At 47.3% G+C, this 52,109-nt stretch overlaps 3 protein-coding genes and 1 long non-coding RNA gene across 7 annotated transcripts; all 4 read left to right on the top strand.

Moving 5' to 3' along the window:
* Positions 1–14,751: 14,751 nt before the first annotated feature.
* On the top strand, positions 14,752–16,862 carry LOC136482817 (uncharacterized). Its single transcript, XR_010765206.1, has 3 exons — positions 14,752–14,777; positions 16,212–16,459; positions 16,635–16,862. It is a non-coding gene; the product is annotated as an uncharacterized lncRNA (long non-coding RNA).
* A 3,800-nt stretch (positions 16,863–20,662) lies between these two features.
* Positions 20,663–26,188, top strand: LOC136484194 (putative disease resistance protein RGA4). Of its 4 annotated transcripts, none has more exons than XM_066481418.1 (4): positions 20,663–21,697; positions 22,197–22,957; positions 23,309–25,209; positions 25,708–26,188. In XM_066481418.1, exons 1-3 carry the CDS (start codon positions 20,970–20,972, stop codon positions 23,332–23,334), a joined length of 1,515 nt encoding a protein of 504 aa, XP_066337515.1. In that variant the 5' UTR covers positions 20,663–20,969; the 3' UTR covers positions 23,335–25,209; positions 25,708–26,188. The 4 variants fall into 4 exon arrangements, with proteins under 4 accessions (XP_066337515.1, XP_066337514.1, XP_066337516.1 ...); XM_066481417.1 differs by having other exon boundaries at positions 23,306–25,209; XM_066481419.1 differs by lacking the exons at positions 23,309–25,209; positions 25,708–26,188 and having other exon boundaries at positions 20,665–21,697; positions 22,197–22,333; positions 22,441–22,558.
* Positions 26,189–29,094: 2,906 nt separating this feature from the next.
* Positions 29,095–34,734, top strand: LOC136484193 (putative disease resistance protein RGA4). Its single transcript, XM_066481414.1, has 3 exons — positions 29,095–30,193; positions 30,648–33,664; positions 34,138–34,734. Exons 1-3 carry the CDS (start codon positions 29,238–29,240, stop codon positions 34,182–34,184), a joined length of 4,020 nt encoding a protein of 1,339 aa, XP_066337511.1. The 5' UTR covers positions 29,095–29,237; the 3' UTR covers positions 34,185–34,734.
* A 1,658-nt stretch (positions 34,735–36,392) lies between these two features.
* On the top strand, positions 36,393–42,786 carry LOC136480773 (putative disease resistance protein RGA4). The gene is made up of 4 exons (XM_066478230.1): positions 36,393–36,972; positions 38,768–40,757; positions 40,861–41,996; positions 42,502–42,786. Exons 1-4 carry the CDS (start codon positions 36,393–36,395, stop codon positions 42,552–42,554), a joined length of 3,759 nt encoding a protein of 1,252 aa, XP_066334327.1. The 3' UTR covers positions 42,555–42,786.
* Positions 42,787–52,109: the final 9,323 nt, after the last annotated feature.

The following is a 52,109-nucleotide window of genomic DNA, read 5'->3' as shown; positions in this document are numbered from 1 at the left end:
TTCTCCTGATGTAAACATAGTGCCCTGATCTGTAGTGATAGTCTGAGGAATACCAAATCGGTAAACAATATGCTCTTTCACAAAATCAATCATATTAATCGATGTCACCTTTTTCAAAGGAATTACCTAAACCCATTTTGTGAAATAATCAGTAGCAACCAGAATAAATTTATGTCCCTTACTCGATGGCGGATAAATCTGACCAATGAGATCAATAGCCCATCCCCGGAACAGCCACGGTTTGATTATAGGGTTCATAGCCGATGCAGGCGCTCTTTGAATATTACCAAACTTCTGACATCCCTGACATCCTTTAAAATATTTAAAACAATCTTCAAGAATAGTCGGCCAATAGTATTCATTCCTTCTGATCATCCACTTCATCTTGAAAGCCGATTGATGCGCACCACACACTCCTTCATGAATTTCACCCATCAAAGTTTTCGATTCATCACTGCCAACACATATGAGTAAGACTCCATCTATAGTTCGATAATATAATTCATCATCGAGGAGCACATACTTGGTAGCTTGGAACCTTATACGCCTTTCAACCTTTTTATATGGATCCTTTAAATAATCGACAATCTCCTTTCTCCAGTCATCGGTATTAACTACCGATGTTAGCACTTCCTGAATAAGTTGATACCCTGAAGCATGCTGAGCTAGTCGATTAGCTTCCTCATTATGCAATCGAGAGATATGTTCAAGACGAAAATCTCTAAATCCTTTCAACAATTGCAAACATTTTTCATAATACGAAATCAAAGCTTCACTTCGGCATTCATAAAGTCCAGCCAATTGATTTACAACTAGCATAGAATCACCAAAGATTTCAACAGTATCGGCACGTATCTCCTTCAGTAATTCTAACCCTTTTACCAAGGCTTGGTATTCAGCCTGATTATTCGTCGACGTAGCAACAATCGGCAATGAAAACTCATACTTCCTTCCTTGAGGTGAAATTAACACAATGCCGATACCTGCTCCTTCACCACATGTGGACCCATCGAAGAAAAGTGTCTAGGGAGCAACCTCCAAAGAGTCCACCAAATCATAATGCTGAGTGACAAAATCAGCCATCACTTGCTCTTTAACTGCCTTAGTTGATTCGTAACGTAGTTCGAATTCTGATAATGCTAAAATCCACTTGCCGATTCTACCACTTAATATCGGCATTGACAGCATATACTTGACTACATCGTCTTTGCATATGACCGTACATTCGGCAGATAACAAATAATGCCTTAATTTGACACATGAAAAGTATAAACATAGACATAACTTTTCGATGGCCGAATACCTCGTCTCAGCATCCACTAGTCTTCTGCTCAAATAATAAATAACACGTTCTTTCCCTTCAAATTCTTGAATAAGAGCTGAACCGATAACTGTATCATCAGTTGATAAATATAACCTGAAAGGCTTCCCGTGTTGAGGTGGAACTAGCACTAGAGGATTTGTTAAATATTTCTTAATTTCATCGAGGGCTAACTGCTGCTCAGCTCCCCATACAAATTCCTGATCGGCTTTTAATTTAAGTAATGGACTGAAAGCCTTGATCTTTCCCGACAGATTAGATATGAATCTTCTAATGAAATTAATCTTACCGATCAACGATTGTAATTCAGTCTTATTGGTAGGAGCAACCACCTTGCTAATTGCATCAATAGACTTCCTAATGATTTCGATGCCCCGCTGATGCACCATAAAACCCAAGAATTGACCTGCCGATACACCAAATGCACATTTATTAGGATTCATATTCAATCCATGCTTCCTTGTGCACTCCAATATCTTTCGTAGATCGGCTAGATGTTTTGTAATATTTTCAGACTTAATCACCACATCATCAATGTAGATCTCCACCAATGTGCCGATGTATTCATGAAAAATAAAGTTCATAGCTCTTTGATAAGTAGCACCGGCATTTTTCAAGCCAAACGTCATGACTACCCACTCAAACAACCCTACATGACCTGGACATCTGAAAGCAGTCTTGGGAATATCTTCTTCAACCATGAATATTTGATTGTAGCCTGCATTACCATCCATAAAGCTGATAATTTGATGTCCGGCTGCAGCATCAATCAATAAATCAGCAATCGGCATTGGATAGCCATCCATCGGCGTGGCTCTGTTAAAATTCCTGAAATCAATACAAACACGAAGTTTTCCATTTTTCTTATAAACAGGAACCACATTAGAGATCCATTCTGCATATCGACACTGCCGAATAAACTTTGCCTCAATTAATTTAGTTATTTCAGCCTTAATATCAGGAAGTATATTAGGGTTGCATCGGCGCGCTGGCTGCTGATGTGGCCGAAATCCAGATTTGATAGGTAACCGATGTTCAACTACCGATCGGTCTAACCCAGGCATCTTAGTATAATCCCAAGCAAAACAGTCTTTATACTCTTTTAACACATCAATTATTTGCTGCTTACACTTGGAATCTAACTTAGCACTAATAAAAGTAGGTCTTGGCCTATTGCCATCACCGATATCTACTTCTACTAAATCATCTGCCGATGTGAACCCTTGACCTAATTTTCCATCATCGACAAACCTATCCATTAAAACTCTTCTTCAGAACCGACTGCTTGGATCGGTGGAATTTCATAATCAGCAACTCTAAGGAACTCTTTTTCCCAAGCTTCTCCTGATATGCATTTAGTTCGCTCATAAGTATCTGACTCTGCCGATGCGATGATATAAGAAGAATCACCAGGGACAACCTCAATCTTATCCTCAATCCACTGTACGAGGCATTGATGCATTGTAGAAGGAACACAACAATTAGCATGAATCCAATCCCTCCCTAGAAGCAGATTATATGCACCCTTGCCGTTAATAACAAAGAACGTCGTCGGCAAGGTTTTGCTGTCGATGGTCAATTCAACGCATACTGCCCCTTTAGCCGGTGACACATTGCCTTCGAAATCTTTCAGCATCATATCAGTTCTGGTCAAGTCTTGATCTCCCTTACCAAGTTTCCGATACATCACATAAGGCATAATATTAATCGTAGCCCCTCCATCAATAAGTACCTTAGACACAGGTTGCCCATCAACTCTGCCCTTCACAAACAAAGCCTTAAGATGTTGTCTCTCGTCATCGGTAGGCTTCTCAAAAACAGCCATCATTGGATCTAGTGTCAACTGAGCTACTTGATCAGAGAGAATAACTTCTTCCTCATTATTAGATAGTGCCAAAAACTCCATCGGCAACATGAATACCATATTAACATCTGCCGATGGACCCTTATTTTTGTGTTTTACCTGCCACTGCTGATGATCGGACCTCTCATTGGAGGAATTTTCCTCTTGGTATAAATCCTCCTGACGCTCACGTTGCATCCTCTTTCTCTGTGTCTTTGTTAGACCCTCCGGGCACCATCGAGGAAACTTGGTTTTCCAAACCGGCTGATAACAGGTCCTAGTTGATTCTACACGGCGTATATTAGGGTCCTTGTAGAATATTTCCTCATCAGGAACTCTTGCATTTGCCATTTCTTCAAGCTCCTCTTGATTCCTTGGAAAATATCCAGCGCGTTTACCAAGCCTTTCATGTACACTAAGTCTGCCCCCCAGCCGATCATGCACTGATGCTCTGCTTCTGATCGGCTCATTGATAAATAAACCCTGATTGCCAGGTTGAAATCCCCTTTTTGACCGATTGACCCCATAATAACCATTGCACTCAGGGCAATTTTCAACAGTTGGCAATTTAATACCTTCCTCCCAGCAATGGATAAAAAACGGGCACTTCCAATGATCTTTATGCCAATGCCACTCTTCCCGACGTCTTTCCTCTTGCTGTTGTCGATATTGATCATTACGCTGACGCCAACCCTCCTGCTGCCTTCGATGAGTAATCACAATACCAGGTCGAGGAGGTTTTTTGGAACTACTGCTTTCTCCCAGCAACCCCTTACTTCTTGCATCATCGGTAGTTATCCGATGTTGGGGATCCACTGATGCATTTTTCTCAGCAGCCTCGGACGTCAATACCTTGGTCTTCCCTTTGGCCTCCAACGTATTTGCTGGAAAGGGGTGTTGATCAATTTTCATCGGCCTTTGGGCATTGGAAGTACCAAACTTAATTCTCCCAGATTCAATAGCCGATTGTAACTGTTGCCTGAACACCTTGCACTCATTTGTACTGTGTGAAGTTGCATTGTGCCATTTGCAGTACAAGATCTTCTTCAACTCCTCTACTGATGGGATCACATGATTAGGTGATAGCTTAATTTGGCCCTCTTGAAGCAGAAGATCAAATATTTTGTCAGCCTTGGTGATATCAAAGGTAAACTTTTCTGGCTCTTTTTGACCAAAGGGACAAGATATCGGCTTTTTATTCTTAACCCATTCAGCTAAGCCAATAACTGGTTCTTCATCAGAATCAGAATCTCCTACTTCTTCAACAAATGATACCTTTTTACTCCAATTCTTCTTAGGTTCAAAAACCCTAGTATCTTGATCGGAGATCCTTTGTACAAGATGACTGAGGCTTTCAAATTCCTGAGAAGCATATCTGTCTTTAAGATGTGGCAATAACCCTTGGAAAGCCAGATCGGCAAGCTGCCGATCATCCAGCACCAGACTGTAGCACTTATTTTTTACATCTCGTAGTCTTTGCACAAAGCTCTCTACCGATTCATCATTGCGCTATTTCAATCTTACTAAATCGGTAAGCTTCTTCTCATGGATTCCAGCAAAGAAATACTTATGAAATTGTTTTTCTAGATCAGCCCAAGTAATAATAGAATTTGGTGGTAATGAAATGAACCACGTAAACGCCGATCCAGACAAAGATGATGAAAATAATCGAACTCTTAACTCATCTCTGCTAGCTGCCTCTCCACACTGAATAATGAAGCGATTGACGTGTTCCATTGTTGATGTATCATCCTGCCCGGAGAATTTAGTGAAATCTGGTACCTTATACCGATTTGGGAGAGGAATTAAATCATATGCAGGAGGATATGGAGTCCGATAAGAATAAGTGTTGACCTTGGGCTTTATCCCAAACTAATCCTTCATAATTTCTGCTATCCTATCGGCCCAAAAAGCATCAGCTTCCTGCTGACGAACTGGCTGAATTTCTACAGGAGGTACCTACTGATATCCTTCCACATATCTTTGTGGCCCACGCTCTCCAGCAATCGGCATATTTGCCGTTACTTGTGGTCCATTAACCTGTTGGAAAGGATTCATCGGCTGAGCTGCCGATGCTTGATTCTGAACACCAGCTTGCATATAACCTTGCTGAATCCCTGCAATCTATTGATTTTGCTGAACTATATGTTGAACAGGTAACTGTCCTGACCAACCATTATTAGAACCCATCGGTACAAAACTTACCAATGGCTGGTAATTTGCTGACATTGTTGGATAATTATAACCAGCTTGAGGCATAAACTGAACCCCAGTTTGACTCATAACAGGGGCTTTCTGCTGCATCGGCAGTAAGCTTGCCGATGGATTTGAACTAGGCGTTTGAACCAAAGGCATCTGGAAACCCCTTGGAGTTGGTTGCACAGTAGTTGCTGTGGCATATTGAGGCACTTGGGCCATCGGCGAAACAGCCGATGGTATAGGAGCTTTTCCTATTGCATCAAACACTTGAAGTAATCCAGGATTGAAAGCAGATGACTCCGGAGGCATACCATATCCCCACCAATTAGTAGGAATCTGGCTATTCTGAGACACAGGGCCTGACATAGCTGATGCCGATAGATCTGTACTAAGCTGAATTCGTCCTCCTAGTAGTACCGAATCTGATCGTATCGGTGTAGATTGAATAATAGGTAAGCCTGCCGATACTGGAGAAGAAGTAACCTCTGTACCCACAACGGCCGAGGGAGCCGATGAAGTACTGACAGATGTCGGCTCTGGTTGGTGATAGGCAGGCCCAACATAATGCGGTGACGCTTGTCCTTCCTTGAGAGTTCGAACCACAGCATTATGAACAGTATTGGATAACACATTAGAATGATTAATCAAAGCATGATTTACTGCAGAATTAATCATCTCTTGAAGTTTACCAGGATTGGAGTCAAAGGTAACCTGCCGAGGCAACGGCAAATCTTGCTTCTAGATGACTTGTCCACTCTTGTTCAGGCTAAACGATTTTAGACAAAGCTGCCTGTATTCTTCTACGGCCTTTTCCATAGCCTACCTCTGTTCTTTCTTAAGATCTTCTTCTGATACCGCGATAATGTTCCCCGCATCGATCTCGGAATTGAACATATTGATCGGATTGATTCGTCCCACCGGGCGTGCCAAAAGATGTGTTGATGCAAAAGTGGATCTGTAAACACAAAGGGCTAATACCCGAATCGATATCCTAGGCGTGCCAGTCGATTTGACCTGTTAATCGACAAGGATGAAGATACGAGCACTTTGGTCCTGACAACAGCGATACGCCCGGAAGTCATGGCCAAGAGGTACTCACGCGGAACTCGAGAATCGCCGAAGGTCGCACTGAAGCGATGCAGCTCGCCAAATCAATGAGAACTCGTAAAGAGAAAATAATGCAAATTGACGAAGTCGCCGAAAAGTAAGTAGATGTAAATAAGAGTAAAAATTGGTTTTGATATTGATTGATATATCTTTACATTGCCCTTCACTCCATATTTATACCCTGATCTAAAGAGATACAACCAAACACGACTAGGACACCAAGCCTATATCTAAGGAAACACGTGACTCTTACATGAATCATACCCTAACAAATATAGAAAAGGAAATCAACTCCTATCTATTTCCCTGTCTGCCTCAATTACGATGGAAATCTCACCATCCTTCTTCCCATCGGCATACCCCCTGTTTCATCAGCAATAGTCTTCAAGTCTTCCCTCATCAACATACTCCTTATTTTCATCGGCAGTAGCCCTCAAGTCTTCCCTCATCGGCATTGACAATGACACCTTCAACCTCATCGGCAACGCCCGAGTCTAAATCAACATCTCCATCGACCACCACCATCTATCGGCAACCATCTTTACAAGCTGGCTTTCATCGGCTATCAAAGTATACAGTAATTTTCCTCTTGCCGATTAGTCCACTCCAATCATTTTGACACGTGCAAAAAACGGTGTCAACAAGGACCACCCCGACCGTAGCTTGCAGAAGATCATGCTCATCACTCTTAGTCTGAAGGGTCCTTCGTACATGGGCAAGCTCCTTTTCCAGCTTGACAGAGACGTTTTCGGCGCTCAACCTTCGGCTCACCGCGTCACCGAGATCCGCCCGGAGAGAACGGACCACCTCGACGTCCTCGTCCACCTTCTGTTGAAGGGCCATGGCCCTACTCTCAGCCTTCCGCTTGAGGTCCCGCTCCATCTCCAGCTCCTTCAGGACCTCGCCGGCCTTCTCATTAGTCGCGGCATTCCTCTGCAGCAGCTCGTCTCGCTCCTTTTGGAGCCTGGCGATCTCCACCTCATCCAGCTTTGACCTCGCCGACAAATCTTCAAACATCTCATGGGCCTCCTCCACGTCCTGACGCGCCTGGGCCTCCCGCTCCTAGGCGATGGCAAGCTGTGCGGCCATATCTGCTTGCAGCCGGGCCTCCTCAGAAAGGCGATCCCACTCTGCCTTCTGCTCGCGGAGGAATCAAGATTTATTCTGGCTACGAGCAACAAGAATCTGAAGAGGAAGAAGACTGGTATCAGAAATAAGAAAACACAAAAACATGCGAAGAAAGAAGAAAACCAAGCGAATACTTGGCTAGTAGGAACAACGATTTCACGCAGGGCTCCTCTGGCCTGGTCCAGGGCATCCAGCATGGTCGAGATTCCGATGTCAAGACCCTCCCGCTCCATGCTCTCGGCATGATCATTGAGCGAGAAAAGAGCCGACGTCGGATCCTGGGCGGCCATCCACTGGAGCGGCGGCTCCCCCCGTGTGGGGGAGCGACTTCCTCCCAACAAAGGGGCCGGGGGCGGCTCCCTCCTGACCCTATGCGGCACCACCGCCGTGCTCGAGGACCCTCCGACCGGACCCTCCTTCATCTAGGCCGCTTCGAGCGTCACGGGCGGATCCACCTGGGCCCCCGGTGGCGCGGACTGCACTACGCCCTCAAGCACCACCGTAGCGACGTCTGGCTGAGCCTGGCTCAGCACAGTCACAACCACCTCCGTCGGCGTCACCTGACCCTCGGCCGGCTATGCCACGCCCACCACGAAAGGTGCCACCCGCTCGGCAACCACCGAGGGTGTGGGCACCACCGCAAGCGCCGTCGGATCAGCCAACGTGGCCCCAACATCGGCGCCGCTCCTGCCCGAAACAGGGGCGACGTCAGGCAGCGCCACCCATCCCGCCTGTATGGCGAGGCTCTTTTTGGGCGCCAGCCCCAGGGGGTGACCCGTCCGCAAGAACCTACACAAAGGTAATAGCCATTAGGTCAAAATAGAAATGGAAAAAAGATGAAAACTGGGGAATCAGCAGCTTACGCTGACGCCCTCGGCCGGAGGAAGTGTTTTGGGGATGGATCCCTAGATCCCTACCCTGACTCGTCTGGGTGGGACCGTTTCAAACCTGCCCCCTGCTCCGAGGCAGGGGGGCTCATCTCCCTCACCTCGTGGGGCGCGGCACCAGAGCCGCTCCCCTCCATCGTCTCATGGGGCGCGGCACCAGAGCCACTCCCCTCCACCATCACCTTAGGGTCGGCGGCGGCAAGCCCACCTTCCCCCATCCACCGATCCTCGGGCGGCACGCTGTGCGAAGCGGCAGACTCTCTGGCCTCCACCGACTCACTTCCCTCCGCGTGGAACGGGAAGCGTCCCTGCACGAACGAGTGGGTACTTGTCAGCGTGTCCTCATCCTCCAGGACACCCCAATCCACGTCGACGACTACCTCGTCATCATCATCGTCATCATCATCACTGCTCACATCCTCCCCCCGATCCCATGCCTCCTGCTTCAGTCGTTTTGCCTTCTTCATCTGCTCCCTTGCTTTCTTGTCCCGCTTGGCCGTGAGTCGATTCGCCGCCGCCACGGCCTTGTCCTTTGGCAGTGGAACCAGACTGTCTTTGAAGACTAGCCCCCCGGCTAGACCCAACGTTGCAAAAGCAAGTATCAAAAAATGGAGATTCAGGAAAAAGAAAGAGCACGGGAGAAGAGGGCTTATGAATTCGAAGAACCCAGGTTCCGGCCGCATTGGGGGATGTCCGGGCACCGGATACACAATGTCGAGGATGCTGCCTTTGGAATCCTTCATCGGCTCCGTCACCTCCTTAATGCGCTACGCCACTTCCGAAAAAGGGAGCGCCTCGTTAACAAGCACCATCCCCTCGAACGACATCCCGGGCATCATCCGATGCAGGGGAAGCACGCGCGCCATCAGCGGCGCCACCCTCCTCGCATGATAGGCACCGATAATCCCCGTCCCTTTTATGCCCCGTTCCTTCAGGGCTTGGAGGGCGGAAAGAAGGTCGAGAGGTGTTTCTTGTCTTTGGACTGGACGCCCCAGCCCCACGACTCCAGAGCCTCTTCAATAAGGTGCCCAGTGTACCTCGGTAGGGTGGCACTCACATCATCCCTGACATAAAACCACTGCGAGTGCCATCCCTTGTTGGATGTCGCTAGACGCATGAATGGGTAACCCCTCGACCGAGTATGGCGCAGATGAACGCTGGCACATCCTATCGGCGCGTTCGCATCTTTCCCCCCAATCTTCCTCTTCGACAAACTAACGGTAAAGAAATACCGCCACAGATCAAAATGGGGATCGATCCCCAGGAAACCCTCACACAGGGCAACAAACGCCGCCATATGTTGAACCCCGTTGGGAGTTAGATGCTGCAGCTCCACCTCATAATAATCCAGCAGCCCCCAAAGGAATCTATGCGCGGGTACCGCAAATCCCCGCTCATGGAAGAAGGCGAAAGAAACGACATACCCTTCGGGTAGCACCGGCTCACCCTCGTCACTAGGTAGCAGCCACTCCTGGACGACGGATAGCGGGCGGAGAAGGCCACGGCGGACAAGGCCCTCCAAACGCTGCGAGGTGATGCTAGATCTGCCCCACAACTCCATTAAAGGAGAAAGGCAGGCGCAAGCTTGACGGCGGCTACAACACGGATGCAAGCCAGTCGACGGTGGCAGTGCGGGCGCAGGAGGCTGGGACGATTGGCGGCGGATGTTTCAGACGCAAAGGCAAGGGGGCGAAATACGAAACCTTGGGGGCGAACCCCATGGTTTTATAGGGGCGACGGACGCGAGAAGGGCAACCGTCCACCTCGATCTCCAGGCCTGCCACGCGCACCGCCGCGTCACGTCGCGGGACACGCGCCCGCAGTCCCTATCCTTTCCCACCGAAAATCATGGTGGATGGTTCGCCTTCCCCAGGCGAATCCGGACTCTCTTCCCACCTAGGGAAGGCAGGTCACAAAATTTTTTTCTATTTGGCCCACCTAGGGCCCAGAAGCTCGACGGACGGCCCAACTGAGGACGGATCCACGAACGATCCGAAATCAAGGGCGCAAGTATTACTGGGATCCCGGTCCACGGACAAGCCCCAATTAGGTCAGCCTTGAATGAGAAACCCGCGAACGGGATACCACGACCCCCTCAAAAAAATATCCAGTTGACGAAAAACTAAGTCCTTCAGCCTTACCCACGAAGGGTCCATTACAACCCCCTGGGTGACCCTGCTCGAATCACCCGGGGGCTCGGGGGCTACACCCATCGGGTGCGCTCGCGCGCACCCTCTGGCAAAGTAACTCCGACGAAATCAAAAACACCCTCCAGGCGGTTCTATTCGAATCACCTAGAGGCTCGGGGGCTACTGTCGGGGACCTAATACCGGAGTACCCCAGAAGGTGGAACCAATAACCACTGAGCGTTAAAAACTTCTGGACGGATAAGGGCGCCATAACGTCTCTTGCTCGAATGATAGGAGTTTGGTTCCGCCTCGCCCGATGCCTTTGGGGCGAGCTCGGTCTCGCCCGAGGGCTGAGGGATAGACTCCGCCTCGCCCGACGCCTTTGAGATAGCTCTGCCTCACCCGAGGGCTCAGGGCTAGTCTCCGTCTCGCCCGACGCCTTTAGGGCGGGCTCGGTTTCGCCCGAGGGCTGAGGGATAGACTCCGCCTCGCCCGACCCCGGAGGGGCGGGCTTGGTCTCGACCAAGAGATAAGGACTGGCCTCCGCTCCACCCGACGGCCAGGAACGAGCCTCGCCCTGCTCGATATCTAAAGACTGATTTCATCTTACCTGACAACTTCTCCCCGTTCCCTCATGGTGATGGGTACAGGGCAAGACAAGACGTTCGGGTCAACCATGGCTCCAAGGACCATACCCTGCGCCCTGGCAGGAAAAGTACTGTCAGGGAACGACGGGACAGGTGCTTTAGACCCTTCCGGGCGCCGCAGAGCCCGAAAGGTATTTCAGGTGCGTGCCCCTCGTCCTGTAGGGTTGTAGGCGCCGCCTTCAGCTCTGGGACACAGAACCCGACGAAGGTATACGACAACCGCTACGCTCCAGAAAAGGATTTGCTATCTCCACAAACGACGGATATTCCGTCACCACGCTATGGACCCAAGGGAGCTGTGCCCGCTTCTCGACCCCTCAGGTCCACCAAGTCAGAAGACCTTGACCACGGCGCTACTCCGGACCCTGACCCCTTGTCCCTCCGACGAAGACTCATAGGAACCAGAAGGCGTGCGGAGCAAGGCTAAGGGAGACTCATAAGTCAAAACCACTGTACTGCAGCCCATACCTTGCGCAGGGCAGCATTCTGTAACCAACCTGACATTCTACAGAGGCATCGACAATATTGTAGGCGCTTATCTTCCTTCGCACTCATCAGAATAAAGAACCAGGCCGGGTAGACGTGAGCCACAAGACTAGGTAGAATACGCATCCTAAAGCCCTCAACCTTGTTAACCCAGCCCCTTCATCTATAAAAGGGGATGCGCTTCCTCCACCAAAGGGACCGATTTTCGACGGCAGAGTACACAACACTCACACAGTCAAGCTGCGATCAAGCTCTTGGCCTCCTTTCAACCCTTCCATCAGAGACTTGGGACCAGTCCCTCTCTCGATCGTTTGTACCCCCTACTACGAACCGTTCACGGTGCTAATAACACGAGCAGCAACAAACTGGACGTAGGGACATTCGGCGGGAACCAGTATAAATCTTGTGTCCTTTAGCGCACCATCCGAGCCTAACGCGCATTACTATAAATTTACTTGCCGGTGCTTGTACGAAACACCGACAAGTTCTCTCCGAGCACTTTCTATGCCAAGATCAGGGGCTCATTTGTCAATAAAACCAAAGCACTTGTGCCACCTTAGGTACCTTGATCTCTCAGATAATGCTGGCATCGAAGCACTTCCAGATGATATAAGCATCCTATATAGTCTCCAGACACTAAAACTTTCTAACTGCAGGAGTCTCAAAAGACTTCCTGAGCAAATGAAGCACATGAGTAGCCTTCGTCATCTCTACACAGATGGGTGCACGAGTGCATGCCTCCAGAGCTTGGACGAATCACCTCGCTTCGAACCATTACATGGTTTGTAGTGGGAAGTGGCTTGAATTGTAGCAGTCTTGGAGAGCTAAAGGATTTAAATATTGGTGGTTCATTAATGCTAAAGTAGCTCGAAAATGTGACAGTGACAAGAAATGCAAAAGCAGCCAACCTTGAGAATAAGAAGGAACTGAGACAACTGTCACTACGATGGACAAGTGGCAAGGAGGTGGAACAGCAATGTCATGAGGTGCTGGAGAGTCTTGAAGCTCATGATAGACTGCTGGCTTTAGAAATATATTCCTACCAAGGCACCAGTTTCCCATCATGGATGGGTATGTTGAAAAACATGGTTGAGCTTCGGTTATCTAATTGTAGTAAAACGGATCAGCTTCCTGAATTGGAACAGCTAGCAGAACTACAAGTTCTTCATTTGGAAGGATTGGGAAAATTGCAATTCCTGTGTAGCAGCTGTACATCTTCCACATTTGGAAAGCTTAAGGATCTTAAGCTAGTTAGTCTTCAGGTTTTTGATAAATTTTGGGAGGCAACACATGGAGGCACCGTAGCATGTCCTCAGCTTGAGATATTGCACATTGAAGGCTGTAAAAATTTGGCAGCATTACCAGAAGCATCGGTGCTCAGAGAACCATATGGTGGTGGAGATTATACAGTGGCCCGGTCCGCCTTTCCAGAACTGAAGGAGCTCAGACTGGAAGATTTATATAGCTTTGAGAGATGGGAGTCTGCCCTTGAAATTGAAGAAGAACATGCACTGTTCCCTTTGCTTGAGATTCTTGTTATCAAGAAATGCCCAAAGTTAACAACTCTGCCTAGGGCACCAAAGGTCAAAGAACTAGTTTTGAGTGAAGGAAGTCAACAGATTTCTCTAGGAGGAATCAGAAATATGATGTCCCTGTCCAGTTTGGCGTCAAGCTGGATGATAAGGAGGAATGGGACCATCCGTCGTCTGTGGTAGATATGAAACTATTGAGCTGCAGTTTGTTCTTCCAACCACGTGCACTAGCACTGTGGGTTTGCTATGGGCAGCTGCAGCATCTGACAATTGATAGCTGCGATGAGCTTGTGTACTGGCCGGAAAAGTATTCCAAGGTTTAGTTCCCCAGTTCCAAACTTTGGCACTATGCAAAAAAAAAATTCTCCGCCACATCAAACTTGCGGTACGGAGTATTAAATGTTGACGAAATCAAAAACTAATTGCACAGTTTGGTTGTACTTTACGAGACGAACGTTTTGAATCTAATTAGTCAACGATCAAATAATTATTAACAAATAAAAACAAAACGGCACAGTGATTCGACCGGCGCCAAATCGGCCGAACTAAATGCGGCCCAAAGCTTGATTTCCTTGCGGAGGCTACGGATTTGGAAGTGCAATAATCTAATTGGATACGTAGCGGAAAATGCTCCTGACCAGGAAACATCAGGAAAGAGCTAACTTTTGCCCCGTCTAGAGTCTGCAAATATTTGAGTGTGGAAGTCTGGTAGAGGTCTTCAACTCCCCTGCTCTCAAGACGATGGAAGTTTCACTCTTGTAAGCTTGAGTCCCTATACGGCCGGCAACAGTTGAATCAAGAGGCTAGTTGTACCCATGACGTGGCAGCATCCACACCTGTTGAGGAGAAGCTGTCACCATCATCTTTAGAATCTCTAACAATATTGGACTGTGACGGGTTGTCAGAGGTTGTCAATCTCCCCTCGTCCCTCAGGAAAATAGATATTAAGGGCATGCTTAGATCCAAAAATTTTTTACGTAATACCCATTACATCAAATCTTGCGGCACATGCTAGGAATACTAAATATAGACGAAAAAAACTAATTGCACAGTTGAGTGAGAAATCACGAGACGAAACTTTCGAACCTAATTAATCCATAATTAGACATTAATTACCAAATACAAACGAAAGTGCTACAGTAGCCAAAACCCAAAAAAAAATGGCTCTAAACGCCCTAAAATTTGCTCCAAACTACGGTTCATATCAGGCCAGCTGGATGCACTCAAAGAGCTGCAAATTTACGGGTGCCCAGAGTTGCGGTCACTGGAATCATTATGCACCATAGACTTCTCAGCACCGGAAGTCCTCGAGCTGTGGAGCAGCAAAAGCCTGGCATCCTTGCCCAGTGGGCTAGAAGCCCAGAACCACAAGAGTACTCATCTCTTCGTCGGCTTGAAATTTGGGGGTGCCCAGGTATAAAATCGCTCCCTTCGGCTCTGCAGCAGCGACTGGAGAGCGGCCTCGTGGAAGCTACGGATCTAGATTCTCGTCTTGAAGGTACGCACCAATCTTTCCCGTATATGGTGCATGCATAAATCCTGTGTTTGCATGCCAGCCCTATCCATTCATTGGTGTTCTAGATAGTCTTGTTCGACCATAGAACAACCTCGACGTGTTCTCGGAAGGTGTTCTGACTTTTTCGAGCGAAGCACTAGCGTTGGATTGGCGTGGCCGACTTGCCGGTCAGCCTTGCTATTCTAGTGCGTTCACACTGCGTGCTAGGTGGTGTATGGCCTTGGGTGTGTGTCGACACAGAATTTTCGTCCTGCGCCGAGGACACACGTAGCAAGCCACAAGGATCTGCTCGATGGAGCTGTAGATCCGCCTAGCTTTAGCGTAGGGATGGTCGATCCTGCGCACTCCTCCCGAGATGTGCCAGTCAATTTGATCATGTAATTGACAAGGAGAGAAAGTTTATCAGTAATTAAGGGCGGAACGTGCCGGTGTTGCCAGACAGTCTTGAATGTGCGGCTCTGAGAGCCGATATGAAAGGAGAACGACTAAACAGTCGATTACAGCATATTCATGAGAATAAATCGGTTAAAGCTCATTGGGTTATATAAGAAGAATAGGTCATCATTCAGAATAAATGTCATTAATTGAACAAATATTAATAAATAGCAATAAGATGTCAACGATGATTGGTTCATGCTAAGCCAATGATTACAAGTAACAGAACCCATTTTCATATAAAGAAACCATTTAACACCATTTAACCGTTTAATAAAGATAAATCTAATGAACATGTTAGATCTCATCTATCGCTATGACCAGTGGGTCATAAGGCAGAATCATGCGGGCCGTAGAAATAACAACAGACTCGACGACCCTAACTCATTACTAATATCAGTGGGACATGAGGCAGAATCATGCAGGCCGTAATACAATAATAAGATCATGGGGCTAACACATCTTTCAACCCATCTTTACTTCAACGGTCTCGTGATGCGAACTGTTCGTGAAAGCACTTGATATCGGCTAAAACAGCCGATTCAGGCATTGTGCACAGTTAAAGTCATGCCTTATCAGGAATAGATATACCAAATAACGATCCCCACTCCATGGTGCTAACAGTGGGGTATGAGGCATAATCACACAGGCCGTGATAACGGGCCATAGAACGGTTTTCGCTAGCCAATAAATCTACTCAAGACGCAATATGCTTTAACCGCACGCTATGCACGATCAAGATTGATGTAAAACAACCGATAAAACGTAACTCATCGTTTAACGCGTAGATTAGATCAGTTTCAGATTAATAAACGATGGGCTAAACAAGATATAAGGCCGATCTAAATCAATCCTAATCAGGCAGAGTGATATTGCTGTAATTTAGATAAATAATGAAAGCAATAAGTAATATCAGTAACTTAATGAATCTACCAGAGACTGTCATTCTAAGGTAGAGTCGATAACTTGATCTTGATCTAGTTCATGCAGTGGGGGTCGACCGGATCGATGCAGCCGTACTTGAACTAGGCAAGAGTCGATAACTAACTTATACCAGAGTCGCAATGGAGGTCGACCGGATCGATGCAGCCGTGCGAATAGAGGTATAAGCCATGGCGGTACTTACAATAAGCAGTGGAGGTCGACCGGATCGATGCAGCCATACTTGCTGAAGAACTCGCCGAGATCTACTCTACTCCTACTCCTAAGGAGTGGCCGGAGCCGAAAAAGTAAATGACTTGTATATTGGATTGATTGTATGTTTTTACAATAGCCGGGGTTTGATATTTATACCCGGAGTCTAAACATGAATCATACTCGATCACGATTCGTTACAATCTTATGTATAAAGGAAAACATTCCTAATTTAAGATAACTTGAACTCTAATCTTTCCCTTTTTGCAGAGCCCATCATGTCCCGTCCTGGCGTTGATCGTAGCATTTGTCCTTATCCGCTGGCGCTATCTGAAGAAAGTCGATTCCAGTTTTTGCATCCAAATCAGTTGGTTCCGATCTGCACGCAATTGATTCCTTGATGACATGATCTTGGAAGCCTTCGAGTCCCTGCGACTCTCTTTTCAAATTTTGGTGTAAACAGTGTGCTAACCCTTGCTTGTGTGTGGCTCGAATCAGCATCAACAATATCCGTATATTATCCGCTCCAATTCTTATCCCACCAAGAAAAGTGGATTAGAAAGTGAGATAGACATTATTAGCTCCGCTCTGATGTGTATTCATTCCCACCAGGGTGACTTATGTGATGAATCGTTGGATCCCGATGTCATCGATTTATTAGAACCCAGCAGCAGGTACCTTGAACGTGATAGGTAATTGACGGATGGAAAAAAACATAGAAATAAAAATAAATTCCTACGTTCCAGGCTAGGTGCTGGCAAAACAAAACAAGAAAATGGTTGAATCAACTTTGTCTAAAGAAAAACTATGGACAAGAGGACAGCAAGGATACCGCGATCGAAAAGGAGTTTTGGGGAGGAAGAGATTGTTGTCTCGGGAACCACACATATCGAGAATTTGATGGATAATTGAGATAGTTTCCTCACTGTGGTGATTGTTCGGGTGATGGAGCAGCTCAGTCCGCAGCGACAGTCCCTTAGCCATGCATCGCTGGCGGAGTGACAGTGGATAGCAGTCAGTCAAGGGTGGCTACCGTTTTGAAGGGATGAACATGTTGCGATAACTAGCTTGCTAGATCGTTTTAAATTTCTCTATATGGATGCTTCAAGTGATCGATGTAAAAGAAATCTTTTTTTTGAAGGATGTAAAAGAAATTTAGCATATATCATAGCAAGAAATGATATAATCATGAGCAATATGATATGATCATATCGCTACACATCTCTAACTAGTCCCATATTCATAGCAAGAATCAAGTCCATTCCTCCTACGCGGGGCAGTAAAAAACAAAACCTAGACAAAATGGCTACAGGTGGTAGGCGAGGCGGTGCAACTCTACCTAACGCCTCCATCATCTTTTTAGAAAAGGCGAGGCCTACACACACGAGTTGAAAAAATAGACTACTTGTCCTAGCTTATATATTTGCATAAAAAGAACTCAACATTTTCTATTCGTTCTATTGTTTTGATGCACTTGTTGCAAAATCTAAAATATCATAAGATGTAAGAGCATCTCCAAGAGTTTCCAAAATTCACTCCCAATGTGTGTGTGTGTGTTTTTTTTTTGCAAGATTGAATAAAACTGCTCTCCAACAACAATTTAGGAAACTATTTGCATGACAAATATAATTTTTTGAAATACGTAATTAAGGAATTACATATTCAATTTGCTAAGGAAGAAAGAAAAATCGAATGAACACAAGAGCTTTAAACCACTAATAGATTTTTTTTTGTGTGTGGAACCACTAATAATAGATAAATAAAACTACGTAGCCCAGCCATGGGCCATGGCTTTCCCAGTCACGATCCATCAAATTTGAATGGGCCGTAATAGGCTGCACAAAAACTGCGGCAGCAGCTTACGGGTGTCCCAACTACAACGCTCACATTAACGAGTTGTTGAACCGAGAACCCCAGGTTCTTGCAACGCACAATAGTAGGAGTATAATTTTATTGTAAAGCCTAACTCAAATCTAGACATCTTGGTCCTATGTTGCTTACAAGGACGTTTTTGTAGGAATGTGTTGTTTCTAGTGTTTTGTCGGGGAATCTAACCCATGTGGTCAGTGGCTACCAAGTGATGCCTAATCAGAAATAATGATGCCGACAAACATGCTTGCATAGATAATGAAAGAGTAGGTTTTATTGACGAAGACTTGATGACTTGTTGCATCCAGATGCGCCAGGCATATACATACAAATAAAGGTGATTGGAGCTCAAAACTTGTGCCACAATCAAAATTAATCCACTTGTGCTTGGAATAAGGCCCGGCGTACATTAATTTACAGTTCGATTAGGGCTCACTGCATAAGACTAAGGCGGTATCGAATATGCCAACCACCAAAACTTATACTCGCCCTGTTCGCTGGTCGGTGCTGGTTTGAGCTGGCTGGTACTGGTTTTTGTGAGAGAAAAATACTGTTGGCTGATTGAATAAGCCTGGCTGAAATCAACAAACGAACAGGGTGACTATTTAACTGCTACTATTTGTATGCTAACAGCCCACTTGCACAACTTGATTGATGTTGTTAAATGTCTTAATCATATTCAGATGATGCCTGCTTTCTTTAAAGTTATTTTTTAAAAGTTATGATGTGTATTGAGATTATAAAATTAGGAGTAGGTGACAATGAGGCACGTTATGTCCTTTGTGGGCCTTTATTGATCGACATTTTTTTTTTGTTAAAAGAAGCTAGACTACGAGATTGTTACTAAAGCCATTCTTGGCCCTGGTTTAGTTCCATCCTAACTTTCAAAAAGTTGCTATAATATCTGTCACATCGAATGTTTGCGGCCTGTGCATGGAGCATTAAATGTAGACGAAAAGAAAAACTAATTGCACAGTTTGGTGGGAAATTGCGAGACGAACGTTTTGAGCCTAATTAGTCCATGTTTGAACACTATTTGCCAAATAAAAACGAACGTGCTATAGTAACCCCAAAATCCAAATTCCTATAACTAAACACAGCCTTGGTGGAAGTTCAGAGATGTCTCACATGGGAAAAAATGATGAGTTATCAAGAAATTTATGAATAGATAAAATGGAGTAGGTTTTGTTGAGGAAGACTTGACTCAACAAAACCTAAGAGATTTTTGTTACCTAAGAGGTTTTTGTCGAGGAAGACTTGACTCAACTTGATTGTTACCTAAGAGATTTTTGTGTCGATAGCAGTCAGCCAAGGCTCCACGTCCGTCCATCAATTGTTTCGATGAACAATTGCTAGCAGTCAGTCAAGGGTGGCTGGCTGCCGGCCATGTGACCTCGTCCCCCTGGCCCTGGCCCTCCATTATTGCCAACGTCGACGCGACCACACGCACAGGACGAGCACTGGAGAGCGGCGTGCTACCAAACCATTCTACGAGTAGATGGTATAGGCGACAAAATAAAGGTCATAATAAGTGCACGGGACCGCGATCGACGGGGAATCGTCGAAAGGAGATTTCTCATGCTTTAACTATATAGGAGCACGAGTTACCAAAGAGAGCTCTCAGCTTGTCCACGCCCTACCATTGTGTGTTCTCGATAACTCTGCTGAGCGCTCGCTCCAATGGCTGAGCTAGCGGCCAGCCTGGTGGTCGCCCCACTGGTGTCCCTGCTGAAGGAGAAGGTGTATGTCCAGCTCGCTCCTGGACCAATACAACGTGATGGAAGGCAGGGAGAAGCACCAAAAGACCCTCATGCGCTGGCTGCCTGCTATCCTCGACATCATCGGCGACGCCGAATTTCTAGGAAAAAAAACATTAAGATTTAGGGTGTCAAATTAGTATCATTAAATTTATAATAAAATATATTTTTATAAGGTGTTCATTTTATTTCATAGATGTTATTTTTTTCTATAAAGTTAGTTAAATTTACTGGCACGGATTTTAGGAATTGATTTATCTGGTGACGGGGAAGGGAGTAGGATACAACAATCAATCAAGATGCCATGTTTCTTATAGTATGGATAGCGCATAATTAATCATCTGCCACTTGATTATGATCAATCAAAAGAACGGTAAACTAGTCAGGTAACGAAGGCTAGGCCCCACTGCTTTGTTGGTCTTAGCGCTAACCATGTGATGGGGTACTCGTTTTCCACTCAGGGCGGCTGAAGAAGATGTTTTCTAATCTTTTTTTGTTATTTCTAATTGCTGAATGAACATGCTCTCTAATGGCTAGCTGTGACTATATGTTATTAGGATACAACAATCAATCAAGATGCTCTGCACCCGCAAAAAAAAATCAAGATGCCCTGCTACGTCAGGTCCAAAAGGATTCCCAGTGCTGAGCTGTTGCGAGCTGGAAGATGCCCTGCACCCGAGAATAAAAAAATCAAGATGCCCTGCCGACGGGCTGAGCTAAATGTGTACATCCACTTGGCCCCAAGCTAGGATGTCGAGATGCAAGGAACCCCTTTATTTTCCTCAAAAGTGGTCGGGCGCTTTCCCAGACTACCATTCCTTCTCCGCTCAGCCATTGTGTTCCCCTTCGTGCTCTGAGCGTGTGTTCTCGGAGAGATCTGAGTGCTCCATTGGCTGAACTAGCGGCCAGCCTGGTGGTTGGGCCGCTGGTGTCCCTGCTGAAGAAGGTGTCCAGCTCTCTCCTGGACCAGTACAACGTGATGGAGGGCATGGAGAAGCAGCACGAGATCCTCAAGCGCAGGCTGCCTGCCATCCTCGACATCATGGCCGATGCCGAGAAGCAGGCGTGTCGCCGAGGAGGAGTAAAGGCATGGCTTGAGAAGCTCAAGACAGTGGTGTACGAGGCGAACGACGTCTTTGACGAGTTCGAGTACGAGGCGCTCCGCCGTCGAGCCAAGAAGAATGGGCACATCACCAAGCTCAGCATGGCTGGAGTAAAACTCTTCCCTACTCACAACCGTGTCGCATTCCGTAGCAGGATGGGAAACAAGCTTAGCAGCATTGTTGAGGCCATCAAGGTCCTTGTGGAGGAAATGAAAGATTTTGGATTCGACAAGTTTCAGCTCGAGGCACCAGCATGGAACAGGTGGCGTGAGATGGATTCCGTTATCGTTGATCCTGAAAACATTGTTAGTAGATCTAGAGAAAGGGAGAGGAAGAAAATTATTGAGGTATTGCTCAACCATCAAGCTTGCAGTGGTGATCTCTTAGTTCTTCCCATCGTTGGAATGGGAGGATTGGGCAAGACCACCCTCACTCAACTCATCTACAACGACCCTCAGGTCAAGGAGCATTTCCAGCTACTAAAGTGGGTGTGTGTCTCAGATGATTTTAATGTCTGTAATCTTGCCAACAAGGTATGTAATGCTTCGGAGACAAACCTGGAGGAGGCACTCAACAAGCTTCAGGAACATCTTAGGGGAAAGAGGTATTATTGCTGGAGCTTATTATTGCTAACTCAACTCTTACCTTCTATCAAGCTTTTATGTTTTATTTATTGCTAACTCAACAAGCTTTTATTACTGAACACTCGGTACGTCATGTCATGTATTGTGTACCCCTATGTAATATTTAGATGACATAAGTTTGTGCGTGGGTTGTAAAATAAAGTAGACAGGTCTAATTATCTCAGTCATGTTTTTTTTTTGGCATAGTCACATGTAAGAAATATTTACTACTGTGTTCTATCACTATGCAATCCCATAAAAGTACAGCATGGTTCCAAAATGGAAGCTTGAATTATTGACCAAGAACATTATATAGCCACCCCACCCCACGCACATCCAAACATGGCATTAGCTCTAACTAATCTTTTTCTAGAGGTCTGCAGTCTATATAACAACTTCCATTGCAACATAGGCTCTATGCTTGATTTAGGGCCATGCACAAAGAAAGGTACGTACTAACAGAAAAAATGTTCCTGATAGGTATCTTCTTGTATTGGATGACGTATGGAATAAGGATGTTGACAAATGGGGAAAGTTGAAGGCATGTCTTAATCAAGGCGGTGTTGGTAGTGCCATATTGACGACGACTCGTGATAAAGAAATAGCTGAATTCATGGGTACAGTAGCTAACAACTCATCATGGAAAAATAAATACCATGATGTGGCAATTTTGGACATAGACTTCATACATGAAATTATTGAAACAAGAGCTTTCGGTTTGCAGAAGACTAAGCCAGAGGAGCTAGTTAAGTTGGTTGGCCCGATTGCAGAGAGATGTGTTGGATCTCCATTGGCAGCCAAAGCATTGGGGTCTGTATTGTGTAACAAGACCACTAAGGAAGAATGGGAGGACATATTACATCGAAGTAGGATATGCGATCACGAGACCGGGATTTTACCTATACTCAAGCTCAGCTATAATGACTTGTCAACTGACATGAAGCAATGCTTTGCCTTTTGTGCTATGTATCCAAAGGATTATCAAATTGATGTTGAAGAGCTTATCCAACTATGGATGACCAATGGTTATATCTCAGATCAAAACAAGGTATCTGCTGAAACCATGGGTAAACGGATTGTCAATGAGATGGTTTCAAGGTCATTCTTCCAGTATGAGGAGCAAAGAAGGATTGGGTGTAGTTCTACAACTTTTGTGAAGATCCATGACCTCATGCATGATGTAGCACTTTCTGCTTCAGAGAAGGAGTGTGTTTGTATAATTGATGAATTTATTGAAAGTGGTGAGTTGCTTCCTAGTGCTGCCCGCCATATACTTTTTGAAACAATCATGGACAAAAAGAAATTAAATTTTTTATTTGGTACTACGAAGGGGAAATTTCCACCTATACAAACAATGATGTATGAAAGATCTCATTATTACCATCAAGATCTACTGCATCATTTATCAAAATTTAGTTCTCTCCGAGCACTTTCTATGCCAGTATATCAAGGGCTCATTTGTCAATAAAACCAAAGCACTTGTGCCACCTTAGGTACCTTGAACTCTCATATAATGATGGCATCGAAGCACTTCCAGATGATATAAGCATCCTATATAGTCTCCAGACACTAAAACTTTCTTACTGCAGCAGTCTCAAAAGACTTCCTGAGCAAATGAAGCACATGAGTAGCCTTCGTCATCTCTACACAGATGGGTGCATGAAGCTGGAGTGCATGCCTCCAGAGCTTGGACGAATCACCTCGCTTCGAACCATTACATGGTTTGTAGTGGGAAGTGGCTTGAATTGTAGCAGTCTTGGAGAGCTAAAGGATTTAAATATTTGTGGTTCATTAATGCTAAAGCAGCTCGAAAATGTGACAGTGAGAAGAAATGCAAAAGCAGCCAACCTTGAGAATAAGAAGTAACTGAGACAATTGTCACTATGGTGGACAAGTGGCAAGGAGGTGGAACAGCAATGTCATGAGGTGCTAGAGAGTCTTGAAGCTCATGATAGACTGCTGGCTCTAGAAATATATTCCTACCAAGGCACCAGTTTCCCATCATGGATGGGTATGTTGAAAAACATGGTTAAGCTTTGGTTATCTAATTGTAGTAAAGTGGATCAGCTTCCTGAATTGGAACAGCTAGCAGAACTACAAGTTCTTCATTTGGAAGGATTGGGAAAATTGCAATTCCTGTGTAGCAGCTGTACATCCTCCACATTTGGAAAGCTTAAGGATCTTAAGCTAGTTAATCTTCAGGTTTTTGATAGATTTTGGGAGGCAACACATGGAGGCACCGTAGCCTTTCCTCAGCTTGAGATATTGCACATTGAAGGCTGTAAAAATTTGGTAGCATTACCAGAAGCATCGGTGCTCAGAGAACAGTATGGTGGTGGAGATTATACAGTGGCCCGCTCAGTATTTCCAGAACTGAAGAAGCTCAATTTGGAAGATTTATATAGCTTTGAGAGATGGGAGTCTGCCCTTGAAATTGAAGAAGAACATGCACTGTTCCCTTTGCTTGAGTTTGTTGTTATCAAGAAATGCCCAAAGTTAACAACTCTGCCTAGGGCAGCAAAGGTCAAAGAACTGGTTTTGCATGAAGCAAATCGACAGATTTCTCTAGGAGGAATCAGAAATATGACGTCACTGTCCAGTTTGTCTTTGAAGGGCGTCAAGCTGGATGATAAGGAGGAATGGGACCATCCGTCGTCTGTGGTAGATATGAAACTATTCAGCTGCAGTTTGTTCTTCCAACCACGTGCACTAGCACTGTGGGTTTGCTATGGGCAGCTGCAGGATCTGACAATTGAAATATGCGATGAGCTTGTGTACTGGCCGGAGAAAGTATTCCAAAGCTTGATTTCCTTGCGGAGGCTACGGATTAGCCATTGCGATAATCTAATTGGATACGCAGCGGCAAATGCTCCTGACCAGGAAACATCAGGAAGGAGCCAACTTTTGCCCCATCTTGAGTATCTTGGCATATATGGCAGTGTGGAAGTCTGGTAGAGGTAAGCTCAGGAAACATCAAGACGATGAATGTTGAAGGAGAAGCTGAATCAAGAGGCTAGTAGTACCGATGACGTGGCGGCATCCACACCTGTTGAGGAGAAGCTGTCACCATCGGCGGACCCGGATAAGCTCCTTCCATCATCTTTAGAATCTCTAAAAATATGCCGCTGTCACGGGTTGTTAGAGGTTGCCAATCTTCCCTCGTCCCTCAGGCGAATAGGTATTATTGATTGCTCGAAACTACGCTTCATATCAGGCCAGCTGGATGCACTCAAAAGCGTAGAAATTATGGTCTGTCCAGAGTTGCGGTCACTAGAATCATTATGCATCATAGATCTCTCAGCACTGGAAGACCTCCTTCTGTGTGGCTGCAAAAGCCTGGCATCCTTGCCCAGTGGGCCAGAACCACAAGAATACTCATGTCTTCGTCGGCTTATAATTTTGGGGTGCCCAGGTATAAAATCGCTCCCTTCAGCTCTGCAGCAGCGACTGGACAGCGGCTTCGAGAATACGTATCTAGATTCTCGTCTTGAAGGTACGCACCAATCTTTCCCGTATGGTGCATGCATAAATCTTGTGTTTGCATGCCGGCCCTGTCCATTTTTTGTTTGGTGGACACGCCGCCATATATACATGTTTGCCCTGTCATTTCAAATCTCAGCGCTTACTACGTGCTAATTTTGACCGAAGTAGCAGATGTATGTATTTGAAATCTTATTGGATTTCGACGATTCTTTTGACATCTATATATCGCTCTTGTGTTCTCCATGGTTGCCTGGGCATCTCTACCTCTCTGCTGCTCGCTTTATCCTTTTAGCATTTTTCCCTAGAGTTTTCATATACACATGGACTCTCTGCTCCCACTTCCCACACCATGGGTTGAATTGTGTGTTTAGAATTGGACCAAATGTATATAGACTGTTGACAACTGAAAAGCAGAGTCGAACCGGATTATTAGCATATATATACTCCTATTTTGAAGTTTTATTGGGCGAGCTTTGATGATTTCTTTATATATATAATTAATTAACAGGTCGCTTTCCACGGCTGCTTGGGCGTCTCTGCTCCTCGCTCTTAGGCCACTGACTGACATCCAATGGAGGAGGAGGAGGAGGAGGAGCAACAGCAGCAACTCGTCACCGTCACCAGCAATGAATCCAGCAGAAAGAAGGACGTACACGCCAAAGCTGAAACTTCCCTCATCTGCAACTGCAATGCAAGGGTAACTAGACACCATGAGTACATCATAGCATAGGAGAACGAAGCGACCCTGAGCAACGGTCTGCTCTGCAGATGAGATGTGTACCATACATAGAAATATAGAATTATTCTTTGTGAGTCAAGGAATTACTGTTACTATTATATCCATCGATCCCGTTGTTTTTACTGTCGGAGTTAGAGTGAGATCGACAACACAGAGTTCCAAAGCAGGAGGAGATTTATTTATACTCAGTTTCATTGGTGCCTTTATTATTGGTTTTATTATATATACACAGCTCATGATAAGCTAAGCACATGCATCTCTGTGATGTGACTCTGATGTAGTCGCGGCAAATATGCATGCTTTGGTGAGGAGTTTGGATTGGTGGTTTCTCTTCCTATGCTGCTGAATGAAAAAGCTGTGTAGGATGCTTTTGCGCTTGCATGTGGACTCAAAAAGCTGAACATGGATGCGGCAGGCTCAGGCAGGCAGGAGGCTGCTTCTGCTTCCAATGGGTTTCCTTCCATTTCAACGTCACAAGTAATAATTCCCATGGGTTTCCTGCAGGCAGCCTCCAATGCAACCGCGATGGTTGCCAGGCCTAATATAAAGTCGTAAGAATATGTCTCATTTCTCTTGAAGAAAAAATATATAAATTCCTTACCGGGCCTCTTGCTCCGCGGGTGCCGACGACCATGCCTGGCACGCCAAATAATAATTGGGAGCGCCCGTTGAGGGGATGCACATGTTGCGCTAACTAGCTTGCTAAATTGTTTTAAATTTCTCTATATGGATGCTTTAAGTGATCGATGTAAAAGAAATCTTTTTTTTGAAGGTAAAAGAAATTTCGCATATATCATAGCAAGAAATGATATAATCATGAGCAATATGATATGATTGCTACACATCTCTAACTAGTCCCATATTCATAGCAAGAATCAAGTCCATTCCTCCTATGCGGGGCATTAAAAAACAAAACCTAGATAAAATGGCTACAGGTGGTAGGCGAGGCGGTGCAACTCCGCCTAACGCCTCCATCCTCTTTTTAGAAAAGGCGAGGCCTACACACACGATTTGAAAAATGGACTACTTGTCCTAGCTTATATATTTGCATAAAAAGAACTCAACATTTCCTATTCGTTCTATTGTTTTAATGCACTTGTTGCAAAATCTAAAATATCATAAGATGTAAGAGCATCTCCAAGAGTTTCCAAAATCCACTCCCAATGTTTTTTTTGCAAGATTGAATAAAACTGCTCTCCAACGACAACTCCCTGTCTCAAGTCCCAATCTTTCCGCACCTGGGAAAATCGACCAAATCGCGGGGAAATATACAAGCACGTATATATCGACCGGCCAATCTAGAGGTGGTAGGACGGGTTTTTAATGCAAATGTGCAAGAGAGAAAGAAAATATAAAAGTGGTTAGGGTGATTTGGAAATGGTTCGTGCAGGATTCCTGATGCAAAATTGTATTTTATATTTTAGGAGCGAGATTTTGTAAAAATATTGGAGAAATTAAACTTAACAAATGTGCTCCCAACTTTTTTTATCTACTTGGAAAACTCGTTGATTTACCAATTGCTTTTTTAGGAACTATATTGGAGATGCTCTAACTTCATGCAAAACACGTGGTGTAAGCCTAGTATACGTAATACCTTTAGCTCTTGAACTTTATAGATTCATTTCCTGTGTACGATATATTAACTTTATATGTCGGTACTTACTTCTAAGATGAGCAATTCTCTATTCTAATTATTCCCAGGATTCTTCTAATTAATATGAAACCTTTATAATAACAATACATTAACTTTATATGGTGGTATTATTGGTTCACTAGCGGGCTCTTACTTCACGGGAGCACCCTACCACTATATCATACACTAGCATGTGGCAAGCGTAGGATGCTATCCTTTTATATTATTTTTTTTACGAATCTTGTATTGAAAATTTCGATGTCTAAATGAGTTTAGATGAAGCTAGCTTGAACCTAAGAGCTTTAGATCTTGTCCAGCAACTTTGGTATAGAGCAGGTCTCCATTCGAGATCGTTTGAAAAATTTCGATTAATCTAAGGATTCAAAACATATACTTGGGACCCTAAAAAAGCTGAACATGTGGCCCCCAGACGGATGCTTTTGCATTTGCATGGAGTCAAAAAGCTGAACATGGATGCCGCAGGCTCAGGCAGGTGAGTCAAGCAACGCATATGATCGGATCGGAGTAGTAATAAAAATAAAAATAGAACATGAGGAGGGACTCATTCGGTGGTTTTGGGGGACTTGGGGTGATCGAGCCCACGCGACAGTCCCTTGGCATCAATTAAAATCGCTGGCAGCGTGGCATACGCGACTCCTAAGAGATTTTTGTGTCGATAGCAGTCAGCCAAGGCTCCACGTCCCTCCATCAATTGTTTTGATGAACAATTGATAGCAGTCAGTCAAGGGTGGCTGAGTGTTCTCGACAACTCTGCTGAGCGCTGAGCGCTCCAGTGGCTGAACTAGTGGCCAGCCTGGTGGTCGCCCCGCTGGTGTCCCTGCTGAAGGAGAAGGTGTATGTCCAGCTCGCACCTGGACCAGTACAACGTGATGGAAGGCAGGGAGAAGCACCAAGAACCTCATGCGCGGCATCATCGGCGACGCCGAATTTGTAGAAAAAAACGTTAAGATTTATGGTGTCAAATTAGTATCATTAGATTTATCATAAAATATATTTTTATAAGGTGTTTATTTTATTTCACAGATGTTATTATTTTTTTCTATAAAGTTAAAAAAGTTTGACTGGCACGAATTATAGGAATTGATTTATTTGATGACGGGGAAGGGAGCAGGATACAACAATCAATCAAGATGCCATGTTTCTTATAGTATGAATAGCGGATAATTAATCATCTGCCACTTGATTATGAACAATCAAAAGAACGGTAAACTAGTCAGGTAACGATGGCTAGGCCCCACTGCTTTGTTGGTCTTAGCGCTAACCATGTGATGGGGTCCTTGTTGTCCACTCAGGGCGGCTGAAGAAGATGTTTTCTAATCTTTTTTGTTATTTCTAATTGCTGAATGAACATGCTCTCTAATGGCTAGCTGTGACTATATGTTATTAGGATACAACAATCAATCAAGATGCTCTGCACCCGCAAAAAAAAAAAAAAAAAATCAAGATGCCTGCCGACGGGCTGAGCTAAATGTTTACTATTACTCCATCAGGTCCAAAAAAGATTCCCAGTGCTGAGCCGTTGCGATTTTCCGATTTTCCGTGGACTATGCTTACCGTATGGCAACCCAGATCTACCAGCCGTACTTTTTGTCTATGTGGCTGTGTACATCCACTTGGCCACTTGGCCCCAAGGTAGGATGTCGAGATGCAAGGAACCCCTTTATTTTCCTCAAAAGTGGCCATTGTGTTCCCAGACTACCATTCCTTCTCCGCTCAGCCGTTGTGTTCCCCTTTGTGCTCTGAGCGTGCGTTCTCGGGAGATCTGAGTGCTCCAATGGCTGAACTAGCGGCCAGCCTGGTGGTTGGGCCGCTGGTGTCCCTGCTGAAGGACAAGGTGTCCAGCTCTCTCCTGGACCAGTACAACTTGATGGAGGGCATGGAGAAGCAGCACAAGATCCTCAAGCGCAAGCTGCCTGCCATCCTCGACGTCATGGCTGATGCTGAGAAGCAGGCGTCTCGCCGAGGAGGAGTAAAGGCATGGCTTGAGGAGCTCAAGACGGTGGCGTACGAGGCGAACAGCGTCTTTGACGAGTTCGAGTACGAGGCGCTCCGCCGTCGAGCCAAGAAGAATGGGCACATCACCAAGCTCAGCATGGCTGGAGTAAAACTCTTCCCTACTCACAACCGTGTCGCATTCCGTATCAGGATGGGAAACAAGCTTAGCAGCATTGTTGAGGCCATCAAGGTCCTTGTGGAGGAAATGAAAGATTTTGGATTCGACAAGCTTCAGCCCGAAGCACCAGCATGGCAGGAGTGGCGTCAGACAGATTCCATTATCGTCGACCCCGAAAATATTGTTAGCAGATCTAGAGATAAGGAGAGGGAGAAAATTATTGAGGTATTGCTCAGCCATCAAGCTAGCAGTGGTGATCTCTTAGTTCTTCCCATCGTTGGAATGGGAGGATTGGGCAAGACCACCCTCGCTCAACTCATCTACAATGACCCTCGAGTCCAGGAGCATTTCCAACTTCTAAATTGGGTATGTGTCTCAGATGATTTCGATGTCCGCAATCTTGCCATCAAGATATGTGATTGTGATGCTTCGAAGACAACCCTTGAGAAGGCACTCAACAAGCTTCAGGAACATCTTAGGGGAAAGAGGTATTATTGCTAGAGCTTATTATTGCTAACTCAACTCTCACCTTCTATCATGCTTTTATGTTTTATTTATTCTTGCTGAACAATACCCTTATGTAATATTTAGATAACATAAGTTTGTGCGTGGGTTGTAAAATAAAGTAGACATGTCTAATTATCTCAGTCATGTTTTTTTGGCATAGTCACATGTAAGAAATATTTACTACTGTCTTCTACCACTATGCAATCCCATAAAAGTACGTGCAGCATGGTTCCAAAATGGAAGCTTGAATTATTAACCAAGAACATTATATAGCCACCCCAACCCACGCATATCCAAACATGACATTAGCTCTAACTAATTTTTTTCTAGAGGTCTACAGTCTATATAACAACTTCCATTGCAACATAGGCTCTATGCTTGATATAGGACCATGCACATAGAAAGGTACTAACAGAAAAAAAATGTTCCTAATAGGTATCTTCTTGTATTGGATGACGTATGGAATAAGGATGTTGACAAATGGGGAAAGTTGAAGGCATGTCTTAATCAAGGCGGTGTCGGTAGTGCCATATTGACGACGACTCGTGATAAAGAAATAGCTGAATTCATGGGTACAGTAGCATGGAAAAATAAATACCATGATGTGGCAATTTTGGACATAGAATTCATACATGAAATTATTGAAACAAGAGCTTTCAGTTTGCAGAAGACTAAGCCAGAGGAGCTAGTTAAGTTGGTTGGCTCTATTGTAGAGAGATGTGTTGGATCTCCATTGGCAGCCAAAGCATTGGGGTCTGTATTGCGTAACAAGACCACTAAGGAAGAATGGGAGGACATATTACATCGAAGCAGGATATGCGATGATGAGACCGGGATTTTACCTATACTCAAGCTAAGCTATAATGACTTGCCAACTGACATGAAGCAATGCTTTGCCTTTTGTGCTATGTATCCAAAGGATTATCAAATTGATGTTGAAGAGCTTATCCAACTATGGATGGCCAATGGTTATATCTCAGATCAAAACAAGGTACCTGCTGAAACCATGGGTAAACGGATTGTCAATGAGATGGTTTCAAGGTCATTCTTCCAGTATGAGGAGCAAAGAATGATTGGGTATAGTTCTACAACTTTTGTGAAGATCCATGACCTCATGCATGATGTTGCACTTTCTGCTTCAGAGAAGGAGTGTGTTTGTATAACTGATGAATTTATTGAAAGTGGTGAGTTGCTTCCTAGTGCTGCTCGGCATATATTTCAAAGAAGCACAAACAAAAAGGATTTAAACTTTTTATTTGGTACTACGAGGGGAATGTTTCCACCTATACAAACAATGATATTTGATAGATCTCATTATTTCCATCAAGATGTGCCACATTCATCAAAATTTAGTTCTCTCCGAGCACTTTCTATGCCAAGACCACTTTTTATGCCAAGACCAAAGGCTCATTTGTCAATAAAACCAAAGCACCTGTGCCACCTTAGGTACCTTGATCTCTCAAGTAATGAAATCGAAGCACTTCCAGATGATATAAGCATCCTATATAGTCTCCAGACACTAAAACTTTCTAACTGCAGCAGTCTCAAAAGACTTCCTGAGCAAATGAAGCACATGAGTAGCCTTTGTCATCTCTACACAGATGGGTGCACGAAGCTAGAGTGCATGCCTCCAGAGTTTGGACGAATCACCTCGCTTCGAACAATTACATGGTTTGTAGTGGGAAGTGGCTTGAATTGTAGCAGTCTTGGAGAGCTAAAGGATTTAAATGTTGGTGGTTCATTAATGCTAAAGCAGCTCGAAAATGTGACAGTGAGAAGAAATGCAAAAGCAGCCAACCTTGAGAATAAGAAGGAACTGAGACAACTGTCACTAGAGTGGACAAGTGGTAAGGAGGATGAACAACAATGTCATGAGGTGCTACAGAGTCTCGAAGCTCATGATGGACTGCTGGCTCTAGAAATATATTCCTACCAAGGCACCAGTTTCCCATCATGGATGGGTATGTTGAAAAACATGGTTGAGCTTCGGTTATCTAATTGTAGTAAAGCGGATCAGCTTCCTGAATTGGAACAGCTAGCAGAACTACAAGTCCTTCATTTGGAAGGATTGGGAAAATTGCAATTCCTGTGTAGCAGCTGTACATCCTCCACATTTGGAAAGCTTAAGGATCTTAAGCTACTTAATCTTCAGGTTTTTGATAGATTTTGGGAGGTAACACATGGAGGCACCGTAATATTTCCTCAGCTTGAGATATTGCACATTGAAGGCTGTAAAAATTTGGCAGCATTACCAGAAGCATCGGTGCTCAGAGAACCGTATGGTGGTGGAGATTATACAGCGGCCCGCTCTGCATTTCCAGCACTGAAGAAGCTCAGACTGGAAGATTTAAATAGCTTTGAGAGATGGGATACTGCCATTGAAATTGAAGAAGAACATGCACTGTTCCCTTTGCTTGAGATTGTTGGTATCGAGAAATGCCCAAAGTTAACAACTCTACCTAGAGCACCAAAGGTCAAAGAACTGGTTATGCATGAAGCAAATCAACAGATTTCTCTAGGAGGAATCAGATGTATGATGTCATTGTCCAGTTTGTCTTTGAAGGGCGTCAAGCTGGATGATAAGGAGAAATGGGAGCATCCGTCGTCTGTGGTAGATATGGAACTATACAGCTGCAGTTTGTTCTTCCAACCACGTGCACTAGCACTGTGGGTTTGCTATGGGCAGCTGCAGGATCTGACAATAAGGAGCTGTGATGAGCTTGTGTACTGGCCGGAGAAAGTATTCCAAAGCTTGATTTCCTTGCGGAGGATATGGATTCAGAACTGCAATAATCTAATTGGATACGCAGCGGCAAATGCTCCTGACCAGGAAACATCAGGAAGGAGCCAACTTTTGCCCCATATAGAGTCTGTGGAAATATATTCGTGTGGAAGTCTGGTAGAGGTCTTCAACTCTCCTGCTCTCAAGAGGATGGAAGTTATAGGATGTTGTAAGCTTGAGTCCCTATACGGCAGGCAACAGTTGAATCAAGAGGCTAGTAGTACCCATGACGTGGCGGCATCCACACCTGTTGAGGAGAAGCTCGTTCCATCATCTTTAGAATCTCTAAGAATAATGCGCTGTGACGGGTTGTCAGTGGTTGTTAATCTCCCCTCGTCCCTCAGGGAAATAGATATTCAAAATTGCTCCAAACTACGATTCATATCAGGCCAGCTGGATGCACTCAAAAAGCTGCGAATTTACAACTGCCCAGAGTTGCGGTCACTAGAATCATTATGCATCACAGATCTCTCAGCACTGGAAGACCTCTATCTGTACAATTGCAAAAGCCTGTCATCCTTGCCCAGTGGGCCAGAACCACACGAATACTCATCTCTTCGTCAGCTTATAATTTGGAGGTGCCCAGGTATAAAATCGCTCCCTTCGGCTCTGCAGCAGCGACTGGAGAGCGGCCTCGTGGGAGCTACGTATCTAGATTCTCGTCTTGAAGGTACGCACCAATCTTTCCCGTATATGGTGCATGCATAAATCCTGTGTTTGCATGCCAGCCCTGTCCATTTTTTGTTTGGTGGACACGCCGCCATATATACATGTTTGCCCTGTCATTTCACATCTCAGCGCTTACTATGTCTATGTGCTAATTTTGACCGAAGCAGCAGATATATGTATTTTTGAAATCTTATTGAATTTCGACGATTCTTTGACATATATATATCGCTCTTGTGTTCTCCATGGCTGCCTGGGCATCTCTACCTCTCTGCTGCTCGCTTCATCCTTTGAGCAATTTTCCCTAGAGTTTTCATATACGCATGGACTCTCTATTCCCACTTCCCACACCATAAGTTGAATTGTGTGTTTAGAATTGGACCAAATGTATACAGGCTGTTGACTACTTGGAAGCAAAGTTACGACCGAATTAGCATATGTTAAAAGCTTTAATTGATGAGTTTTTTTAATTAACAGATCGCTCTCCACGGCTGCTTGGTGGGCGTCTCTGCTCCTGGCTTTAATTTCTCCGCGACTTGGTCGGCCTTGGGTGAAGAGTGAAGGCCACACCCCAAATGCCGCCTTCTCCACTGACTGACATCCAATGGAGGAGGAGGCCGGAGATGCAACAGCAGCAACTCGTCACCGTCACCAGCAATGAATCCAGCAGAAAGAAGAACGTACACGCCCAAGCTGAAACTTCCCTCATCTGCAACTGCAATGCAAGGGTAAAAAGCAAGAACTAGACACCATGAGTACATCATAGCATAGGAGAACGAAGCGACCCAGAGCAACGTCTGCTCTGCAGGAGGCTACATCCGTGAGATCATAGATTATTAGATTCGTTGGCTATTCTTTGTGAGTCAAGGAATTACTGTTACTATTATAATCAGAGTTCACGAAGCAGGAGGAGATTTATTTATGAAGCGCCGTTTATTTATAATCAATTTCATTGGTGCCTTTATTATTGGTTTTATTATATATACACAGCTCATGATAAGCTAAGCACATGCATCTCTGTGATGTGACTCTGATGTAGTCGCGGCAAATATGCATGCTTTGGTGAAGAGTTTGGATTGGTGGTTTCTCTTGCTATGCTGCTGATTGAAAAAGCTGTGTAGGATGCTTTTGCGCTTGCATGTGGACTCAAAAAGCTGAACATGGATGCGGCAGCCAGGAGGCTGCTTCTGCTTCCAATGGGTTTCCTTCCATTGCAACGACACGAGTAATAATTCCCAAGGTTTCCTGCAGGCCGCCTCCAACACAACCGCGATGGTTGCCGGGCCTAATATAAAGTTGTAAGAATGTGGCCTATTTCTCTTGAAGAAAAAATAAATAAATTCCTTACCAGGCCCCTTGCTCCGCAGGTGCCGACGACCATGCCTGGCACGCGCTGGTATGGGGAGCGGCGCCTGGGGACGTAACGAGCATGTTGCATCCTGTGCACGTGTCAACACAGGTGGGAAGCGAGGCGGTAGGCGAGGGGGTGCAACTCTACCTAACGCCTCCATCCTCTTTTTAGAAAAGGCGAGGCCTACACACACGAGTTGAAAAATGGACTACTTGTCCTAGCTTATATATTTGCATAAAAAGAACTCAACATTTCCTATTTGTTCTATTGTTTTAATGCACATGTTGCAAAATCTAAAATATCATAAGATGTAAGAGCATCTCCAAGAGTTTCCAAAATCCACTTCCAATGTTTTTTTTTTTTGCAAGATTGAATAAAACTGCCCTCCAACAACAACTCCCTATCTCAACTCCCAATCTTTCCGCACTTAGAAAAATCGACTAAATCACGGGGAAATATACAAGCACGTATATATCGACTGGCCAATCTAGACGTGGTAGAGCGGGTTTTCAATGCAAATATGCAAGAGAGAAAGAAAATATAAAAGTGGTTAGGGTGATTTGGTAAATCAACGAGTTTTCCTGATGAAAAATTGTATTCTATATTTTAGACGCGAGATATTGTAAAATATTGGAGAAATTAAACTTAACAAATGTGCTCCCAACTTTTTTTTATCTACTTGGAAAACTCATTGATTTACCAATTGCTTTTTTAGGAACTATATTGGAGATGCTCTGGCTTCATGCAAAACACGCAGTGTAAGCCTAGTACGTAATACCTTTAGCTCTTGAACTTTATAGATTCATTTCCTGTGTACGATATATTAACTTTATATGTCATTATTGACTTCTAAGATGAACAATTCTCTATTCTAATTATTCCTAGGATTCTTCTAATTAATATGAAACCTTTATGTCCTACAACTAAAAAGAACAAAGTGTGGACATTTTTTGGTGCGGCATTTGTTTTGATTCGTCCGTCTGCCCACTCCTGCAATCCCACGACATCTTAATTACTGATTGATCGAGCCATTCTCTTTGATTGAATATTGCCTGTCATGTGATAGAGGAATCATGGTAAAATAGGAAGTAGAAAATTATTGTGCTATCCATATACACATTGCATGTTTGCATGCACCAGCATACATGGCAACGAGCAAAAGGAAAGAGAATTAACACAGAAGGAAAGAGAATTAAGACAAAATGAACCTCTTTGTATTTCTGAGAACCTTGCCAAATCTGTCTACATTTAATTACTTCCTCTCTTTGCATTTGTAAAAGGGACAGCTTTTTCCTCCTTTCATTTGGTTTCACGCTCACGTGTTCCATCGCCCTCGCTTGCTGTTTCTTGCGTGAACCATAGTTGATGTCATATGTTTTCCATGGCTCAGCCTCCCAATCCCAAGAGAAGGTTCCTACATCTCCCTGACTGGAGATCCGGCCTACCAGAGGATCTCCTTGAGTCCATCGGGCAGCGTCTCGCGTCAGGCCACGACGAGGCGTCCTTCCGATCCGCTTGCTCCCCATGGCGCGCCGCCGTCCCGTTCACGACCTTCGGGTCGCTCCTGCCGCTCCCGTTCGACCTTGACTCTGACCGCGTTGGCTTCTACTGCGTCCCGGAGAAGGTCTTGTCCAAGACGCTGCCCGACGTGCGTGGCAAGGTGGCGTGCGACTCCTCGTGTGGGTGGCTGGCGCTCATGGACGAGGCGGCGTCCGTGACGCTGTTGAATCCATTCGCCGGTGCCCGTGCCCCCCGCATTGAACTCCCCCCAGCAGACGAACACGTCGCGGCGGCGTCCTCTTTGGAACGCGTGTCTAGGGTCCACGGCCGGTGGGTCCTCCATCCCACCAACGGCTATGGGGACGCGGAAGCCGCAGGCAGAGCCATCAAGCTAGAAGACATGAGGGACGTGTTCTTCCATGAGATAGTGCTCTCGACACCGCCCGACGCCACCGGCGCGAGTGCGTGGCCATGGCCATGCTTGGGTGCTCCACGGAGGTCGCGTTCTGTCGGGTTGGGGTCGACAGCGCATGGACGCTACTCAACACCAAACTGGAGTTCTCCGTGGGGTCCATCGTCCACTGCCAAGACATGTTCTTGGCGATCGACTGCACTAGAGAAATCTTCGTCTGCAGCAGCAACGCCACCGGCGCTACTCCAACCACGATGCTGCTGCCATCGCTGTCGCCACCTACAGGGCTCTGCGACCGAGCTACCTAGAATCAAATGGTGAGCTGCACATTGTGGGTGCCATGGTGAGCACGTTCCACGAGATACGAGCTTCACCTACAACAGCGCGATCTACAAGTGCAACCTCCACGACCGTACGCCGGAGTGGTCCAGGGTGAGGGACATCGGTGATCAGACACTGTTCGTGTCTAAACATTTCAATGAAAGCTTCAGTGAAACAAGTGTATCCAAGTACAAGGAGAACAAAATCTACATGTCTGAGCCATTGTATGGGGATCCATACGACTTGGTCCATCGACTGGAGATAGTTGATATTGCTGCCGGCACATTTGAAGTGAAGCCCGTCCAGAAAAAGATGCAGGGTTCCGAGGCTTTAGGTTGGATTTGACCCAATCTCTGGAAGCTCTAGAGTTTGTGAGCCTGCGACGCCGCGCATTCCGTGACTGTGTTAAATTCATAAACTTTGCTTTTTGGATTAAATGTCACTTTAACGTTGGTATTTGATTTAACAGTATTGTTATCTTATCGTGCGATCCGTGTGTTTTTAGTATAAATTGTTAGTTATCCCGTAGCAACGCACGGACACGCTACCTAGTAAAAACAATACATTAACTTTATATGGTGGTATTATTCGTTCACTAGCGGGCTCTTACTTCACGGGAGCACCCTACCACTATATCATACACTAGCATGTGGCAAGCGTAGGATGTTATCCTTTTATATTATTTTTTAGAATCTTGTTTTGAAAATTTCGATGTCTAAATGAGTTTAGATGAAACTAGCTTGAACCGCAGAGCTTTAGATCTTGTTGAGCACTGCAACTTTGGTAAAGAGCGGGTCTCCATTCGAGGACGTTTGAAAAATTCCGATTAATCTAAGGATTCAAAGCATACACTTGGGACCCTAAAAAAGCTGAACATGTGACCCCCAGACGGATGCTTTTGCATTTGCATGGACTCAAAAAGCTGAACATGGATGCCGCAGGCTCAGGCAGGTGAGTCAAGCAACGCATATATATGATCGGATCGGAGTAGTAATAAAAATAAAAATAGAACATGAGGAGGGACTCATACGGTGGTTTTGGGAGACTTGGGGTGATCGAGCCCACGCGACAGTCCCTTGGCCATCAATCAAAATCGCTGGCAGCGTGGCATACGCGACTCCTAAAAAGAGATTTTTGTGGCGATAGCAGTCAGCCAAGGCTCCACGTCCCTCCATCAATTGTTTTGATGAACAATTGATAGCAGTCAGTCAAGGGTGGCTGGCTGACGGCCATGTGACCTTGTCCCCCTGGCCCTGGCCCTGGCCCTTCATTATTGCCGACGTCGACGCGACCACACGCACAGGACGAGCACGAGAGAGCGGCGTGCTACCAACCCACTTGGAAGCAATAATTCCGAGTGGTTAGGTACATGTTCTTTTCGAGAGGGAATCGTCGAAAGGAGGTTGCATGTTTTAACTACGTGTCTGTTTAGTTCCCTTCCATTTTGCAAAAATTTTCAAGATTTAGGGCCATGCACCTAACCCCTATGTAATATTTAGATAACAACTTCCATTGCAACATAGGCTCTATGCTTGATTTAGGGCCATGCACAAAGAAAGGTACTAACAGAAAAAATGTTCCTAATAGGTACCTTCTTGTATTGGATGACGTATGGAATAAGGATGTTGACAAATGGGGAAAGTTGAAGGCATGTCTTAATCAAGACGGTGTCGGTAGTGCCATATTGACGACGACTCGTGATAAAGAAATAGCTGAATTCATGGGTACAGTAGCTAACAACTCATCATGGAAAAATAAATACCATGATGTGGCAATTTTGGACATAGAATTCATACATGAAATTATTGAAACAAGAGCTTTCGGTTTGCAGAAGACTAAGCCAGAGGAGCTAGTTAAGTTGGTTGGCCCGATTGCAGAGAGATGTGTTGGATCTCCATTGGCAGCCAAAGCATTGGGGTCTGTATTGTGTAACAAGACCACTAAGGAAGAATGGGAGGACATATTACATCGAAGCAGGATATGTGATGACGAGACCGGGATTTTACCTATACTCAAGCTCAGCTATAATGAATTGCCAACTGACATGAAGCAATGCTTTGCCTTTTGTGCTATGTATCCAAAGGATTATCAAATTGATGTTGAAGAGCTTATCCAACTGTGGATGGCCAATGGTTATATCTCAGATCAAAACAAGGTACCTGCTGAAACCATGGGTAAACGGATTGTCAATGAGATGGTTTCAAGGTCATTCTTCCAGTATGAGGAGCAAAGAAGGATTGGGTATAGTTCTACAACTTTTGTGAAGATCCATGACCTCATGCATGATGTTGCACTATCTGCTTCAGAAAAGGAGTGTGTTTGTATAACTGATGAATTCTTTCGAAGTGGTGACTTGCTTCCTGGTGCTGCCCGCCATATACTTTTTCAAACAAGCATGGGCAAAAAGAGATTAAATTTTTTATTTGGTACTATGAAGGAGAAGTTTCCACCTATACAAACAATGATGTTTCATAGATTTTATCAACGTGAAGATCTGCTGCATTTATCTAAATTTAGTTCTCTCCGAGCACTTTCTATGCCAGGATCAGGGGCTCATTTGTCAATAAAACCAAAGCACCTATGCCACCTTAGGTACCTTGATCTCTCAGATAATGATGCCATCGAAGCACTTCCAGATGATATAAGCATCCTATATAGTCTCCAGACACTAAAACTTTCTAACTGCAGCAGTCTCAAAAGACTTCCTGAGCAAATGAAGCACATGAGTAGCCTTCGTCATCTCTACACAGATGGGTGCACGAAGCTGGAGTGCATGCCTCCAGAGCTTGGACGAATCACCTCGCTTCGAACAATTACATGGTTTGTAGTGGGAAGTGGCTTGAATTGTAGCAGTCTTGGAGAGCTAAAGGATTTAAATATTGGTGGTTCATTAATGCTAAAGCAGCTCGAAAATGTGACAGTGAGAAGAAATGCAAAAGCAGCCAACCTTGAGAATAAGAAGGATCTGAGAAAACTGTCACTAGAGTGGACAAGTGGTAAGGAGGATGAACAACATTGTCATGAGGTGCTACAGAGTCTCGAAGCTCATGATGGACTGCTGGCTCTCCAAATATATTCGTACCAAGGCACCAGTTTCCCATCATGGATGGGTATGTTGAAAAACATGGTTGAGCTTCGGTTATTTAATTGTAGTAAAGTGGATCAGCTTCCTGAATTGGAACAGCTAGCAGAACTACAAGTCCTTCATTTGGAAGGATTGGGAAAATTGCAATTCCTGTGTAGCAGCTGTACATCCTCCACATTTGGAAAGCTTAAGGATCTTAAGCTAGTTAATCTTCAGGTTTTTGATAGATTTTGGGCGGCAACACAAGGAGGCACCGTAGCATTTCCTCAGCTTGAGATATTGCACATTGAAGGCTGTAAAAATTTGGCAGCATTACCAGAAGCATCGGTGCTCAGAGAACCGTATGGTGGTGGAGACTACACAGTGGCCCGGTCCGCCTTTCCAGAATTGAAGAAGCTCAGACTGGAAGATTTACGGCCTGTTCGCTGGTTGGTTTCTGGGCTGGTTTGGGTTGGTTTGGGCTGGTTTTATGTGAGAGGAAAACACTGTTGGTTGGCTGGTTTGGGCTGGTTGAAACCAACAAGCGAACAGGGTGTTAAATAGCTTTGAGAGATGGGAGGCTGCCCTTGAAATTGAAGAAGAACATGCACTATTCCCTTTGCTTGAGATTCTTGTTATCAAGAAATGCCCAAAGTTAACAACTCTGCCTAGGGCACCAAAGGTCAAAGAACTGGTTTTGCATGAAGCAAATCGACAGATTTCTCTAGGAGGAATCAGATATATGACGTCATTGTCCAGTTTGTCTTTGAAGGGCGTCAAGCTGGATGATAAGGAGGAATGGGACCATCCGTCGTCTGTGGTAGATATGAAACTATTCAGCTGCAGTTTGTTCTTCCAACCACGTGCACTAGCACTGTGGGTTTGCTTTGGGCAGCTGCAGAATCTGAGAATTCAGAGCTGTGATGAGCTTGTGTACTGGCCGGAGAAAGTATTCCAAAGCTTGATTTCCTTGCGGAGGCTACAGATTTGGAACTGCAATAATCTAATTGGATACGCGGCGGCAAATGCTCCTGACCAGGAAACATCAGGAAGGAGCCAACTTTTGCCCCATCTGGAGTCTCTAGAGATATGGTGGTGTGGAAGTCTGGTAGAGGTCTTCAACTCCCCTGCTCTCAAGACGATGGAAGTTTATAAATGTTGTAAGCTTGAGTCCCTATACGGCAGGCAACAGTTGAATCAAGAGGCTAGTAGTACCCATGACGTGGCAGCATCCACACCTGTTGAGGAGAAGCTGTCACCATCGGCGGACCCGGATAAGCTCCTTCCATCATCTCTAGAATCTCTAACAATAGACATCTGTGACGGGTTGTTAGAGGTTGCCAATCTTCCCTCGTCCCTGAGGGAAATAGATATTCAACTTTGCTCCAAACTACGGTTCATATCAGGCCAGCTGGATGCACTCAAAAGCGTAGTAATTATGGACTGCCCAGAGTTGCGGTCACTAGAATCATTATGCATCATAGATCTCTCAGCACTGGAATACCTCGATCTGGGCAGATGCAAAAGCCTGGCATCCTTGCCCAGTGGGCCAGAAGCACAAGAATACTTATCTCTTCGTTGGCTTACAATTAGGGGGTGCCCAGGTATAAAATCGCTCCCTTCAGCTCTGCAGCAGCGATTGGACAGCGGCCTCATGGAAACTACGGATCTAGATTTTCATCATAAAGGTACGCACCAGTCTTTCCCGTATGGTGCATTCATAAATCTTGTGTTTGCATGCCGGCCCTGTCCATTTTTTGTTTGGTGGACACGCCGCCATATATACATGTTTGCCCTGTCATTTCAAATCTCAGCGCTTACTATGTGCTAATTTTGACCGAAGCAGCAGATATATGTATTTTTGAAATCTTATTGGATTTCGACGATTCTTTGACATCTATATATCGCTCTTGTGTTCTCCATGGCTGCCTGGGCATCTCTACCTCTCTGCTGCTCGCTTTATCCTTCGAACATTTTTCCCTAGAGTTTTTATATACGCATGGACTCTCTGTTCCCACTTCCCACACCATGAGTTGAATTGTGTGTTTAGAATTGAACCAAATGTATACAGGCTGTTGACAACTGAAAAGCAGAGTCTAACCGGATTATTAGCATATTATATATATATACTCCTATTTGAAGTTTTATTGGGCGAGCTTTGATGATTTCTTTATATATATAATTAATTAACAGGTCACTTTCCACGGCTGCTTGGGCGTCTCTGCTCCTCGCTCTTAGGCCACTGACTGGCATCCAATGGAGGAGGAAGAGCAACAGCAGCAACTTCGTCACCGGCGATCCAGCAGCAGGACACGCACACGCTGAAGCTGAACCTTCCTCATCTGCAAGGCCAAAAGCAAGAACGAGAAGCGACGCAGGACAAGAATATGCTGTGTATCATATCATACATGCGTAGATTATTCGTTGGCTATTCTTTGTGTGCGTCAAGGAATTATTACTATTACTATTATATCGATAGATGCCGTCTTTTTTACTGTCAGAGTGAGAGTGAGAGTGAGAGTGAGATCGAGAACATAAGAGTTCCAAAACAGAAGGAGAGATTTATTTATGTAGCGCCATTTATTTATAATCAGATTTATTGGTGCCTTATTATTGCTTATATAAATAATCTGCATGAAAACAGCATTTCCGATTCTATTGTTTTGATGCACTTGTTGCAAAATCTAAAATATATCATAGGATAACTTCTGGCAGAACACGTGGAGTAAGCCTAGTAGAACCTTTACCTTCTTCCTGCTACTGGAAACCGTAATTTTCTTCTCGGTGATTCGTTTCCTGTGTAGGATATATTTTAACTTTGGGAAATGCTTGTTTTCGAACGCGCAGGCGATGAAGCTTCAGCCCGCACACCTCGATGGCCATCCGATTATCCCAAACGGCCGTTCGATTCGCTCCCGGCTGCCGCTCAGACGCTCTCTTCTCCCTCGCCAGCGCCCGCGCGTGCTGCACCATCTCACAGGACAAGAAGCGCCGCACCGCCCCTTCTTCTCCAACTCCGGTGGGTATAGAAGGGGCCCGACCGGGGGGAGGAAGGCCGGCCAGGCGGTGGGGATGGCCGGCAGACGGTTTTAGGGGAGCTGGCGGCGGCGGCGGCGGCCGGGCCAGGTCAGGGCGGGGGCGCCATGGCCGGACTACAGCGGAGCTCGCGGGAGGAGAAGAAGGCGGTCGCCGCGGGCACGCTAGGGCTTCGTCGGAGCTCCCCAGCCACGGCTATGGCGAACCTAGCGTGCCATGGCTGTGGGAGGTGGGGGAGGCGGAGGCGTCGTCACCGGATCTGGAGTCAGAACCCTCGTGCAGCCGGTGGCAGGGGAGGAGGCACCGGGGAGGGAGAAGAAGGTGGGGGCGGGGCGGGTGGTAGAAGAAGAATAGGCATGCAGGTGCAGCCGTGCGGGCGGTTCTGTCTCTGCGTGCGCTCGCTCCGTTTAGTAACTTTATATGTTGGTCCTTTCTTCTAATTTGAATTACTCTGTTCTAGTTATTCCCCGGACTGTTGTATTAATTTGGTTTATGTAAATAAATACTATCATGCGCCGGCGCAGACACCCTCCTCGCCACAGCGGATTTGGCGACATCTCATCTTCACACAAATCAACTTGTGACTATGAACTTTTATAACAAAATGAAACTTCAAGTAAAGCAAATTAAATAGTATTCACTAATGGGCTCTTACTTCACGAGAGCACCCTACCACTGTATCATACACTAACACGGGACACTGTAGCATGATATCCTTTCATATTATTTGTTACGTATCTTGTGTTGAAAATTTCAGTGTCTAAACGGTACGATTTCAAATGAAACTAGCTTGAACTACAAAGCTTCATATGTCGTTAAGCACTATAACTTTGATATAAGGCCGGTGTCCATCCAAGGTCGTTCTGAAAAAAAATCAAAAATTTGAATTAATCTAAGAATTCAAAACGACAAATACTTGGGACCATGTCTAAACTATTTCGAATAAAAAGGTCATAAACTACAAAGCAACGTAGATCTCTTCGAGTTGTACAACTTTGATGCATGTAAAATTCGTCTTCATCCAACTTCATTTGAACATATTATGATTATTTGTTTTGCATCTATTTTTGGAGACAGATCAAATTACCAACCACCTCTAGAAATTTAATTTAGGTCCCGTTGCTTCATGCTCCTAAAAATAGTCGGCAATTTGCAAAGCTGCTAGTTCAGGTCAGGCCACAGCGTCAGGTGAGTTCAGCTGCTAAGCGCTCCGCCTAGTCCGCCGGTGTCCGGCCCCGGCGTCCACCAGCCCAGCTCGCTGGTGCCGCTCCGGTGCCGGCCTCCCGCCTCCTCCGCTACCGCCTAACCGTCTCCACTAACCTCCGCTCGCCATATATGGAGCCTGGTTCGCCCTCCCGTCGCTCCAGGTCCGCCTCGCCGTCGCAGCTTTCCGCCGCTCGCCGCTGCTGCACAGGAGGAGTTTGCCGTGCGTCTTGCACGCCTTTTGGCGTCACCTGGTCTGAATCCGAATGCGGAGTCGTTCCTCGGCTCCCAGTCCGTTGCTGTTTCGGGCCGTCCCTCCATGTCGCAAGGCATCAACTCGAACGCGAAGCCTTTCTTCGGCTCCCGGTCGCCGCCTCGTTCTGGCCGGAGTCCTGGGGGCTGCCTCTCCTTCAGTGATTCGGAGGCCTCGTCGGAGGCCTCTGAGCCTCCTTCTCCGAGGGCGGATGCGAAGGGAAAGAGCGTCGTCGACTATGAGAAGAAGCGCCGCCATCGTCGTTGTCGCGCGGCGCGCCGGCAGGCTTCATGGAGGCCGCAAGGCGTGCGCACGCCGCGGCGCCTCTGAATCAGCCGGCGCGGCGCATTGCCTCCGTCGTGGTCCATCCAGCGAGGCTGTTGGCTCCGCCGGATGCAAACGGCTTCCATCAGGTGTAGAGCCGGCGTCGTTGGCGCCGCCGTGAGCTGGCCAGGGTTCCTCGCCCGATGCCGTCCAACCTTGTGGGTGTCAGCCGGAATTCTTCCCGGCGAGCTCTCGAACTCACAGACAAGAACAAGAGCAAAATGGACACAAGCAGATTTTTGGTGCCGTAGCAAGATTGCATCAGCTTTTCTGAATATTTTAGATCCTACTTATACACAAGCTACAAAAGCTAAGAGAGGAAACTACCAGGGAGTGGCGGAGCTATTCTCTCGCTCTCCTGCATGCTCGCTATGCGCGCCACGACCTCTGCGTTGTGCGCCATCCCACACACCAGGCCATGCCGCAGACCGCGGGCAGCACTCGCCACGACGCGAACGAAGCGCCTCGTCGTGGCCACGAATACAACGACGCGCACGGGAGGATATGATCGTCCAAGCCGTGCTCAACACTACTCTACCTGAATTTGAATGAGCGGGAACACAGGATTACAAGCAAGACTGTCATTTCACCCCCTAATCCTGATGTCCTTGCTGATCTTGACGACGCCCATCTTCTCGCGCAATTTGCAGAAACGGTCTCGCGCCAGAGGTTTCGTCAGGATGTCAGCGATCTGCTCTTCAGTGCGGACGTGCTCAATGTCCAGCTTCCCATCCCCAACACACTCGCGGATGAAATGAAATCTGACATCTATATGTTTACTCCGATCGTGGAAGACAGGAAGCCGATTGGCTGTCCATCTTGAGGAGAAAGACGGTGCGCTGCTCGCTCTTCAGCTCGGCAAGCAGCTGCGCCAGCCAAACACCTTGACAGGCCGCCGTTGTCCCTGCAATGTACTCAGCTTCGCAGGATGATAACGCGACGACCTTCTGCTTTTGTGACTGCCAAGTCACCGGACAAGAGCCGTAGAAGAACAGCACTCCAGTGGTGCTCTTCCTTGTATCAACGTCGCCGCCCATGTCGGCGTCGCTGTACCCCAGTAGCTTCAGGTTCTTGCTTCCGGGCTTGTAATGGCAGCCATAGTCGATCATTCCCGCGATGTAGCGCAGGATGCGCTTCACCGCGTTGAGATGCTCGACGGTGGGGTGCTCCATGAAACGACTTACGTAGCCGACCGCGAAGGTGATGTCTGGGCGGGTGTGCACCAGGTACCGGAGGCAGCCGACTAGGCCCCGGTACTCAGTGGCGTTCACCGGCTCTGCAGTGCTGGACTTCGAGAGCTTCAGGCGATGCTCCATTGGAGTGTAGCACGGGTTACAGCTACCCATGCCGGCGCGCTCCAGAATCTTGCGCGCGTACGCAGACTGCTGCAGCTTGATCCCATCGCGTCCCTGCTGCACCTCAATGCCCAGATAAAAGCACAACAAGCCAAGATCACTCATCTTAAACCTGCTGGACATCTGTTGCTTGAAGCGGGCGATCTCGGCGTCGTCGTTCCCGGTGATGATGAGGTCGTCGACGTAGACCCCCACCAGCAACCGTGACGCGCCCTTCCCGCGTGCGTAGACGGCGTGCTCCGACGTGCTGTGGTTGAAGCCGAGTGCCACTAGCGTCTCGTCGAGCTTCGCGTTCCACGCGCGCGGTGCTTGACGAAGTCCGTAGAGCGCCTTGTTCAGGCGCAACACCTTGTTCTCGTGCCCGGCGACGGCGAAGCCGGGAGGTTGCTTGACGTAGACCTCCTCGACCAGCTCCCCGTTCAGGAACGCGGACTTAACGTCCATGTGATGCACCGGCCACCCCTCCTGGGCAGCGAGTGCAAGCAGCAGCCGCACGGACTCGATGCGGGCCACCGGCGCGAACACTTCGTCGAAGTCGATGCCGGGTTGTTGGACGTAGCCCTTTGCGACGAGCCGAGCTTTGTGCTTGATGACCTCACCGGCGGCATCCTTCTTCACCTTGTACACCCATTTCAAGCCAATAGGTCGATGACCTGGCGGAAGCGTCACCAGACGCCATGTCTGGTTGCTCTCAATGGCATCCATCTCCTCCATCATGGCGCGCCGCCAAGACTGGTGCCGTTCAGCCTCGGCGAAAGAGGCCGGCTCCTCCTCGATCTGCAAGTGGAGCTCAGCAGCAACCTGACGAGCGGCGTACCCCGGCGGTGTCGCTGCTCCAATGATGTTGTCGATGGTGCGGTAGCGTGGCTCAATGTCGTCGGCGTCGGCGTCCAGGTACTCTTCCGCACCCGGATGCGGCGAGACAAACTCAGGCTGTGGAAGCGGTGACGCCGGCGCAGGTGTTTCGGGCACCTGTACATTGGGCGGCTGCACAGGTGTTGCAGTCGTTGGTGCTCCCACACCTGAGGTAGTGGCCGAGCCTGGTGAAGGGGACTGCGCCGCGGTACTAGGCGCCACGTTGTCGTGAAGTGATCAGCCCCAAGCTCCATGGGGAGGTACTCGATGACGAGGTCTGAGCCGCTGCCGATGTCCTCGTCCTGCCAGCTCCAAGGCACGGGTTCATTGAACACCGCGTCCCTGGACACGACCGCACGGCGTGCTGCGGGGTCGTAGAAGCGCCACGCCTTGGCGCCGGGTTCATAGCCAATGAAGACTACCGGAGTTCCCCGATCGCCGAGCTTGCTGAGATGCGGGGTCGTCACCTTGATGTACGCGACGCAGCCGAACGTCCGCAGATGTTGGACACCTGGCCGATGTCCATGCCAGGCTTCAAACGGCGTCATGCCATCGACGGCCTTGGTGGGCGCGCGGTTCAGGAGGTAAACGGCGGTGGCCACCGCCTCTCCCCAGAACGTGGCTGGCATGTTTCTTCCTTTCAGCAGGCTCCGCGCCATGGTGACGACGGACTGATTTCGCCGCTCGACCACGCCGTTCTGTTGAGGCGTGTACGGCGCAGTGTGCTGTCGATCAACACCGTGCTCGGCGCAGTAGGTCTCGAACTCGACAGAGGTGAACTCTCCACCGTTGTCGGTCCGCAGAACGCGGAGACGCCGCCCAGTCTCCACCTCGACGCGCGCCTGGAACTTCTTGACCGCGGCGAGGGCGTCGCTCTTGGCGGCAAGCATCGCCACCCACATGTACCTGCTCCGATCATCCACTAAGAGGAGGAAGTACTTCTTACCACCGGGGGTCACCGGCGTAATAGGGCCGCACAGGTCCCCATGAACCAGATCCAGCAGGCCTTCTGCCCGCCGCTTTGCCTGCGTCGGGAACGGACTCCTCTTGAGCTTGGTGACGACGTAGTCGGAGCAGAGTTGGTGGACATGGTCCACGTCGGGTAGCCCGCGCACCATGCCCCGCTGCTGGAGCTTGCGCAGGGCGTCGAAGTGCAGGTGCCCAAACCGCTCATGCCATAGCCACGCATCCTCAGTTTGGCGCGCGGCCAGGCAGAGCGCCCGGGCGATCTTGACGCGCAGGACGTAGAGGCGGTTGGAGGAACGACGGATGCGGATGATCAGCCGTCCCTTGGCGTCGCGAACTCGGAGAAGACCATCCTTGGAGTGGATCTCACACCCACCTTCCTCGAGTTGGCCGTAGCTGATGATGTTGGTCGTCAGCCTGGGGATGAAGTACACCCCCGTGAGCGGGAGATGCTCACCGGTCTTGCCTTCGAAGAGGACGGTGCCAGACCCCACGATCGCCACCTCTGACCCGTCGCCAAACTTGACGGTGCCGCGGACAGAGGTGTCGATGTCGACGAACGCCTCCCTGCAGCCAGACATGTGGTTCGTGGCCCCGCTGTCCAGACACCACACGCCGTCGTCGCGCTTGACGGAGCCATCGAGTTGTGCGAAGACCTTTGCTTCGACGATGCGCAGCGGTGGGGGAGAAGCGGCTCGGGCCCCGCCGGTGGGCGGTGGCGGCGCGTTGGGGAAGACTGATGCGTGAGCCATCAACAGAGAGGCTTCATCCTCCTCCTCAGCCTGCGCCACGTTGGCTTCTCCTTTGGGCCTGCTCCTGCAATCTTTGGCCCAATGGCCAGACTTACCGCAGCGCGCGCACTGGTCCCGGTTGAGGCCTCTGCCACCTCCCGCTTGGGCTTTTGCCCCATCTCGGAATGTGGAGGCGTCGCTCTTGCCGCGCCCGCGGCCACGACCACGGCCGCCGCGCTTCTTGCCGCTGGCGCCGGTGGTGCTGCCGCTGCTGCCGGTGGTGCCGCTCCCGCTCCCCTTCTCTCCGGAGTCGCGGAGCTTGAGCCGGGCCATCCACTCCTCCTCACAGAGGAGCAGACGCCCCTGGTTGTCGGTGACGGGTGATGCCTGGCGCCGCTGTTCGACGGCGCGGAGCCTCCCCGTTACCTCCTCGACGGAGAGGTCGTTGAGATCGAGCAACGTCTCGATGGAGATCGCCACCTGAGCAAGATGCTCTGGGACGACCTGCAGCATCTTGCGGACGATCTCAACGTCCTTCATGTCGTCGCCGAGGACACGAAGGTTGTTGGCGAGGCCGGTGATGCGGTTCGCGAAATCCTCCGCGCTCTCCCCATCCTTCCAAGCCATGGCGCCGAACTGGCGCCGCAGCTGCTGCGCGCTCGCCTCTCGCACGTGCCGCACGCCGACGCGGATCGTCTTGACGGCCTGCCAGGTGGCGGCCGCCGATCCCTTGCCGCGCAATGTGCCCAGCATCTCCGCCGGCACTGACCGCAGGATTGCGGCGAGCGCCAGACGGTCGTCGCGGTAGTCGATCACGTCCCCCTCCTCCGGCTCGACGGCGTACCACCACCCCGCTGCCTCAAAATTCGCCTGCATCAACATCGCCCACTCTTGATAGTTGGTGCGTGTGAGCATGGGGAATTTGAGCGAGGAATTCCCATTGGAATCCCGCTCGGCGCGGTGGATGATGACTTCGGGCTCGCGGCGACCTCGGCGCGGCCCTGGTGACGGCGACAGCGGACGGTGGCGGCCTCGGCGCGGTGGCGTCCACGAGCGCCCGCTGGGTGGGACGGAGTACCGCGGCATGATCCCTGGATCGGTCAGCTCTGAGGCCAAATGTCAGCCGGAATTCTTCCCGGCGAGCTCTCGAACTCACAGACAAGAACAAGAGCAAAATGGACACAAGCAGATTTTTGGTGCCGTAGCAAGATTGCATCAGCTTTTCTGAATATTTTAGATCCTACTTATACACAAGCTACAAAAGCTAAGAGAGGAAACTACCAGGGAGTGGCGGAGCTATTCTCTCGCTCTCCTGCATGCTCGCTATGCGCGCCACGACCTCTGCGTTGTGCGCCATCCCACACACCAGGCCATGCCGCAGACCGCGGGCAGCACTCGCCACGACGCGAACGAAGCGCCTCGTCGTGGCCACGAATACAACGACGCGCACGGGAGGATATGATCGTCCAAGCCGTGCTCAACACTACTCTACCTGAATTTGAATGAGCGGGAACACAGGATTACAAGCAAGACTGTCAGTGGGGCTCTGCTTCAACTATCTCGCCAATGATCATGTCAAGGCGAACTGCACAGTGCCGGCCAGATGCTTTCACTACAAGTGCGAGGGCCACCAGGCGCGGCATTGTCCCATGGCGCCGCATCGGCTGCAGCGGGACGCGAAGCGTGGTCGCTCCCCGTCGCGTGCGTTTGGTGGCCGGCGTGCAACCCCTCGGCGGAGAACCTCGCCTCGACAGCAACCGGCTCCCGACTACGACACTACGTCCGGTCGCTCTGTCTCCACCGGTCGTTCCCCCTCGGTGCCACGGTGTTGTGCGCCGCCCTCCCCGGGCCAGGGTGCCGCGCCGCACTGCCCCGGCGAGCAATGCTGTTCCGCAGGTTCCGCCTTCCCCGGGCCAGGGTGCCGCGCGTGCTGTGTTTGAAGCCGCTCCGCAGCTTGCAGCTCCGGCGGCCGCGCCTCGCCGCTTCACCGAGCTTGTCGTCGTCCCTCGCTCTGCCGAGCTCCACGCGGCCGAGCAGGCCCTCTCCTTGGCCTTAGTCGCAGTCGTGGGGGGGCACTCGTCCGCCTGTGTCGCCTGAGATGGTCGGCCAACACCTGTTCCAGGCGTTCGGGGTACCGGCGGACCGCGTCTCTGTTCGCTGCCACACACCTGAGGACTTCATCGTGTGATTTCAGTGTCGGGAGGAGATGGAGCTCATGTTGGGCACGCCTGTGCCGGGTGCGCCTTTTTCCCTCATTTGGAAACGGTGGCGGAGGACCTCCATGGCGTCCGCGCGCTCTTTCAGATTTCGAGTTCTTGTTGGGATGATGGGAATTCCCTCTCATGCCCGATCGGCCAGCGTCACGCAGACCGTCCTCGGCTCGTCGTGCGCACAGGTTGAGATCGCTCCGCCAGAGGCCGTTGATGAGGATGATCGTGAGCTGTTCGTCGCTTGCTGGTGCGTGCATCCGAGGCTGATTCCGGATGAAAAGATAATCGGCATCCCGGAGTTGCCGGCGCTGACGTATCTAGTTCGTCTGCGCATTGTCGAGTTCCAGGATTGGACTACCCCGCTCAGCTCGCCGGATGACGATGGCTGGGGTGGTCGTGAACTCGTGATGATGATGATGATAGCAACTGAGCAAAATTCACCGACCGTCACTCAACTTGGCTCGAGCATCAAGGTTCGTGAACTTTTAAAGTAATATCTGTGGGGCCTTAAACTTAGCATTAAAAGTTTTCTCTATTAAAAATTACTTCTAATTTTAGAACTATTTTTAAAGTTTTAATAGTAATATTATAGAAATAACTTTTCTCTATTATTAATACTATAATACTATAATATTATTATTAAAACTTTTAATACTATAATACAATTATTAAAGTTCTAATACTATCATACTACTATTAAAAGTAGTATAGTAAATACTATATAATACTATTATTAAAAGTTTTAATACTATAATACTATACTACTTTTAATAGTAGTATTATAGTATTAGAACTTTTAATAATAGTATTATTAATGGCAACGTATCAGGTGCAAATCAATCAACCTGTACAAACTTGAAAACTACCA

The sequence above is a fragment of the Miscanthus floridulus genome, chromosome 9, assembly GCF_019320115.1.
Source record: "Miscanthus floridulus cultivar M001 chromosome 9, ASM1932011v1, whole genome shotgun sequence".
In the NCBI taxonomy this organism is placed as follows: domain Eukaryota; kingdom Viridiplantae; phylum Streptophyta; class Magnoliopsida; order Poales; family Poaceae; genus Miscanthus; species Miscanthus floridulus.
Note: the sequence above shows the minus strand (reverse complement) of the source record. Positions and strands in the feature narration are given on the sequence as shown.

Bases quoted from the DNA above. Each gene is read 5' to 3' on its own strand.
- LOC136484194 (XM_066481415.1), top strand. From the start codon at position 20,970: ATGGAGGGCATGGAGAAGCAGCACGAGATCCTCAAGCGCAGGCTGCCT. The intron at 21,698-22,196 runs GTATTATTGCTG...TGTTCCTGATAG, and splicing joins GAACATCTTAGGGGAAAGAG to GTATCTTCTTGTATTGGATG.
- LOC136484193 (XM_066481414.1), top strand. From the start codon at position 29,238: ATGCAAGGAACCCCTTTATTTTCCTCAAAAGTGGCCATTGTGTTCCCA. The intron at 30,194-30,647 runs GTATTATTGCTA...TGTTCCTAATAG, and splicing joins GAACATCTTAGGGGAAAGAG to GTATCTTCTTGTATTGGATG. The intron at 33,665-34,137 runs GTACGCACCAAT...TTTAATTAACAG, and splicing joins TCTAGATTCTCGTCTTGAAG to ATCGCTCTCCACGGCTGCTT.
- LOC136480773 (XM_066478230.1), top strand. From the start codon at position 36,393: ATGGCTCAGCCTCCCAATCCCAAGAGAAGGTTCCTACATCTCCCTGAC. The intron at 36,973-38,767 runs GTGCGTGGCCAT...ATTGCAACATAG, and splicing joins GCCCGACGCCACCGGCGCGA to GCTCTATGCTTGATTTAGGG. The intron at 40,758-40,860 runs GTTGGTTTCTGG...ACAAGCGAACAG, and splicing joins GATTTACGGCCTGTTCGCTG to GGTGTTAAATAGCTTTGAGA.